At 37.7% G+C, this 67,805-nt stretch overlaps 1 protein-coding gene across 1 annotated transcript; it reads right to left on the bottom strand.

The window, feature by feature from the left end:
* Positions 1–7,474: 7,474 nt before the first annotated feature.
* On the bottom strand, positions 7,475–55,216 carry sav (scaffold protein salvador). The gene is made up of 11 exons (XM_083137328.1): positions 55,091–55,216; positions 50,140–50,386; positions 46,232–46,311; positions 39,038–39,165; positions 36,023–36,191; positions 27,921–28,091; positions 27,018–27,165; positions 25,435–25,627; positions 24,554–24,723; positions 13,285–13,450; positions 7,475–7,815 (listed from the first exon to the last, which is right to left on the bottom strand). The coding sequence occupies exons 2-11, from the start codon at positions 50,228–50,230 to the stop codon at positions 7,698–7,700; spliced, it is 1,434 nt and encodes a 477-aa protein (XP_082993454.1). The 5' UTR covers positions 50,231–50,386; positions 55,091–55,216; the 3' UTR covers positions 7,475–7,697.
* Positions 55,217–67,805: the final 12,589 nt, after the last annotated feature.

Here is a 67,805-nt window from a genome sequence, read left to right as displayed (position 1 = left end):
GCAGTCCATGCAATTTCTGTCGCATGTTGTAGTGAGATACTTTGTCGGGTGGCGATATTCGACAAAAATCGTATGTATCAATGGAACTTATTTGTTTCCATGTTCCTTCAGTTTGTCCAACAAAATGCCTTTCTACGATGTCCGACAACTATCAAGACGGCACCACCCGCTCTTATCCCCTCCATCTGTTGACAAGTCCCCTTACTACTCCCATACAGACAAGAGAAAATGATAATTCAATGCATTTTCCACGTAATATTTAGAGGCTTAACCTTTACTCCCCCGGTGATACCATATGGTATCATCAGAGTAAGGAAGTACTGGCCTGATGATACCATATGGTATCATGGTGCTGAATACGAAATGAATGTGCTATTTGGACCTTCATACTTTTATGTTTGGGTGGAGCAAGCCTGGGAAATTCATATTGATGACCAACCTCCTCCCCTCTCCGCAACATATCCATGCCACATTTCCGAACAGAGTTTCACATTTTGGCTCATTATTCAACTTGTATGGCACCCAGGAAAATGAAAAATGTTCCAATCTCTTTGGAAACGTCCATTCTTTGAAGAGAATACTAAAGTTTGCGCCTTCTCCCCAAAATAGCAGGAGAAGAGGGGGCAAACTCCAGATTTTTTTTTTTAAATTGAAATTCGGTGGTCGCGCCCCCAAACCGCCCTTCCTTGTTTCGGCGTTCTGAATTGTACACAGTTGCATGCGCTGATGTTTTAGCTGAAAAACAAAAGTTATCCGAAGTAGATTGCTCCCCTAGTGCCCGAGTTATAACAATTTCCCTCCAAAAATGCAAATTACCTATTTTTCGTAAAAAAAATTATCACATTTTGGCTTATTATTCAACTTGTATGGCACCCAAGAACATGGAACATGTTTCATTCTCTTGAGAAATGTCCATTATTTGAAAAGAATACTAAAGTTCGCGCCTTCTCCCCAAAATAGTGGGAGAAGAGGTTGCAAACTCCAGATTTTTGTTTTTTCCATTGAAATTCGGGGAAGTGCCCCCCCTCCCCAGCCCCCTTCCTCGGTCCGATGTTCTGAATTGTACACGGTTGCATGCGCTGATGTTTTAGCTGAAAAACAAAAGTTATCCGAAGTAGATTGCTCCAATAGTGCCAGAGTTATAACAATTTTCCTCCAAAGAGTGTTCGAATTTAAAATTCCCGCCGAGAAGCCCGGGCGAGAGAAATTTATCTCTCTCTCTCTCTCTCTCTCTCTCTCCCCCCCTCCTCCTGCCATCACTGGTTTCTGGCGCCGTGGTTGTGTTGCGCATAAAAGGGGCCTAAAAGTTGAGGCCGAAACTTACGAACGAGATTTCCTGTTCCCGTGCAGAGTTCCATAACGATATCTTTTAATAAATAAATAAATAATAAAAAAGTCAATGAAGACGAAATTCCCTGACATTTCTCTGACTTTTTTTGACACCTCAAATTCCCTGACTTTTCCCGGTTTTCCAGGTCTGTCGCCACCCTGATATAATATTTTTATTATATGGAGGTCCGGCAAAGTGCAAATTTCAAAAAAGAAAAAAAAATGATCATCTAACTAACTAAATGACTCTCTAGCCTTCTTAAACCTGAAGATTCATGGCTGCAGCAACACAGGCCTCCCATCTGTCCCTTCCTACAGGTCTCTTACCATCAGGTTTCCCAACAAGAATCCTGTAAACTCTTTTCTCCTCTCCCATTCATGCCACATGGCCTGTCCACCTAAGTCTTCTTGATTTAATCATTCTAATAATCACGACCGTAGACAGGAAAAATTCTCGTGGGGGGGGGGGGGTCGTCAGAAATTTGAATAATAGAAATAATAACAATATGTAATAATAATTAGAATATCATTATTATAAACCAATTTTATTCCTAATTATTATTATTATTGCTGTTGTTATATCCTTGAGGAGGCTTACTCAGTCCAGCAGAGATGAGTGAATATCCAGCACAAGTTCTTTTTTTTTACATTTCATACACTATACTGAAATGCACAATTATTATACTTTGTTATTTTAAATACCTTCATGAAAATGCTTTAAAAGTTAGATGGAAATTTTAGTCATAAAGTTTTTGTTGTTTGACCTTAAAACTTAATTTTTGGAACTTAGAAAACTATGTAACCAGTTATTTTTTTTTAAAAAAAAACTTAGCCCTGTGCATGTATTGTAACTGCAATCGCGATTTTAACGCTATGAAACTGGAGATCCGAGGTTTGAACTCCTATCAAGGGGGATTTAAAAGTTGGAAAGGAATTTTGGGACAATCATAAGGGAATTTTTAGTCTGACCCAGGAATAATACTGGAAAGTGGACAGCAGAAGTGAAATTGAAGGGGTCATGTGGGTGGGCTGCAGTTCTGAGATACAATACTGTTTCGCTCAGTTTCAGAATAACAAATTTATGAAAATCCTAGATGGATCATTTCAACATTGTCTCCTTCTTGTATTTTTGTGAAACTTCGAATACATTTTTGAAAATGAGTTACAGGTTTTGGTTTCTGAACTTCCATTAATCCAACATGTGAGATGTTTTGGGGGGGGGGGTGAACCCTAGAAACCCCCCCTTCTAAATACGGCCATGCTGATAATATCTGGACATGATACAAATTATGTGGTTCCTAATTATGTAACCTTCTCCACTCATCTGTCTCCTCATCCCTTTTAGGTCCAAATATTTTCCTAAGGATCTTATTTTCAAATACTCTCAATTTATGTTCCTCTTTCAATGTAAGGGACCAAGTTTCGCATCCATATAATAATACAGGCAAAATTACAGTTTTGTATATTTTTAGTTTCTTAGATATTAAACGAGAAGACAAAAGTTTATGAAGAAAAAAGTAACAAATTTCCTGAATTAAGCCTGCTTTTTATTTCCTCTCTAATATCATTTTCAGTTTTTAGTATTACTCCTAAGTACTTGAATTTGGAAACTGGTTCAAACAAGTTATCAATAATTAGATTTTGATTATTACCTAACACTTGGTTTCAGCCTGTAAGCATATATTTATCTTTGCTAACTTCCAAACCTATCTCCTTTGAAAAATATTTTAGCATTATTCTTAATTGTATTTATATCATCCCCTAATAAGTCTACATCATCTGCATATGCTAACAACCGAGTCACACCATTTAATTTTAGTCCTTCGTTAGTTTCTTTTACCTTCCTAACAGCATATTCTAAGGCAAAATTAAGGAGCAATGGAGATAAAGCATCTCCTTGTTTTAACCCATCATGAATTGTAAATTTGTCAGACAAATTAATACCCACACGAATTTTACTTTCTGTTTCACTGGTGCATACTTTTATCATATTAACAAGCTTCTTAGGTATTTCAAACTCGACAAATATATTATATAATTTATCTCTTTTGACCGAATCATATGCTTTTTTGAAATCAATGAATAGCTGATGGACACTTTGATTATATTCCCACTTTTCCTCAAGTGTCTGTCTGATGAGAAAAATTTGATCTGTAGTTGGTCTGTTACGTTTAAATCCACATTGATAATCACCTATAATACTATCATCATCTACTTGATAAATTAAAAATACGTTTTTTCAACCTATTCTGTACTGAAGAAAATGAGATCTGTTTTTTTTTTTAACTCTAGTTAATTCATAGTCTCTCAGATATAAACTTTCAGAATTTCTTACCAAAATAAAGCATGGCATTTACATTAGAATATTTTTTTACTACGAAAGTACCTGCACCAAGTCTGCAATTCTTGTCCTGAGAATGGAACACATATTAGGCAATATGCAGGTAACCTTTTGAACCCTCATTTCCTGGTGCTGTCTATTTGGGACCCAATGGTGTTCAATTTTTGTTTCATAGTCTTTCATTGATATATATATATATATATATATATACCATATCTCAACCATAAGCTTCTAACCTAATTGTATGGAAGAAATGAGCTGAAATTTGTAGCTCTAGCTTTCGTAATTAACAAGATATGTATTTTTTTAAATTTAAAACCTTGCATAATTTTAAACTTCCTGCTGAAAATACGTCCGGCATTGTGGCATACATTGGATAAAATCAGGTTAAACAGAACACTAGATCCATCCATACAGATTCAATGAACATTGAAAGAAAGCATTCAAACCATAATAAAAATTGACAAATAAAATGTAATGAACAACACTGTCATTGGAAAACTTGAAAGGTGTAAACTTGCACTCATACATGATAACAAAAATACATCCAGATAAAATTCTGATTTTACCAATCTCCTTTCCCCTCACACATACCTACCCACATGTATTTTGAATAGTGGTCTACCCAACATCCATTGCTAGTTCTAACAACACAGCTTGGCAGGTGAATATTTCTATGTACAACTTAAATGCAAGGTAATAAGGTTCAGTTTTGGCATGTACTTACTTTTTTCCTCTAGCTTTCAGCACATCATGAGGCTTCATCAGGAGATAAGACAGACTAGTCAAAGTTTAAAACATGGGAAGGTAAGTTAGGTTAAAATGGTACAAGACAGTACAGTGCCCTGTCACTCCTTCCTCCTCCATCTCTAGCTGGCAACTGACTGTCCTATTCAATATGGCTGCCTGGCTGACAGGAAGTAAAGATGGCTGCACTTCCTGTTGGTCATTTGTTTATTATGATGCGACTGTCATTTGTTTTTCAGGATTCCACACAGAAACACTGCACTTGTTAGTTTTTTTACAATAATGATTGCCATCCTTTATCTAATGGTCTTGCATGTTCATTTAAATTTTCTGATGTTTTTAAGATGGCAAATGACTCTCTTGGTTTAATTTCTTGTTATGCACTGTAACCTTCTCTTTTTCAAGTTTCTCCAATTGCACAGATTATCTATTATGACATCCAAAATGTATCCTGGAATTATCCTTTTGCAAATTTTTTAACCTAACTAACTTTCCCATGTCTTAAACTTCGACTATTCGTGTCTTATCTCCTGATGAAGCCACATGATATGAAAGCTAGAGGAAAAAATCAGTACATGCCAAAACTGGACTTTATTACTTAGTGAAATGATGGCATGTAGTTATGGTTTACTTAAATGCAAAGGTTAGCAACTACTTTATTGTAAGCAAGATCACCCTCCTCAGTTCTTATGATATGGTAACTGGTGAAAGTATAAAGTCACAAAAAATGTAGAGTAAAATGCTAAATTTATTGTCTGATCTCAATGTAGTTGAGACTGCTTTATACGTAACTCAGTTTTACGTAATTCCATTTCATACATACTGTAAATTACTGTAGGTACCGGCAAAATATAATTTTAAAACATGTTAATTAAACCTTATTTGTAAGTAAAGCATTTATAAGGGTCAGTCATTGGAAAATGGACCACACTGTATAACTATAAAATATGTGCTCACCTTAAAAGTAAGCCCTGTAGGCATTGAGGCATTTGTCCCACCATCCTGGCAGTAGGTCAATGGCAGCCCTGTAGAAAGTGGGTGGTTGCTGCAACAACCAATCCCTCCTTCACCTCAGCATCCAAGTTGAACCGGTGACCATGCAGTGCACATTTCAGATCACCAGAGATGGCATAATCGAACAGGGACATGCCCAGAATATAAGGTGGGTGCTGTAGTGTTTCCCACCGAAATCCGTGTAACAGGTCCTGGACAACATTGGCCGTATGCAGACGTGCATTATCATGTAACACCACCACCTCGAATGTCAGCAAACCTGGTCGCTTGAATTTGATGGCCTGATGCAGGCACATCATCTGCATACTGCACACCAGTAACGGTTGCACCTCTCTCACAAAATTCAATAAGCAGGGACCCCTTGTGATCGAAGAACAATGTGAGAAGCATGTGACCGTGGGAACTCTGCATAGCCTTCGATTTAATTTGGTGGTGGCGAGTGGGGAGTACTTCCACTGCTGACTTTGCCGATTGGTTTCCGGTTCATACAGATGGCACTCCGATTCATCCCCCCATGACAATTCGTCAGAGAAAATCACTGCATGCGAAACAGCTTTTGTTCTGCGGTCAGATTGTGGGGAACTCACAGCACACCTTCTGGTACTGTAGGCGGCGTTTCATGATGTTAAACACCAGCCCGTGACTTGCCCCTGTGGGCTATGCAAGTGCTCCACTGTACACCATCGATCCTGTTGAATGATGTCATTCACATGTGTTGAATGAGATCATCATTTACGACAGTGACAAAAGTGGATTGTCCTGCAGTGATGCTCTTCTTTCGCGAAACCTCCAACTCCACTCCTTCACCCACAACAGAGATAAACAATGATCCCCATACACTGCCATCATTTGACGGTGAATGTCTCGCGTAGTAGCACTTTCCCCACCAGGACACACACGACTGCTCGCTGCTCTTATTTACTGGCATCTGAACGGCAAGTTCCTACGGCTCACACTTTCGCTGCTTCTCACAAGCCTGCGACGCGACTGTCATCTACTCGGTGACAACTGAACCCCCCCACAGGAGTTTTGTGGAGCCACAGCATCTACATGTCGAGATATATATGAGGTGGCCTGTTTTCCTTTATATGTGTAATTCGGTGTTGTACACACTAATTTCCACAAAATACAGTTGATTTGTATGTAACCAAGCTACAACGATGTCGCAGAAGTATACATTTCTTGTTGCAAAAACACAAGGCAAGTTTCAAATACAAAACAGGATAGGCAGGCATGGCAGCAGTTGGACTAGAGTTGCGAGAAAGACGAGTACATCACGGCGGTGTCACAGAGAAGGCAAGGAGAGGAGACTATATATTGATAGTGGTCTGTTGGTAAGAGATTGCTTCATTGTACAGAAATGCAGCTAGACTTGGAGACACTTCTAAAATTTGGGAGACTTAAGCCTCTTTCCCTACAGGATCACTGGCCAGATGCCTTCTTACAGTACTAGAACTCTACCAGAAGTGCCACAAACTGCATGTTCCTGTACTACAGGTGACAGTCAACCTACATTTGTCGTATCTTCTGAAGAATGAAATCTATCAAAGCCAGCATAATATTCTTGTCCATGGGGGACATGAAATATATCAGATGGTATCATTTACTACTATTCACAAGGACCATGGTCTGGATACATACTGTTTAAGTATTTCAAAAATTTCAAACTCACCTGGGTTCTTCATCAGGGGAGAAAAAAGGATTAAAGGCACAGAGTTTAAACAAGGTAAAAATTACGGATAAAAGTAAATAATACTTGATGACAGATTATGAAAAAGTTGGACATATTAAAATATATCTGTCTAGACAATAGTCCTTGTACATTTTATGATGTTAAGAACACGTCACATAAGATTTACCTTTCTTTTATTACTTACTGTAATATGAAGAGATAATGACAAGGGGTTTTAGTTGCCCGGGAAAGTCAAGTGAAAGGTTAATTTTGCTGTGACAATACATCTTCTGGTTTGAAAATGTCAAGGGTTTAGTTCTATAGGTGAGCTGAATGGTGGTTTCTAAAAAACAAAAATCCTTTATTGTGTATAATAATTTATTAACATCATAAATCATTTTATAAATATATATGAACTTAACATTTACCCATTTTTAATGACAAGTTTTTTGTTTGAAGATATAGTACAATTTATATAAAAACAACACTAAAAGGAAATATAAAATATTCCTTGCTAATTAATCACCTGTTGTATACCTATATTACCAATCTTTCACAGCCATCAACAAATTGAAAGACATAACCATTGTATTTTTACACTTTGGTTTCCACATGCTGTGAAAGAGCTGCCGCTTTCAGAATTTCTGTTGCTTCGCCTTCTTTAGGGCCCTGGGCTGCCAAGCGCTGCTCCATTTGGCACAACAGAGCAGACCTAAGGAAGGAAAACGTGATACATTTAATTCAATGTAGCTATTGACCTTGATTTTTCTCAAATGAGATAAAAATGCTGAAAAATGTTAATTGCTGCAAAGAAGTGTTGCAAAATTGTGAATTTCGAAATTATTACAATTCACAAGTTATGGAAGGATTACGGAATTTTGTCACACACAGTAAGTTTAAAATAAAATACTTGATTATTTTTAAAGTTACGACTAAATGAGATATGAGTGAAGAGTGAATGATTAAGAAATACAATTTGTAATTTATCAGTTTCCTTATACATTCTCGGTATTATATGTTGATATTTCCACTGAGGTTTGGAACCCTCTGCTTGCAAGAACCATGTGTGCGGAGTCATTTTTCAATGCATAAAGCTACTTCTCTCTTCTCTGTAAAGCAAACAACTTAACTCTTGCATATAAGTGAAACAACTGAATCGAACAAAATAAGGTGTCATATTTCCTTACATTATCAATGGGATTTCTGCTTCAGTACAGTATATCCAAGTGAAACTGACAACATGCAGTTATACCATTATTGCTGACGAAAATGGTATGTAGGTATTAGAAATTTAACACAAGGAATTTATAGAATTGCATTGTATAGGTACCTGATTTAGCTAACCACACATTAAAACAGGAACACACTAATAATAAAAGCTTCTGAAAGTTCATATACGAGGGGCATCCTGAAAAAAGCTCCAATGGTGCCTATACGCAGCACTAGTGGTCTGAGAGTGCCACACATATGCAGGCAGGAAGAAGTGGCATGTAGTTGTAATCCGGTACAGTTGCAATGCAGCCATTTTAGGACAGTTCTAGGTTAAAGATTGCACCAGCAATCGTGTGAGGTGTGCAGACCGGACGTCGTGAGTGATAGTATGGTCAGACAATGGTGCAGACAATTCACGGAAGGCCAATCGAATGTGCATAACCCCATACAGCTGAGTACCCATGGGCCCATTGCATCACTTCAGGTGAGAGATCTTGGACCACTCCCTGTACAGCCATGGCCTTGAATGTACCGACTTTCATCTCTTTGTTTAACTGAAGAGGTTTCTGGCAGGACAAGGATTTGACAGCTACACTGCGGTAGAGATAGTTCCAGTCTTTGCTGTCAGATACATATGCCATGGTCATACAAAATTTAGTGCCATGCTACGACAAATGCCAGAACAACGGTGGTGATTATGCCGAAAATTAGGTTAGGACTCACTGTTACTAACGCAATAAATTACAACTGATATTCTTGTTTCATTTATGCCTAATCGGTAGGGACCTTGATATTTTGTTATTTTTTTTTCAAATTGGTGTATTTTCTAATTTTTTATTTTTTACTATACGGTGTTATTTTTTAGAAAAATTCACATTTTCATTTTGGTGCATTTTCTGGCAAATATCTGAAATTATACCTTCATGATGTTTTTAAACTACTGTTTCAAATTGTAAGTCCCATGGCTTACGCCTCTTCATGAGAGTTTGATATCTTGAAAGTTATTTTGGTAAAGTTATTTTCCATACCCCTTTTTAAATTTTAAGGTAAGGATTTTAGATATTTGAATTTTCCCCGTATATACTGAAGGGTGTATAATGACCATAAGTGGTGACGCACCCAAAAAATTCAATCTCACGTGACAGATACAGATATAGTATGGCACCAAAAATTGGCATTATCTTTTTTTGACTTCTTACGTGTTACGTTTCCCAACATTCGTGTTTTTGTTTTATAACATTTATGTGCCAAATATACCGAAACGTAATACTCCATTGTGATCTTAAACTATTGTTTTAAATTGTAGGTCACATGGTCTATGTATTTTCCTGACTGTTTGATATGTTGGAACAGATTTTTGAGGAAGTAAAAGTAAAGTACTCCCCTGCACATTTCCATGAAGGTGTATAGTAGGGGTGTGGAGTTAGGCTGAAGGTAGGGGTGATGTGATCAGCACCACACTCCTGGCTACCTTTATCCCTCAAAGTTTCCTCAAGGTACCAGCTTCACATGATGCTGGGTGGGTGCCGGAGCAGTTTCAATAGATGGAAAACATCCCGGTTCTCCCTCGCAGGGGGTCGACCCTGGGTCTCTCGCATAGTAGTCAGACGCTATAACGACCATTATTACTCACTTGACAATGCTGATGGTGGGCACTTAGCTTGGTAATTCAAAGTATATCTCGTGCGACAAATACGAAGATGTGGCTCCTGTGTGACAGTAGATACATACTCGATCTCCTGTTATAACCCTGCCACTTTGCTCTGCGATGCAAATGGTTTTCATAGAAGTTGAAAAAATTGTGGGAAATACATGATTTAATGTGGCTGTCGAAATTATTCCATGTAGGTAGAGTTCTATAGTTTACTCTTGAGTAAAATGTTGAAAAACTTGCATGTTCTATGTACACAAACATGGCCTAGAAAAGACAAGAATGTTGGATTTCATGGAATTTTTCGTTGTTTTAGGACAATTCTTTAAAAAAAATACTAAAAATGCCAACAATTCGCATTATTTCGATATTTCGAACGGGCAAAAAATGTGTCCAGACATCACTGCACATTCCTAAACATAACTTTGCAGCAATTAACATTTTTCACGGTTTTGGCGTTTGTATATATCAGTAGATGGAAAGTGAAAATTTAGCAGGGCTGGCAGAGAAAAGCCAATTCTTGAAGAAAGTGATTTGCTTTTATGATTGAATGATTCGAGTAAATATGATATTAAAATATTTACGTATTTATTATTAGTATTTTATTTCATAATATTAGACATTAACTTCACTCAGTGAGAGATTAATGACCATCTCTCATTAGTTTAAACAGACAGGACAGAGAGTGGCATTAATTTCATTGCAATACTAGTGTTGCAGTAAATTTGAGGTTGGGAGCATACACTTGCCAATTTTTATAACGTTCACCAACGCAGATTTGTGTTTCACTTTTTCGTGATAGTATTCAATACACACATTTTGGCTTATTATTTAACATGTGGCACCCAAGAATATGAAACATGTTTCATTCTCTTGAGAAATGTCCATTCTTTGAAAAGAATACTAAAGTTCACACCTTCTCCCCAAAATAGTGGGAGAAGAGGGGAGCAAACTCCAGATTTTTATGTTTTTTCCATCGAAATTCGGGGGTCGCATCCCCCAAACCCCACTTCTTTGGTTCGGCATTCTGAATTATACACGGTTGCATGCTCTAATGTTTTAGCTGAAAAACAAAACTTATCCGAAGTAGATTGCTCCCATAGTGCCAGAGTTATAACAATTTTCCTCCAAAGAGTGTTCGAATTTAAAATTCTCGCCAAGAAGCTCTCTCTCTCTCTCTCCGAGGGAGGGAGAGAATGTACTCCACCCCAAGGGCAGGTGGACTCTCTCTATCTATCTCTCGGGTCTTTCTTTCTCCTCCTCTCTCTCTCTCTCTCTCTCGCTCTATCTATCTTTCGGGTCTTTCTTTCTCTTCCCCTCTCTCTCTCTCTCTCTGGCTGGGTGGGCGCCCCCCCCCCCCTGCCTCCCAAGTTCCTTTCTTTTCTCTCTCTCTCTCCCTTTCTTCTCTCTGTATTTCTCTCCCTCCCTTTCTCTCTCTCTCTCTCTCTCTCTCTGTGTGTGTGTGGGTGGGTGAGGGTGTGTGTGTATCTTCTTTTTCCCCTCTTTCTTTCTCTTCCTTCTCTCTCTCTCTCTAACACCCCTGGTGCCCTTAGGGGGTGGTGGTGCACCCCCTTCCCCCGTAGATGGAAGGAAGAAAGAAAGAGAGAGAAGAGAAAAGAAAGGGAAAGAAAAAGAGATCTCCCCCTCTCTCTCTATCCCCCCTTCTCTCTCTCTCTCTCTCTGCCTCACCCCCTAAGAGAGAGAGAGAGAGAGAGAGAGAGAGATCCTTCTTTATTTCTTTCTCTCTTTCCTTCTTTCTTCTCCCCTCCCATCTCTCTCTCTCTGAGAGAGAGAGAGAGAGAGAGAGAGAGAGAGAGAGAGAGAGATAGAGAGCTACTCTTCTCTGTTTCATCTTTCTTTCTTTCTCTCTCTCTCTCTCTCTCTCTCTCTCTCTCTCGAAAGAGAGGGAAAGGGGGAGGGAGAGAGAGAGGTGGGGGAAGGGTGGTTGGTGTGAGAGAGAAAAAGAAAGGTAAACCTTTGTCTCTCCCTCCCTCTCCCTCTCCTCCTGCCATCACTGGTTTCTGGCACCATGGTTGTATTGCGCATAAAAGGGGCCTAAAAGTTGAGGCCGAAACGTACGAACGAGATTTCCTGTTCCCGTGCAGAGTTCCATAACGATATCTTTAAATAAATAAATAAAAAAAACAAAAAAATCAATGAAGACAAAGTTCCCTGACATTTCCCTGACTTTTTTTGACACCTCAAATTCCATGACTTTTCCCGGTTTTCCAGGTCTGTCGCTACCCTGATTTTTCATTCATTTGAAATTGCGAAATAACATGAATTTGGCATAAAATGTGAATAGTGGCCTTTTTCATGAATGTCAACACAATTGAGCCAATAAAGTAAAAATCCAGCATTTTAGGGTTTTAGGCTTAAAAAATAAAATGGGCCATATTTACACATGCTAAAGGTCCCGATTTTGATCCTCGGCCGGTTCTAATCTGGGAACTTTTCTAACGGAAGCGGCTCCATGGCCCACCCATGGGTACCTGGGGGGTCAAGGCGGTCAGGGGCATGATGCTGATCACATCACCCACACTCACTACCAGATCAAGAAAGTGTGGAGCCACCCCCCCCCCCTATATGGCTTCATGGTGTGGTGCTAAGCACAGAGGGAGCACTTCACCTTTTTTATTTTTTTACCATATTTACACATGTACAATGTGCACCTTTCCCAAATTTTTATCCAAAAGAAAACTGACTTACATGTTACATGGAATAATTTTGACAGCTACATGAAACAACATGTATATTTCACCTACTCTTGGAAATTTTTGCATCACTGAGCAAAGTAGCGCAGAATTAATGGGTCGATAAAAATTAAACATCACTTCACTAAAAGCCATGAGATAGACAATTTGTGACATTTTGAACTGAGAGAGAGGAAAAACTTTAAATAGTAAAATGGTCCTGTAAACATTCTGTGATAAGACAAATCACTTTTGTATATAAAAAAAATGGATTTGTCCATATTTTTTATACGCATCCAGAAACATGTCAATGAGTCTTGGTTTGTAACAGGCTAATGGTTTCAAAGTAGAGGATAAATTACAAAAAATAAATAAATTGTATTATCACATGAAAATGAATAGGGTGAATCAATTACTGTTATTTTGAAAACTTGTTGTGTCCCCTAGCAAGTAAATTCATATCACAAACTTGGTAAAAATTCACTTTTTAAACAAACTTGCAATAATTCCCTGTAACTTGCATATAAAACAATTATTCGTCTATCAGTTTCAGTGACTCATTGCCACCATTCACAAATGGCAGTTGTGTTGGCTTTCTAGAATAATTTCAAAATTTATGCTGTACCTGTATGCTTCATATCGCATAACGATCTCCTCCAACTCTTGTTTGTACAGTCTCTTCAACATAGCATCAAAGCAATCAAGTTCAGGTAGGCGGAACATTTCCCAGCGGAGCTTGTGGTCCAATTCCTGGGAAGCTTGAGAATATACCACCAACCAATGTGGTATTTCTGAAACAAAAAGCAACTATTTATTCTACACAATTATCATGGCATAGTGAGGAACTGGGTTTAGAGGCAAAACAAAAATGAATAGATCAAACAATTCATGAGGTTGGAATGTTTTTGAAACAATCCATAATAAAAAAGGGATAGAACTCAACTTATGCAGGTAGGTTTTGTAACATGTGCAGTCTATAGTTTACTTATGATGTACTGACCAGCTTATAGAACTCAGAAGATTTGCATTACTGGGGGAAAAGCAACGATTGCTTTGTTTTTGAAGGGTATTTCTAGTTCAAGAATTTGATTTACTCTAATCATCATATTCTTCTATTTAAGTTAACCTGGCATTCAAATGTGATACATGGATAGTACATATTAAGGAAGGGGTCAGTAATATTCAGATCAATAACCAAATTGCTGATAATTTTATCAATCCACTATTTCTACAAATATTCCATAGTATTATTCCACAACACTGTTATCAAACTCAAAATTCATGTGCTTTTTTTTACTAGTGTCTTAACATTTAGTTTATTTTTTTAAGTCATCAAGTCACATACATGGAGTATGGAATATCTGTAATTTTATTTTCAATCAACCCTTGTTTTTTTATCAATGTTGGTAAATTTAACATTGGACTTCTAGTGGTATCACCATACTATATAAGTTCTGCACACTTAAAGACTCCGCTGGACCTTCGGCCGATATCAGGGCACCTGTTTTCGAAATTTTCAAAAACCACTATGAAATTCCAAAATCTGAAAAATTAAATATCCTTAGAATTCCTTCTAGGCCATTCACGTGAATCTTCTTGTGGTTTGCTTTCACTGTTGCCTATATATATGAATATTTTTGTGTGAAAGCAAACCACAAGAAGATTCATGAGAATGGCCTAGAAGGAATTCTAAGGATATGTAATTTTTCAGATTTTGGAATTTCGTAAGTTTTTCGAAATTAACTAACTAACTAACTCCCTAGCCTTCTTAAACCCGAAGGTTCATGGCTGCAGCAACACAGGCCTTCCATCTTTCCCTATCTTGAGCAAGTTCTATATACAGTCAACTCTCGATTCTACGACCCCGGGTATAACGACCCCCTCGAAGTAACGACCCTTTTCCCGGGAACCGTGAAAAATTTGGAAAAAAAGTTGAAAAATTGAAGGATATCGGCCGAAAAATGCGTTGTTTTTTCCCCACTCATTCCCTTCACGAGCGCTCTACCGCTCACAATTGGGTCTGAACTAAAAATAAGACACCACCACACCATGCTTGAGTGATATCCAATAGCACTTGACCTCTGCCCTCCCCTTCCTCAAGCGCACCAATGTTACCCCGCACCCGACGGCCGCTACCCAACATGCCAGGCTTGTTTTGTCACGCTTTCTCTTGGATACGTGAGAAGAGAAGATCGAATGTGCTTGGATGTTATTTTAAATCAACCTTGACTTGTTTCCTTGTCCTAAGAGGTGCTGAAAACTCGAGGGTGAGGAGGGGGGGAAGAAGCAGCCCGAAATGACTGCTGGACTTGCAGTCTTTGCCAATGTGTATGGCAAGTCAAGCTCTTTCATGGATAAATACACCACCTTGAGAGATAAGGTCGCAGGAATGTTCCAAAATACAGATGCGTGTCGCCTGGAAGTCTGGCCCATCTGTCCAGCTCTGACCTAGATTTCAATAGGTTCCCGTGAGTGAGCAACTCTCGGCCTTGTAGCCGACAACTTCCAGTAACCGCTTTCATTCAAAACGTGTTCTTTGTTCCCTGCAACACTTCATAAAAAAGCGAAACTGTTAGAGATAATCAAAGCCACATAGGCGAACTAAAGATCGTCAACCCGCTTAATGCGTTGTCATCCAGGTTACTTCGATCTTACGTGCATCATAACTCCCGTTTCCCACTTCATACGTTTTCCTAATTGTGTCGTAATATCTGCCAAAAAAGTGTTCCGTTGGCTGACTGACTTCTCCCTTTTTTCCTGTCAGCAAAAGGGGGGGGGGGGCGATTTTCTTGCTCGTGTGTGTACACGGGCTGATTACAGGCGAGGGTGGAAGTGGACCCACCCCTCTTCCTTTCCTTTGATGTCTAAAATGGGGAAAACCAGTTCTGGATATATTCTTGAAAACTAACAAAACAGCAGCAACACAGGCCTTCCATCTTTCCCTATCTTGAGCAAGTTCTATATACAGTCAACTCTCGATTCTACGACCCCGGGTATAACGACCCCCTCGAAGTAACGACCCTTTTCCCGGGAACCGTGAAAAATTTGGAAAAAAAGTTGAAAAATTGAAGGATATCGGCCGAAAAATGCGTTGTTTTTTCCCCACTCATTCCCTTCACGAGCGCTCTACCGCTCACAATTGGGTCTGAACTAAAAATAAGACACCACCACACCATGCTTGAGTGATATCCAATAGCACTTGACCTCTGCCCTCCCCTTCCTCAAGCGCACCAATGTTACCCCGCACCCGACGGCCGCTACCCAACATGCCAGGCTTGTTTTGTCACGCTTTCTCTTGGATACGTGAGAAGAGAAGATCGAATGTGCTTGGATGTTATTTTAAATCAACCTTGACTTGTTTCCTTGTCCTAAGAGCTGCTGAAAACTCGAGGGTGAGGAGGGGGGGAAGAAGCAGCCCGAAATGACTGCTGGACTTGCAGTCTTTGCCAATGTGTATGGCAAGTCAAGCTCTTTCATGGATAAATACACCACCTTGAGAGATAAGATCGCAGGAATGTTCCAAAATACAGATGCGTGTCGCCTGGAAGTCTGGCCCATCTGTCCAGCTCTGACCTAGATTTCAATAGGTTCCCGTGAGTGAGCAACTCTCGGCCTTGTAGCCGACAACTTCCAGTAACCGCTTTCATTCAAAACGTGTTCTTTGTTCCCTGCAACACTTCATAAAAAAGCGAAACTGTTAGAGATAATCAAAGCCACATAGGCGAACTAAAGATCGTCAACCCGCTTAATGCGTTGTCATCCAGGTTACTTCGATCTTACGTGCATCATAACTCCCTTTTCCCACTTCATACGTTTTCCTAATTGTGTCGTAATATCTGCCAAAAAAGTGTTCCGTTGGCTGACTGACTTCTCCCTTTTTTCCTGTCAGCAAAAGGGGGGGGGGCGATTTTCTTGCTCGTGTGTGTACACGGGCTGATTACAGGCGAGGGTGGAAGTGGACCCACCCCTCTTCCTTTCCTTTGATGTCTAAAATGGGGAAAACCAGTTCTGGATATATTCTTGAAAACTAACAAAACAGTAAAAAAAAATGACCCCCCCCCCTTTCCCAGCTTCTTATCCGCCACTGATGTGCACCGCAATGTTGATAATTGCAGAATTCAGGTATTTTTTTTATGCTGTTGTCTGCATAGGAAATATTACCCGTGTTATTGTCTGTTGCATGGTAAAACGTAAAGCAAGGGTCATTTCTTTCTTCTTTACACTGCTGTTAAAAGTTCCGTCTTCGACAGTTTCTTTAAAATGCTGGGATTTTTCTCTTCCGCCACCTGTTGCTCGAACTTCCAGCCGGTCTCCTTGTTTTTACAATGCAGGTTGCGCCAGTGTTTAGTCTAGCATCTGCAAAGCTCTTGCTTGCCGATAACAGCGATGACTCATCCAGCGCAAAGGGAAAAAGTTATTGTTTTGAATCTCGCAAAGCTGTTTTGATAACGAAATTCATCTCCAGAAAGGAAAACAAGAGTTAAAATAACTTCATGTTCTGCTCCTTCTGATAAACAAAACTGTAAATTTAATTCGCATCAGCTTTTCTTCAGAACCATTCATGAAGAAAAAAAAAAGTGCTCTATAGGAATGGTCGCCGAGATCGATTAAAAAGACATTATTCAAGGGGAAAACTTTGGGAGGAGTGGGTGTTTGACACATCGAGAATACTCCTAAATCCAACATTAAATCATCTATTAACCTGAGAGTAAATAACGATCTACCATTTTGATATGTAAAAATGCACAGTTTCATAAAGCTTGTTTTCAGTTCCTTTTATGCTGATGGGCTCATCGGGACTAAATATACAGTTTAAAGTGAAATTCAATTACAAACCTAAATGACTTTCGACTGGGATGCTGTTTAATGACGTATCCTAGAATACGCATTGGGTGAAAACAGATCGCAAGTTGCACGTTTCCTTTTTCACAAGTAAAGGAAGAAGTTTGGACTGCTCCCTTGAATGGGTAAGGGGGGAGGGTGAATGAAGTTGGTTGAAGCAAAGAAAACGTGGCTTTTTTTTTTGCGATGTATTTTACACAGCCGAACCAGAACGAAAATTACAGCCCCACATTTTTTTTTTGTGCCTACAAAGGTTGTGTTGTTTCTTTCTCCCGAGAGATCTAATCTTACCAGTTAATCTTGTAACAGACAATGCTCCAGTAGACCCGTATAAAATCCAACATTCATTCTGCCCTATTATCTCCTGACTTCTGCTGGCGCCAGTGTGACTGGTGTCAAGATTCTTCGAGTTTCGCTTGCAATAAGGGAGAGATTGTTTTCCTTTCCATGGGTCTCCGTGCAAACGGGTTTCTCATGAACTATAATTGTAAGAATTTCCTGGAAAGCAACGACTGTGCACAATTGAAAGAAAGTAACATTATTTTAAATTATTTTTTGTGAAAACGTTTTCATGTTCTATTTTCCTTCTCACTACACGCGTCCTGTGCATAACAGGTTGTATAACTACCAGGATAAATGGTGTTACCATCTCCTAGGCATCTTTGTGTCCGTCCGTTTGAGCTTCGGTTAAGCAGAAAATTGGGGCAAATTCCAATAACGACCCTTTTCCTGGGAACTGTGAAAGGTCGTTGAATCGAGAGTTGACTGTACTTCTTGATTTAATTATTCTAATAATATCTGGACATGAATACAAATTATGTAGTTCTAAATTATGTAACCTTCTCCACTCACCTGTCTCCTCATCCCTTTTAGGTCCAAAGATTTTTCTAAGGATCTTATTTTCAAATACTCTCAATTTATGTTCCTCTTTCAATGTAAGGGACCAAGTTTCACATCCATATAATACTACAGGCAAAATTACTGTTTTGTATATTTTAACTTTTAGTTTCTTAGATATTTTAGGGTCGTTATTTCGAAGATATCGCATGCAAATATTTTATTGTTAGAGGGGCAGAACCTAACTTGACTGAAGTTAAAGATGCTATTAAAAGGCTAAAGAATAACAAAGCACCTGGCATTGATTTAATACCAGCTGAGTTAATTAAATATGGTGGAAATTCATTAATATGTCAAATTCATAAATTAATTTGTTTAATATGGAATAAAGAAGAAATCCCTCAACAGTGGAAAGAATCCATAATTGTTCCTGTGTTTAAAAAAGGTGATAAAATGAACTGCAATAATTACCGTGGAATTTCTCTACTCTCAACAACATATAAAATATTATCTAACATTCAGTAGCGAAGCGTAGTCTTACGAAGGAGGCAAGCAATGTTTCAGTACAACAAAACATGTAGTACAACGACATGCCGAGGGGAAAGATTCAAGGTTTATAGCCTCATTTACCCAGTCGCTGGATTTGTCAAAATATCGTAATAAAGTGACTGTACTAAAAATAAACCATATGATCCGCAAACGTCACATTTACTTTTTAAAAAAAATCCAGGTAACGTTATTCATATGATATTAAACGTTTTGCATATGCGAACTTTCCGCATACCACTAAAGGGAGACGGAATTTCTTACTTACTTATTAGTACCTTTATTTGTTCATTATTATTTAATATGGTCAAACGGTGACCAAACCGATTTAGATAAAAAAAAATGGGAATCATTTGTTTATTTTACGCTGCATGATGTAATTTAGTATTTTTGGGCACCCTAAAAACCGCATTGGAGTAACTTAAACACAAACAATAAAAAATTCATTTCAAAGCAAAGAAACACATGCATAGACGATGTACTCACCACAATAAATTTCAAACTCTTGGTGTTGGTCGACCCCCTTCCACGATTTTCATTTTAACACTTATCTCTCTCGAGCTAAACGAAGCAATTTTCAATTGCTCAATAATACACCCGCACTTCACATCAACCGTTCCTAAATACGCGTTCATTCCGATAAATTCACAGCACAAAACACGAAGCAACAAACACTCACACTATCCCACGCGCTTTCCAAGGTCCGTCCAATATTCCCTCCCTCCCTGAGAAAACTCTTCACGGGGGTGCAGAAATTCCACTGCCCCAACTCCCAATGTCAACTTTTTTTACGCGTTTTACATTTCGCGAAATCTAAAATAATTTGTAATATAATATGATATATATGGAATTTAGAACAGTGATAATAACTTCTTTTAGTTATTTTATGACTAACAATTATTATTATATTTGCGATCTTGTTTACGTGTTCATGAAGACAAATATTCGTTACTAGTTTTTGCTGGCAACGTACCCATAGATGAATCCTTCTGCTTTCGGTTGAACTCGCTATTTTCGGGAATCACACAAGCTCGGAAAGCACAGCTTTTTGTAGAAGCTTTGTGGACGGGTTCCACCAGAGTTTCACGCTTCGCCATGTGACTCCTTCGGAGGCCTTATTTTCCCGCAGAACGGCTGCAAGCATTGAGGCTGGTGCTTGCTACAGAGCTGCTGGGGGAGTCTGCGGCCGCATTTTTTCGCGAAATCGAGTGCAATGGAAACTAAATACGGTTAGAACATTAAGTACATTAAATGATATTCGAATTATGCAAGCAGTGCTTGTATTGCTTGTACTATATCTTCGCCTCTGCTAACATTCTTTTTAACAAGACTAACCCCATATGCTAATGAAATTATAGGTGATTATCAATGTGGATTTAAACGTAACAGATCAACTACAGATCAAATTTTTCACATCAGATAGACACTTGAAAAAAAGTGGGAATATAATCAAAATGTCCATCAGCTATTCATTGATTTCAAAAAAGCATATGATTCAGTCAAAAGAGATAAATTATATAATATATTAGTAGAGTTTGGAATACCTAAGAAGCTTGTTAGTATGATAAAAATATGCACCAGTGAAACAGAAAGTAAAATTCGTGTGGGTATTAATATGTCTGACAAATTTACAATTCATGATGGGTTAAAACAAGGAGATGCATTATCTCCATTGCTCTTTAATTTTGCCTTAGAATATGCTGTTAGGAAGGTAAAAGAAACTAACAAAGGACTAAAATTAAATGGTGTGACTCAGTTGTTAGCATATGCAGATGATGTAGACTTACTGGGGGATGATGTGAATACAATTAAGAATAATGCTAAAATATTTTTCAAAACTGCTAAAGAGATAGGTTTGGAAGTTAACAAAGAGAAAACTAAATATATGTTTACAGGCCGAAACCAAGTGTTAGGTAATAATCAAAATCTAATTATTGATAACAACTCGTTTGAACCAGTTTCCAAATTCAAATACTTAGAAGTAATATTAACAAATGAAAATTATATTAAAGAGGAAATAAAAAGTAGGCTTAATTCAGGAAATGCATGTTACTTCTCTCTTCATAAACTTTTGTCTTCTCGTTTAATATCTAAGAAAGTAAAAGTTAAAATATACAAAACAGTAATTTTGCCTGTAGTATTATATGGATGTGAAACTTAGTCCCTTACATTGAAAGAGGAACATAAATTGAGAGTATTTGAAAATAAGATCCTTAGGAAAATCTTTGGACCTAAAAGGGATGAGAAGACAGGTGAGTGGAGAAGGTTACATAATTTAGAACTACATAATTTGTATTCATGTCCAAATATTATTAGAATAATTAAATCAAGAAGACTTAGGTGGGCAGGCCATGTGGCACGAATGGGAGAGGAAAGAGGAGTTTACAGGATTCTTGTTGGGAAACCTGATGGTAAGAGACCTGTAGGAAGGCCAAGACGAAGATGGAGGGACAACGTTGAGATGGACCTAAGGGAAATCGGTAGGGATGGAAAAGAGTATATAGAACTTGCTCAAGATAGGGAAAGATGGAAGGCCTGTGTTGCTGCAGCCATGAACCTTCGGGTTTAAGAAGGCTAGGGAGTTAGTTAGTTAGTTTCTTAGATATTAAACGAGAAGACAAAAGTTTATGAAGAGAGAAGTAACAATCATTTACTGAATTAAGCCTACTTTTTATTTCCTCTTTAATATAATTTTCATTTGTTAATATTACTCCTAAGTATTTGAATTTGGAAACTGGCTCAATAATTATCAACTGTTATCAATAATTAGTTTTTGATTATTACCTAACACTTGGTTTCGGCCTGTAAGCATATATTTAGTTTTCTCTTTGTTAACTTCCAAACCTATCTCTTTAGCAGTTTTGAAAAATATTTTAGCATTATTCTTAATTGTATTCACATCATCCCCCAGTAAGTCTACATCATCTGCATATGCTAACAACTGAGTCACACCATTTAATTTTAGTCCTTCTTTAGTTTCTTTTACCTTCCTAACAGCATATTCTAAGGCAAAATTAAAGAGCAATGGAGATAATGCATCTCCTTGTTTTAACCCATCATGAATTGTAAATTTGTCAGACATATTAATACCCACACGAATTTTACTTTCTGTTTCACTGGTGCATATTTTTATCATACTAACAAGCTTCTTAGGTATTCCAAACTCTACTAATATATTATATAATTTATCTCTTTTGACCGAATTATATGCTTTTTTTAAATCAATGAATAGCTGATGGACATTTTGATTATATTCCCACTTTTTTTCAAGTGTCTGTCTGATGTGAAAAATTTGATCTGTAGTTGATCTGTTACGTTTAAATCCACATTGTTAATCACCTATAATTTCATTAGCATATGGGGTTAGTCTTGTGAAAAGAATGTTAGATAATATTTTATATGTTGTTGAGAGTAGAGAAATTCCACGGTAATTATTGCAGTTCATTTTATCACCTTTTTTAAACACAGGAACAATTATGGATTCTTTCCACTGTTGAGGGATTTCTTCTTTATTCCATATTAAACAAATTAATTTATGAATTTGACATATTAATGAATTTCCACCATATTTAATTAACTCAGCTGGTATTAAATCAATGCGAGGTGCTTTGTTATTCTTTAGCCTTTTCACAGCATCTTTAACTTCAGTCAAGTTAGGTTCTGGAACTAAAGGTTCTGCTGTGTGGACTTCATTTACGTCTGATTTATCTCCTACATGGACATTTAAAAGGTCATTAAAGTAGTGCTTCCATCTATTTAAAATATCGCTTGGGTCAGCTAGAAAATCACCGTCTTTATCTTTTATCAAGTTTACTTTAGGTTGCCACCCCTTTCTAAACTCATTTACACCTTTATATAAATCTCTGATATTTTTATTTTTGCTGTTTGTTTCAATTTCATTAATTTTGCTTTTCAAGTAATCTCTCTTTTTACTTCTAAATGTGCGGTTAACTTCTCGCTTTATTCTAATATAATTGTTTAGATATGTATCATCAGAGTTATTTAACCACCTAAGTCTAGCCTGATTTCTTATTTCTATTAGATTATGACATTCATTATCAAACCATAGCTTACTTTTTCTCGGTTTATGGTATCCTATACTTTCTTAAGCTGCTGATTGTATTGCATTACGTACGTGCTCCCAATTCTTATTTACGTCTGTTTCATTTATATTTTCATCATCATTTAAATCCTGCAAAACATCAAATCTATTTGACAGTTTAATTTGGTAATCTTTCTTAATTCTTTCATCAGGAAACTTTCCTGTATCAAATTTTAGAACTTTTAGATTTTGTTGCTTATGATTTATCACTGAGAGTCTTTGTCTTAATTTAGCAATTACTAAATAATGGTCACTGGCACAGTCAGCACCTCTATGTGTACGAACGTCAATTATACTAGTATGCCTTATCTTATCAATGAGAATATGATCTATCTGATTATGAGTTTTACCATCTGGAGAAGACCAGGTATATTTATGGATATCTTTATGTTTAAAAGTGGTACTTTTCACAATTAAATTCTTTGAGGTTGCAAAAGTAATCAATCTTATACCATTATCATTACTTAATTCATGAAGACTTTCTTTACCAATCGTGGGTTTAAATGTCTCTTCTTTGCCAATCTGTGCATTACAGTCACCTAACAGAATTTTCATATCATACTGAGAAAATTTATCAAAGACCTGTTCTAACTCTGTATAAAAATCATCTTTAGTATTATCATCTTTATCTTCCGTTGGTGCATGTATGTTTATTAAAATAATTTTACACCACCTACCCTGTAAAACTGCATATGATATCCTATCATTAATAAATTCTACTGTTTTAAGAGCCGAGATAATTCTATTATTTATGAAAAAGCCTGTTCCAAAATTATGATTTTCAGTACCACCATAGAAAAAAGTATAATTTTTAGTTTTACAATTCCCTTCTCCTGGCCACCTAACTTCCTGGACAGCTACTACATCTAATTTATACTTAACTATCTCATTAACTGTACACTGAAATGCCCCAGGCTGGTAAAGGCTCAGAACATTCCAGGTGCCTAATTTAATATCCTTATTCCTAATGTAGATCTTATCCTTAGTCCAGAGACCTCCCAAAGTAGTCCCCACCCGGAGATCCGAACGGGGGACTATTTTACCTCCGGAATATTTTACCTTGGGAACATCCATGGCCTTATATTGCTGTTTCTTGACATTTTTTTTTACAGTGCAGAGTTGTCAGCTCTACGCCTAACCCCCAATATGAATGGAGGAACTACTACACAAGACAATCACAAACACATTAGACAGCACAATTACTACACAAGATGAACACAAACACATTAGACAGCACAACTACTACACAAGACACACACATACACATCACAACTATAACACAATATAACAAGGAGATGAAAATTCAAAAACAGCTGCCCCGACATAGAATGAAGGTTCAGCCCAGTCTTAATCATTTACTGGTGAAATTCATATTAGTGCTTTATTGGTAATGGTAAAATTTTTGTATTCACCAATCCAGACAATTTTTACTGCACTACCAGGCAATAAATTCACTACACTCTTATTTTCTCATGTTGGAAAACATCCTCTCCTTCACACAAACACTCACACACATACTTATATTGGTAAGTAATGTTATTGAGTCTCACTTACATGCAAAGCTTACCTTCATTTAAATAAGGATTTGCAGGAACTAATACACTGTGTGGATGAAAATGGGTGTGCCTGGGTGGTGGCGAAATACGAGGTGCGTTCTCCAGTTGGAACTTTACATCAGGCTGGTAAATGTAGTGCGGAGCACATGGATGTTCATACTGTGCTTGCCTTGTTATGTGGCTGTAATAAAATACATAAAATATTACTAATAAAAGTTAAGTGCCTTCTGAAAGTTTTCTTTTGATTCAATAATTTCAATCACAAATATAGAACATTGGTAATCCAATACTGTACAATATCAATTAACTTTAGTTAATAAAGATGGATCCAAATATGAATCACTTTTAATCCAAAGCTACCTCACTCCCTCAGGGAAAAAAAACTTGGGCTGATGCATCGGCATCAGAAAGTATAGTTTGGATTTTATTTACCAATATCAGCCAATACTTTTCCGGTGTTTTGATCATTCGTGGAGTCAGAAAAAAATGATGTGACAATTTTGCGGAGTCTAATTATCCCGGAAGTTACACAAAATTTGAAGTTCCCATTGATTCTGTGTACCAATTGAATAAACTGTATTTTGTGATCCCATAACACATATTTTTATATTCTGATGTAGTTTTATAATATTTTAAATTGATGCTTGTAATTGGAATGATATACTCACTTATTAGTATTCATCAACATTTTTAACAACTTTTAATTATTACAATTCAAGCATCGGTATCAGTGGAAATCGGCATTGGTTCAAAGTGGTACCAACCCAACCCTAAACAAAAACTAAACACATCCGAATTCAAACTGCCAACTCTCATGGGGTGTCTCACTTAATTGTGGAAAAGAGTACATTGGTGGTGACAAAGCACAAAACATCACGAAGCTGATACTTACTTCACATAGTAAATACCATATTCTGGTGACTCTATCCTTTCCCACCCAGTGGGAAGCCCCTCCTTCTCTAGCGGATGGCTCCAGTGCGTTGTCTTTGTGTTGTGGTCGATGTAATACTTCCTACCTCGGAGCGTGTAGTCTACAGACCAGCCAGGGGGTAGAGGCAGTTCCTCCGGTTGCTGCAATCGACCACCTGTTGCAAAATACATTAGACTGCTTAAAAAATGCAATTAAGTTTATTGAATACCTAATATCTACGCTAATTTCTAAAATGGTACGCAATGCACTCGAAGTTACATGATGGTATCACCTTGTAATAAATTAAATTTTAAACATCTGATATTAAAGCAAGCATTATACCGAAGTTACAAACAACTTCTATGAGAAGAAGAACTTCTGTTCCTGCCCAGGTTCCTCTCAACATTTGAAATGTTAAGCTACGTTTATGAACAATGTCCTTTAGTAGCAATTAAAATTTCACACTGGGAAAAACTGCATTTAAAATTTTGGGTGCATCAGCCAGCACTTAGGCTATTTTGCACCTGTCACGTTATACGGGGTTCACCCCCTCTTTCTGTTAACTTCTTGTTATTTTCACAAATATAAAAGTACAATTAAAACATATTGTTTCTTTCATTAAAATACTTTTCTAAATACACAGTGTATCCCATAATTTTCTGGAATAGGACAAGAATATTGGAACTGCACATGCAATGACATTCTTGTGTGTATATTAATCAAAATACATTCCTTGTGCTTCAATACACTGAATATAATGCTCCTACAGCTTGTCAAAACACTTCTGGAAGTCTTTGACGGGAACAGTGTTAAGATGCTCGGTCGAAGCTCTGAATGTTTGCAACAGTTTCAAACTGGGTCCCTTTCAACCACTATTTCATTTCTCCTCCTTTCATTTGATGCCTAAATTATGTAAACATTCCCGGGTATGTTGTTTAAAAGTATCTATAACTTTCTTGGGTTCTGAATGCCCTCGGCTCTTCCACACCAAACTCTGGCACTTTGTTAATGGCTCATATTGGAAACATCACATTTCGTCACAGGCGATGATAGTTTTCAGGAAATTGGAATCCCTGACTACTGTGGTGTTGCGTGTGTTACTGTAACTTTTAAGAGGATCCTTCCCCAACGTTCAAATTTACAAGAGAGAGAAAACATCAGGGTAATTGGAGAAGGGGTGTTTTTCCAAATCATGCAATATGTAAATGCACTATGACATCAGTCTGGAAAATTATGGGACACACTGTGTATGTATTTTTCATAAAAAATAATCATATTTACTGATGATATTTACCTAATGATACACATTCATGAAGGATGATGGAGTAAAAAAAATGGCTATGCACAATCATTTAATGCTATTGGTAAATCTTTACTCCTGCATTCTATCTGTATCTGTTAAATTATTACATCAATTCATTCTTAGCAATGTGTTTGTCAATTTCTGTATTATTAACAAATCTATTAGACTGATGTGCAAAAAAGCAAAAGAATGTTTGATGCTTCTTGCAACATCTCAGTAAGTTACCATCTCATTTATATCAAAAGCATATATTTATACTTACCCAGTGCCGGGGAATGAACGTTCTGTGCCTGGGAAGGTGCCTGCTCTTGGGGTGAGTGTGAGGAACTATGCAGTGGGCTGTGAGTCGCAAGATGAATATTCTGAGGCGGCAATGAGATTACCTGCTGACTATAACCGGAAACAGGAACCTGCAAAAATTAAAATGAGAGAGGTTGTAATTTATGAGTAATTGATTTCTTACTCTAAATACTCATTCCTTTTCTCCCACTCCCATTACACCTTGTTTTTAGCAGAGTTGTTACAAGTTCTCTCTTCAATATTGTTGTGTTTGAATTTGAATTGTCGTTTTAAGTCCTTTATACACAGAAAGGCTGATCGGGACTGAACCTACAGTTTCAAATGGGACCCGAACCACTGTGCCATGTGCCTCCACTGAGTATCGAACCTGGGACCCCTTGATCACAAGGCAACAACGCTACCACTGCGCCATCGGGGAGGCCCTAGGCATCAAATGAGAGGAGGAGAAATGATCACCTTTTACTCTTGTGTTAATTGTTCCAGATGTCCCAGGTTTTTTTTTATTTTTGTTCCTTAGCATCATTTTTCTGCCACTTTTGGGTGGTCACGATGACGAAGATGAGTGATGATATGATGAAATTGAAACCTATGCTCAGGCAAGACTTGGAACACAGGACCCCTAGCATGGTAGAACCCACTCCGTGATGGGAGGTTGGCCAGATGTCCCGGGTGCCCTTAATCTGCCCATGAGTGCACATGAGCAATCATCTATCTGAACTGGACCTCTCAGCACCTTTTTAGAAAACAATTAGCACCAGGACTCAAAACTGGAACTGTTGATGGTGAAGTCTAAATTTAGAACTTAATGTACTCAACTACAGATACCATATTGTCTGCCTTACTAAATATATGAACACATTCTTACCTGGAAAAAAGGACTTAATCTATAATCATCAACATGAAGTTGATGATTTTGGTACGCAGTTACATCACTAGATTCAATGTCTTCATGGATAGCATGATGGCATTCAACATGGTCTCTCATGTCTGACCCTCCCGGAATTGTTACATAGCTTGCCGGACTCATCTGTGGTGCCTGCAATATTATATTTACTATTTCAGTATCCATACATGAAAATGAAATGCAATATTGTTTCAACAGTATATGGCAATCTGTAATAAATAATGCAGAATACCATTAAAATGCAGTCTTGAAAAACTAACTTTAGCCATACATGTTGCAATCAATAAAAAGAAATGCCTTATTTGAAGATATATCAAAATTTTTCCAGGGTACAATTACTAGAATGGTGTAAATTTATATTCAGTCAAATTCTGACTTTACATTTGCCAGATTTTCCAGTCTACAATATTTTTTTTATTCTTGATCCTAATAGAGTTACAGATATTCATTTTTCCTTGATTTTGAATTTTCTGCTTAATAATTTTCTTAGTTACAGATCCTTTGGGAATATAGTGAATGTTCTACTGTGGGTGACACACACCTGATCATATTCCAAGTACGAGGGTGTGGTTTTTATCCACCAGGGAACATGAGTTTAGATTTTTTTTAGTTCACTTTATGCACAAAATGGCTAATTGAGACTGGACCTACAGTTTAAAGTGGGATCTGAACCACTACATGCCTCCACTGGGTATCAAACCTCGGACCACTGGTGGATGCGCATAGTGGTAAGGATTCCACTTTAAATTGTATGGTCAGTCCCAATTGAAGGGCTCGAGTGTAAAACATGGTAAGTGACAAATTGCAGGTTTCGAGATATTGAAAGTTGATGTTTCAAAAAAATCTGATTTACAAATTAAAATAAATTTCTAAATTATTTACAGCAAATATGATTCGCTTGGATGTTTGCTATCATACAAACATGATATTTCATCTGAATTATTCTTTTCGGTGGTGCTACATGCGATTTGTTTGAGGGTTGTTCAAGGAATTGTTGTAGTTACCATGCTTTACATGCAACGATATTATCAAAATTAGTGATCTTTATTCAAGCTATTCTTCTTCTTCTTCATCATGACCCTGTCAACAAACTCCTGTCGACTTTGGACATCGTTTCTGCTATTGAATTTGTTTTATTGTGTTTCTTCTGAAGTTAGTAGTCACTCTAGTTCACCAGTATCATATACGATTATATGAATAAATCACTTTTCTTTTTTTTAAATAATAAAATTATAATTCAATCCTACATTTTCGAGCATATGCATACAGAAGCTAATTTATTAAGCTAAGTTATTCAAGCAAACTTGTGATGTCAGTTCAATAATAACATCTTGACACTAGACTTTTTACAGAAACCATAACAATTTGTAACAAAAATGAAAGCCTTTAAAAATAATAATTGTATTCAATACACAATAACCTGAGCTACTTGTTGTAACAAGGTTTTGCTTTCCTATGTCTATGACTGAAATGAACACCATTAGAAAAGTAATTTCATCATTTTTATTACGTTAGTATTTAAAAAAAGAAGTTCTGAATCCTTGTGATTAAAATAAATTCCTTTATCTATATGGAGATCAATATTCGTAAAAAAAAATGTTTATATATGAGCGGTTTTTCAGCTTCACATATCTACTTCACACACACAGAGGCTCTATTTATTACCTCAGCATGCCAAGCGGAATGCAATTCACAACCCTCTCTTGATACAAAGCTGTTATGTAGACTATCCAAATTGCATACAATGGCAATATTAGATTTCTGTGATTCAATAAGCAATTTATACATAAAACAGGAATGGCCTCTTTTTTCGAAAAATTTAAAATCTAAAAGTATTTTTTTCGAAAATGAAAAGTGGTAGTACAATTTTTTTTTCGAAAAACAAAAAATGAAAAAATTGTGTTTTTTCACAAAACAATTTTCGCTTTTTGAAATACGATTTTTTTTTAAAATATGAAATTATTTTTTTCGAAAAACAAGAGTGCGAAAAAGTAAATTTTTTCGATAAACTAAAAACATTTTTTTTTTTCAAAAATCCGAAAATTTTCATTTTCGAAAATCAAAAAACAATTTTTCGAAAAGGCCATCCCAAGTTTAAATCTCTATCTTCAAGATAACAATTACTGGCATCCATGGCGGAGTGGTTAGGAAATCGCGCTCCGATGCCAGGGGTCCCGGGTTCGAATACCGACCTGGGCATGAATGTTTTTGAGTGTTTATTCATCAATTTCATCATATTATCACTCATCTCCATCTTCGCAAATAAGCCAAAAGTGACACAAGATGCGAAGTAAAATAAAGCAAATCAATGAAGACACAATCATGAACTTGTAACTTTCTGTTGTATTTTTCTTTAACTTGACATGTTTATAGAGAATGATTTCAAATGTACACAGGACTTAAGTTTTTAATAGTTTTCACTGATATTTAGCTCTTATGGATTAAAATAGTTATAATTTCGAACCAAGAAGAAGACATTTGCAATATCAACAATAAAATAATTTGCTTTCATCAAAGTCACACACATCATAAATACAAAAGTTAATTAAAGTACAAATACGTTATTAGGTCCACCATAACAATATTATATATTACAACAATCTAACATTGACAACATCCATTATATAACGGATTCTTTTTGTTTTAAAAATTGCTAACCATTGTTATAACTGTATCTTTAGTCAAAATGAAAATAAATGTCTGATGGAGGAAGCGTGTGTTCTCCTGAAATGTCACAACGATAAACTGTTTTCTTATGCTTGTAATAACCGTAAACTACAGGAAAATAATATTATAATTTTTAAAATGCGCATTACAGATTTTTGAAAGAAATATTTTATAAAAAAACTAAACTTTCCCAAATAATTGATATGATCCAGATCAAGGTATCTTAAAGCAGCCTTAAATGTGCATACCCAATTAAAAATCAAACTAATTTCTATGCAACTACAGTCCAGGTAAAATGTAATTCGAAACTGCCATTATGAGCACCGCTGCATGTAAACAATGGTATCTACTAGGAATGTGACGAAGCTGAAAATTAACCGATGCCGATGTACTCACCGATAATTTTTGGAACCGATTCCGATACATAAGATTATTAAACAGAAATGGGATATTATTTTCTGCATGACAAAAATAAATTTGGTAATGACATAACGACCTATCTCATTTTTTCCAACTTTTCAGGAGAAGCAAAAAACGTTTTCGCACACACTTTTGTAGATGTTTGTGAGAAAACTATTTACCCCATGACAAATTTTGTTTTGTCATTAAATTGTATTATGTTTCTGCTGTAAAATAGTGTGGTTGAATGTTACATGTGTTCCATTACGTGCTTGAAATTTCATAATTTCTTGACATATGTCGGTATGTCAGATCAAAATAATTACCCACACAGAAATATCTTTGAGATACGCCAGGCAAATTAGTATCAAGTTACAGCTTCATGATTTGAGAAATCTTCTTTTTTAGTCAAAATGTGAGCAAAACTATATAATATTTATGATTTTATTGTTCATGACGTTTTTTATTCAAAGTGAATGGTTATTTTTATTTTGAAGTTCTTTAGATTTACATGCTTTAAGTACATGTACAAATTACAAAACTCTTCGCTACAAGTACAATTAAAAAGCTATACATGCAAAATTACTACATAACAAGAGTACAATATTTGCGTAATAGTTTTTGCAGTCACTGTCTAGAACAACAGGAAAAGGACCTTCACACATTGACAATAAATCTGCATATTTCTCTTGTGCTATTTTCACAGATTCTTTGTTCAATGGAGGTGGCATTCTCGCAGCTATATCTTTAGTATTACATCTCTTTACTGCGATTTTTGCGGGATTCTCTTGCAGTAAACTTGTTTTTATGTAGATAGTATCTGGCTTGTTGCTCTGCAATCGTAGTTCACGAATATCTTTCCAACTGAACTTAATACCATCATCGGTCTTCTTAAGCTGGAAAAGCCTCAGATCTTCAGCAATTGCCTTAAAATTCAGAAAATCTTCCATCTGCATTGTGTGCACTATGTAAGGATGGTTTCTTCGGGCTAGTTTTATGATGGGTACAAGCTGCGAGGGGACAAATATCTCTCCAACTTTCCGTAACGATCTGGAGATTGCACTGTGCGCAGAGTCTCCCTCGTTTTGCCCATGATGAGGCTCAAAAAATCTGAGCACAATTTCTTTTATATTCTCTGCTTTTAGCATTACATGCATAGGCGCAGCCACCACAATCCTATTCTTGTTTTGGCCAACACAACTGTCAGCATATAAGTGAACTGTATTCTTCTTTTCTTGGCCCACTTTCATTAGATACTGGTAAAGACATGTTGCTATTTCACATGATCCACGCTTGCTAATTCCTTCATGCCACAAGAAACAATGACAATTTTTCGTGTTCAGTTCATAGACAGTGAAGTTGTAGTTAGCCAGACGTCTGTTGTAGAACACGCATGAGTGGTTCGACATAGGCACGTGAATAACTTGTTGCAGATCAAAAACAGCAGAGCAGGTCGCTGTAGTCTTATTTATTGCTTTCAATTCTCTCACTTTACTTTTCTCTGCAACATGCTGCTTAAATTTATCTTCTAGCTTCATTTTATCTTCATCAGATCCCACATTGTATGTAATGCATAATCCACACTGATCTTTTTTGGGTTGATGAAATGCAAGATTCATACCCTTGAAAACATTTGTGTATGTTTGCAAAGATGCTTGACATGTTGTGTCAATCTCTTCCTTGTACATCTCATACATCTTCTTTACAGTTAAATCAGAATGCAGATACTCCTTTGTTGAATATTTTCTACAATAGTGAGACTCCATTCATGGAAAGCGATTTATGTGATCTTCTACTATACTCCGTTTCCTCTCGTTATTTTCTTTCAAATGTTTGTATCTTCCACCTTGTTTTTCAGTTAGTAATATGCCTGTTTCTTGAATGTTGTTCACTGTCGTACATATAAATCGTTCGCTAATTCCAAGAGTATTCAAAAACATCTTCTTGCAAACCTTCAGCCTTGTTCCATCCAGGAAAAGATAGTAAAATTGTGTTTTTGTATGTCTCAATGTGGTTTTTTGTCTCGTATCTTCTACATCAACGTGTCGTGCTACGTACTCCCTTTGACGTTGCAAGTTTCCAAGATCGAAAAATCCATTTAAAATAATTATTCGTGATTTCTCATTGTTCTTCAGTACATAACATTTTCTTCCTTTGTGGGTGCAGCCTGTGTAGGGGGGGCTTCAGCAATCTTCTTTTCTTAACAACCTTCCCTGTAGTTGAACTGAAGTATTCATAGCCTTCATTACATAACTTCTTACTCAGATTTTTCTTCCCTCCTTTTCTAGAAGCTGTAGTAGAGCCTTCTTTTGGTGATCCGTCGACATCATAATTTTCAGGATTTGTTGCAATGTGGTCTCTAGTGATGGCATTGCTATCACATATTAAATAATTATTATCCTGCACTTTGTTTACCACACATTTTGAATTGTCAATAATGCCCCGTTTCTTGTGTAATGTACAGTCATTGTCTTCAACAAAATGATCCCAGCAAAGCAGGATGTGACATCTGGAACACGAGGAGAAGACCTCATCCTTGCATCCTCTTGCTTCACAATGTTGCGATTTTCCTGGCAATTAATCTGGATCATCCGGGTCACTGACATCTTCAAGAAATTCACTTTCGGCATCAAAGTCACTCTCGTCTTGTTCTTGTGTAGGGGATGATACATCGTCCTTCTTCGTCAGCAGACATGACAGAGGTACATCTTCGTCAGATGATACGGCAGATTCTTCATTCAATGTTTCTATGAGAGTCTAATTTGTACCACTTCCTTTCTGGGGCCAGTAAAATTTTACAGATATCCCGGCTTTGATGTTATTTTTCCTCTTTCCGATCACGTGTAGTTCCCTTGATGGAACAATATTTCTTGAGCCATCTTCCCAGAGCACTAAGACGTCCATCTTATTCCTAAGGTTGCTGATCTCAAAATGATCGGGACAAGTTGAAAGCTTTGAGAGTATTTTGAAAATGTTGCATATTGCCTAACAGAGCTTACAAACAATGCTTAATATACAGCTTTGATCCTTCTTCGAAAAACTGTGCCGCTGATGTTAAATTGTGCTATTTCCGACATCAACAAAAGGTATCTAACAATTCATTTTACCTCTGTCTTTCCTTATCCTTTGTTAGTCCGTTTCGCTATTGTTAAGATAGTGACCGCTGATTTGTAAACACTGAAATATACATTTCTGCATTGCTTATTTTCCTCTTTGTGAGTGTATTGGCCCCGATTGTTGCATTTTTCTGCTGTAAGCAAAAAGAGATACGCCAACTTGCAAAAACAGTTTAGGATTTACTTTATCTGACATAACAACGGAAGTCAAGATACGACGCTATGTCATATTTTTTTAACACATTGAGATACGCAAAATCAAAAAATATTCATAACTTCCTTATTAATTGGATTTGAGTTACGCCGATTTGCCAGGTGATGCAGGGCACTGGTATGATCACAACGATGTTAATAACTCAATTTCGCAAAAATATGAGATACGTCGTTATGTCATTGGACCAACGATATATATTCACAATAGATGCGAATGTACATTTGCATCTACAAAAGGTTATGTGAACCTAGAGATTTAACATTAGTACACAAGCATTTCTTTGAAATGCAAAATGAATTCCTGTTCTGCCAGATTCAACTTCAGAAATAGGAGATTTGGAAGCACTTCAGGAAGTAACCTACTTTTTCTATTATCGCAAATCTGTTCAGCACCATTAATCACTCAATCACTGAATACTGATGCAGCAGGTATGATCAAGTATTTTCTCAGCACTTGCTTCAGGTTTGAATACTCATTTTTGAATTTCCAATACAACAGCAGATCCTGGTGCAGTAATGTACTGTTTTATTTCCGATTTATAGTTAGGTCGATCCTCTGAATGAGAGTTTGCAATAATTTTATTACAAAAACTCTACAATAATGACGAATCATAACCAAATTTTCAATAAATCTTACAAAACCAGAATATAAAACTTATTAGAAGGTAAAACTCAAGTATAATCTGTACCGGTTTAAATATCGGAATTTTGCCGATTCCGATACCGATGTCGATATGTCAATTTCTGCCGATTTTCATACATCTGTAATCGGCTTCGGCACATCCCTAGTATCTACAGTAGATACCATGTTTTACATGAAATCGTAGAATGTACGTGGCCATGCACAGTTATAGTCGCATTTTTGATTGGAAACCTCTTCATTCTCCTCATTCTTAGTCGGTGGTACATATTCCGGGTCATTATGGGAATCATATACACTTTCTAACTTGTTCTCATCTTTGCTGTTGCCTCAATACTCGCGAACTTTCTGAGACACGTTGCAATTCAGTAACAGCCGTTTGGCTGCCATCTTTGCTATTTACCATACTTTATATGAAACAACCGGTAGATACCATAACTTTCAACACGTCTAGCTGTGACATCTGTTGAAGAAACGAAACACTTCGAGTACGATTCGACTCCACTTACGATGGACTACAATATTCACACTGTAACTCCAAAATGACCAAAATGTCACTTACCATGTTTTACACCCAAACCCTTCAATTAGTTTATATGTGCATAAAGTGGACTTGAAACAAAAACTCAATTAGACATGACTACTAACAATTTGATTTATTTACTTTGTGTTGCTGCCACTTTTGGCTAATTGCAAAGATGAGGCTGAATGGGAATAAGTTGAAACAGATGAAGGACAATCACAAACACACATGGACGCAAGTCCCATAGAGGAAGGATTATGCTGGCCACGGGTCCAGATATCAGAGCTGTACTAGTCTGCAAAATGCAGTCCAGGGTGTACTACGTGGAAGTGAGGTTGACATTTGGGTGTCTTGAGAAAGAGTCCTGCTTACAACCAGTGAAATGAAAACATTTCTGACTTCTTCTCCCTATACAGTCTAAGATATGCAACACAAAAAATAATAATTTTAAAAATGCTCCATCATTAATATCATAAAATGGCAACTAAGTTAAAAAAAGACAAACCTGAGTTTTGTCCAGATTGTACTCTGACCCTGTGTACTGGTTGATGTAGGTGTGGCTCATGGCAGGGTACATGCCACTATCATACATGGGGTGAGGCTGCAGTCTGGGATTCACAAGCTGTTCACTGCTGCTGCTGCTTGTGCTGCCGCCAATTGACAAGCTTGTAAATCTGGAAATATGAGCAGCATCAGGCAGAGCTTCCAAGAATCAACGAGCCCTCAGATTAATGTTGCATTTATGAATATGAAAAGTGTATGTTATATGACATCAAATCTGTAAAACAAAAGCTAAATTCTGGGTGTGAAATATGCATAAACTCGCCACGAAAACTTTCCAGTCAAGGTCGGAGCTTCCCCTTGCCTCCTCCACACCCCTGGCCCTCCACGGTTACCACACTTCTCCTAAGCTGCTCAGTCGACACTTCACGCTTTGTACGTATGCGGCCAGTTGCATCTTGGATGGTGTATTGTGTACAGATTATTTGGTTTTGCATTAATTATGAATGACATTGAGGTGCAGCGACCTACGTGTGGTACAATAGCTGGTGGAAGTGAAGGTGGTGTACGTGCCTGGTGAATGGACATTAAGAAACAAAGAAAGGTAATCATTGGAAACATTTAAGTTTTTCAGAAATCTTGCATATTACGAAGAAGCAAGTACAAAAACTGACGGCGGAAGCTTGTGGGATTTCTGAAGTCTGTACAACGTATCAGCAGACTTTGACTTCGGCAGAGGCTCGAGGTGTTAATGTTGTCTTCGAGTCACCAAGAGAGTTACAAACGGGAACGAAAAAACAAACTGAAATGGACAATTTTAACATTTGCTTTGATGCAGTAGCAGCAGTCTCTACAAAGATCAGCGGCTGCTGTCTCTCTTTCGCCAGCATTGATGTTAAGAATTGTTTCACCTTTTGTTTATTCAGCTGGCCTGTTTGTCGTTTTCGGATTACATTTTATAACTACTTTCTTGAAGTGTAAACGTAATATAGTATGCCATTGGCCTTCCTTGAACAATCCTTGTTAGTTTCAAATTACAAAATATGTGTTTGTTGGCTGTTTTAAAATCTTGCAAGAATGAAACACTGCCTCGGTGGCACAGTTCAATAAGCGGCCGAATTTTGTTCTCGCCACTGAAGTTCACTGGTTCGAGTCCCGGCCTTATGTTCTTTGTAAGTGTCCATTCATCAATGTTATCCAATCATTCATCCTCATCATCGTGATTGGTCCAAAATGACAGAAAATTGGTGCTAAATAACACAAATACACAAAAATTTAGGCAATTGCTATCATAGAATTCACTTTCAATGGCATATTTTTATGGAAACCTACTAAAAGTTGATTGGTATTAACATCCGTACATTTTTGTTTCATGTTGTCTATATTTTTAACATTGCACCTCCTTAATTTGAATCCCCAATCTCCTCAGCACCCCTAGATTAATTCTGGTGCCACCACTGTTATAGAGAGAGATAGTGATGATTCTTACTGTGGATGAAGTACAAATATGTGGACTTATGGGAAATATTTTGATCCCCCAGTAAGTAAATGTAGCCAAACACATGTCACATGCAGGGTTCAGATGAGCGCAAGAGCGATGCGCAGCAAAATTCGTTCAAATAAAACATAAAATACAGTTGACATGTGTTCCTAAAATTAATTTCAATGTTTTATTACAAACTTTTTACGTGATCAAATAGAACGCGAGTTAGCCAGCGACGATATTTTACATTACTAACCCAATTTTTTTTACGAATCTTGGAATATTTTACATTTTTACTTCTCATGCTTATACATTTTGTGTGTAAAATATATACTGTAAGCATCTATGAACCTTAAGAATGTTTCGCTATTTTTTCCAACTCTCATGTATCACAGCTTCCATTATTTTTTTACAGTTTGAAGTAAAAAATAATAATTTCCTCCTGAATTTAATTGAAACTTTTTTTTTTCTAAATGACCAAGAAAGTATTTCAATGTAAAAAATACCTCTTAATGTTCTTTAGGTTAAGTACTATTTTCTATCATTTTTTTTAATTACTATTGAAAGTTGAAATTGTTGCTTATTGGCAACACTGTAGGTAGGTGGCGTGACCTTGACTGGACAGTTTTCGTGGCATTTACTCTAGTGCATGGCTTAATAATGTTGCACTGAATGTTAAAATTATGGTCAATTTGCAGGCGTACAGTGTTTGAAGTGGAAATTGTTAACTGGGGGGGGGGGGGGTTTGTTGTTCAACCTTGAGGCCAGCTAGGGAGATGGTGACAATTGGTGCTTGAGTGGAAAATCCAATGTTTGAGTTTTTTTATGTCCACTTTAGGCACAAATATACTAATCGGGATTGGGCAAACAGTTCAAAGTGGGATCCAAACGACTATGGGCCTCTACTACGTATCAAACCTGGGACACATTGATTACAAGACAATGGCATTACCATTACGCCATCGTGGACGCTCTACATGATTGGTCGAATTTGGGGGATAGATGGGGGATGCTTGTATGATTCAACAGACTAAAGCAGGTGGAGTAGGAAGGGTGCTTACTCAATTATCATAGTTGAGGGGATGGTTTTTGCAAATTTTCTTAACTGGGGCACAGCACACCCCCTTCAAGCAGTGAGAGCTAGGGTAGGAGGATGCTTTGCTTAAATTTTCCTAGCTGGTGAGATACCATCCCCTGCATTTCCCTCACTTCGAACACTGCAGAGGTAGAAAAATACAAATAATTATTGCAAACATTATGTTAATGATAATACACTTCATTAAATACAAACACTTACAAATTTAAAACATCATTTGGTTAGTTCTTACTACTTGCAACTGGTTAGTTTACAAACACAAAGTAATCCTTTACAAAATAGTCTGATTAATATGTAGTGAAGTCATTCTAAATTGTGACAGAGGTAACAGTTGTAATATTTAAGAACAGAATGATAAATAATTTCTATTAGAAAGTCCAGAATACACATTTTCATTACCAAGTACTAAAATGCACAGACACAAAAGGTTAGAATCTTACCTGCTTGCAAGATCAGGGACTGATGTGACTGAACTATTGGGTGTGTACTTCCCTTCATGTCCACCTAAGGCACTTGGTGACCTTACATTGCCAAATTTCTGTACTATGCTGGTTGACTGAGATACAACCTGCCAATAAAAATGAATGGAAATTTTGTGAGGATATAATAAAGCCTAATTTATGATCATTCTGCCACTAAATTTACCTTTATGCCTGCCTAAAAATGACCTCCATACAAACCTCAATGGCACCTTCAACTTCCAAGGGAATTACAGGGTGGGAAATAACCTTTTGCTAGGGGACTGCAGGAAAACTGTGTTAACATGGAGTCATTTGAAGTGTGGTGTGTTAAATTAGGCTTTTTTCTGTTTCAGGAATAAATTCCATGATGGCGAATCCATTGTGTGACAGTGAGGAGCAGCGAGTTGTCGATCGGATAAGAGCCAATGCGTTTCGAGAAGTAATGGAAGGTGGAGCAGCATTCATCAACCGCAAATGGGTCGCGAAGAAACTGCATCGAAGTGAACGTTGGGTAACTGACAATTGGAAGAAAGGGTACAATGATTGCTATGCCCACTTTAGTTGTGGGCATCTACAAAAACTATCTCAAGAAAACAAAGACTCCGTGACATGGAATGGAACACTTGTTTGCGAATCTTCTGAGCTCCTACCCTGATCATCTTCGTGCTGCGAGAGAAGCAAACGGCAGACATACTAACTTTTAATTTTGTGTTTGTAACCACAAATGTCATAGTAAACATTTGGTATTACCATAATTTCTTAATTGTTGTTACTTTTTTACTGTGGACCCCTAGCAAAAGGTTATTTCCCACTCTGTATATAAATATATAATTACAGATACAGTGGAATCTCACTTCTACATTTTCCAGCACAAGACACTTACATTTCCTTTGCTTAATAGAATCATTACTGAGATTCACCTAATATTACATTTCCTGCATTTACTCTGATACTCTGAGAGCTAATGCTATAACCCAGAAGTTCCCAAACATTTTTTTTCACGGTGCCCTTAGTGTTTCAAGATTTTTCCGTGGCACCCAAGTCTGAATGTAGGTCTATCAACTCTTGCAACGTTCTAACTTGCAGGGAATGGCAAGTGTGGTTAGGTTGCTTTCCGTAAGTTAAAAATAAATACATATTTCAAATTCAGAAACATTTTATATGTAAAAAGTATAAATAAGCACATATTTGGAACAACCATGTTCATTATCACTGTCACTTCAGTGAAATACTGAAACATTTCGAGGCACCCCAGGGTGTCACGGTGCACACTTTGGGAACCACTGCTATAGCCTCATAATCTAGGGGTTCAGAGTTTTGTTTCCCAGTGGAAGCACTTTGCATGATGAATCCAACCTCACTTTACCCAGCACCCCTTCTGAATGTAGTATCAATTAACCCCAGAAAGCTAATGCGTCGTCTGGCAGACTATGCATGTAAGGCCGTTTTCTTGTTTGACCCCCTTCCACTAAAATCCTCCGCACTCGTCCCATCTACCTTCATTTGGATCGGAGAGACCGACAGGGAAGGGGAAGTATTGGTACCCCTTTTCTCTTCACTGTGTATTTAACAGTTTTTAATTTTATATCGTCTGGTGTATGAAACGTTTGTCTACGTACACCAAAATTTCTGTAGCAACTTCGTAAGATTTTGCTATCATTCTGAATGTGGAAATGCAAAAAAATTATGTAGATGCTCAACAACAACAAGGAAGGAAAATTTGTGCATTCTGACCCTCAACCTCAAGCAAGAGGAGGATGAGCAGATTATTTTGCTGCTGTTGTTCTGAAGCTATGTATGGTGAACACCATGATCTATTCATGTATTTTCAAAGTAAATACTAACTTTGGTAGTAAATAAAATATATCTTTCGAAAATTTAGGTTGCATTTTAATTCTGAAGAAATCAGTAGTCCAGCAGACGAGTGGTTAGCTTTCACGTTTGGCACAGAACAAGTTAGCTTTCTAGGGTTAACCTCCCTGATAATAAGGTAAAGTTTCCCCGTGCATATAGCACCATGCCACAAAGGCACATTTTGTCATTTTGGAGGTGAAGTGATCAGCACCATGTTCCAGCTGCCAATACCCCCCCCCCCCCCCAGTGTTGCCTCCAGGTACCCATGAGCTCCAGAGCCACTTTCTGCAGGAAGAAGGCTGGAAAATTTCCAACCTTAGATACCCACCCTGGGAATCGTACCCGGGCCTTCCATGTGGTAGTCAGAAGCCCTACTGATTAGACCAGTGTGGCTCTCGCTGATCATAAAGTAGATTTAATATTATACAGCGTGCTTCAAAATGGTTTGAACGATAAGAAACCGTTCCAGGAGCGATAAAACTTTATCAACAATTAAAGTTCTATGAAAATACTTTCAACTATATCCTCGAGTTTTGTTTGCAACGGTCGTAGTAGTTCCAAATTTTTCAACTAGGTGGCAGGGTGATAAGTTCCAAAATGGCTGCCTGTGGTGCAGAGAAAGCTTTTTGCGTCCTACAGTTTCACGTGTGTCGGTCTGTTGTTAATGTTCAATGTGAGTTTCATACAAAATTTCGTAAAAACCACCCTCCAAGAACTCCATACGTAAGTGGTATGATAAATTCAAGACAACGGGATGCATTTGCAAAGGAAAATCGTCCGGTAAACCGTCCACGCCTGAGGCAGATATCGAGAGAGTTCGAGCTAATTTTCAACGTAGCCCCCAAAAATCTACAAGGAAAGTGAGTCAAGAGCTAACAATGCCTCGAGCAACTGTTTGGCACGTAGTGCATAGGCGTTTAAAGATGTATCCCTATCGAGTGCAGTTGTTACAACATTTAACACCTAATGATCACACGTCCCACAAAAATTTTTGTGAGTAATTTCTAGTTATGCAGTGGTGACGATGATTTTATTGACAAACTTTGTTTCAGTGATGAGACTACGTTCCATGTGACAGGAAGAGTGAACAAGAAAAATGTTCACATATGGGGGACTGAGAATCAGCATCAAATCCTTGAAGTTGTGCGTGATTCACCGAAGACTAATGTGTTTTGCGCCATATCATCAACCAAAGTGTACGGTCCGTACTTCTTTCACGAAGAAACTGTGACTGGACAAACATTCCTACACATGCTTACTACATGGCTAATGCCGCAGCTTGAACGTAACAGTGCAAACTTCATCTATCAACTGGATGGAGCCCCATGTCACTTTCATCACCATGTTCGAAATTACCTTAATAGCAGACTACCAGACCGCTGGATTGGGCGATCTACTCAAAATGATCAACAGATACTACGTTGGCCACCAACATCCCCGGATTTAACCCGCTGAGATTTGTTGCTGTGGGAACATCTACCGTAAAAGACATTTGTACAAACCTCCTCTACCCGCAGATGTCAATGAACTGAAAGAGCGCATTACTGCGGCAGTGCAAACTGTTGATGCAGACATGTTGAAACGGGTCTGGCCGGAATTAGATTACCTAATTGATGTATGCAGGGTAACAAAGGGAGCTCACATAGAACATATGTGAGATACTGTGTTCAAAATTATATCAAAAAAACTTGGACAGTTTTAGGAATTACATGTAAAATTTAAAGCAATTTGGACGAAAAATAAAAAAAAATATAAGAAGTTGAAATCGTTCACATCATTTTGAAGCAGCCTGTATATTATACAGGGGATGGACAAAAATATGGAAACACCTGGTATAAAACAGGTAACCATTTCAAACATGATTTGCGTCTGAATGGTAGGTGGCGCTGTGGTCACTGGCACTTCCTGCGAGGTATACACCCTGGCCAACCTGACAGATGGGCCAGTTACAGTTCAGCGACCGGTCCGTGCAGGTTATCGTGAATCATGTCTGAGCTGACAAGTTTCAAAGAGTGCAAATTGTGGGTGCGCGTATGGTGGGAGCTTCTGTGACGAAAGTAGCGGAAATGTTTGGTGTATCAAGAGGCACAGTCTCGAAGATCATGACTGCCTACGAGACTTCCGGAAAAACCGCATCAGCGAAGCACCAGCGTGGACGCAAGTGTGTGTTGCGTGACAGAGACAGACGCACATTGGGTAGGATTGTGACCAAGCAGAAGATCACCACAGCTCCAAAAGTCAATACAGTGAATACAGTGCTTACAAACCCTGTTAGTGTCAAAACAGTCAGAAGAGAACTCCACAAGCAGGGTATTCATGGCAGATCTGCAATTCACAAACCACTCGTGACTGTTGATCATGCTGCTAGATGGAGACAGTGGTGCAACACCCATAAAAACTGGACAATGGAGCAGTGGAAGACTGTAATCTGGTCGGATGAGTCATCCTTTACATTGTTTCCAACTGCTGACCAACTGCTGAACGCAAGCACAAGCGTACGATACAGACTGTCTGTTACTGAGAGTGAAGCACGAAGATGAAGTGTCACATCTGCCATGGCCTCCACAATCGCCAGACCTCAATATTATTGAGCCCCTGTGGTCGGTTTTGGAGACCAAGGTGCTAGCCCGCAACCCACCACCATAGTCTCTACAACAACTTGCAGCTGCTTTGGAGGAAGAATGGTACATCCCTTTGACAACCATACGCGACCTGCATGTCCATTTCACGTCGACTGCAAACCGTTCTGCGAGCCAAAGGTGGTCCTACTCGATATTAATAAAGGTAATGTGCATTTCTGCAGGTGTTTCCATATTTTTGTCCATCCCCTGTATATATTACATGCTATTAGACTCAGACCTCTGAGAAACATGTGACTCACGTTTTGTAGTTTCATAGTTTTGAAACAAAGGTCCATGGGCCCTCTGAAGGTGATCGTGAATCATGAATAGAATGTACTTCTATGTTTGTAATATTACATTTTGTGTTTGTTTTGGAGTTCATTTCATCAAATTATCATGTATCATCTTCATCATCACAATTAACCAAGATAGGCACTTGAGTAACACATGAAAATGACCATACTTTATACAAAGTGCCCGAAAAGTCACGCAACCCGGTGTTTAGGACCGTATAACGGAATAGCAAGAAACGCTTTCTGCCAAGAGAATGCCCTGTATATAGGGAAAATTTAGAGAGACAAACATATGTAAGAACATGCATGTTTTAATAACAAATAAGCATAGTGTTGCCAAAGGTGGAAAAATTATTGTTGCAAATCGTGTGTATTGATGCACAGAACTCACTGAGATAAATTATTGCAACATTTCACAATACCAACGAACAATTTGGATGGCCATCTATTGAATTTGACAGAAAAAGAACTTTGGCGAAGTTTCAAAAACATTGTACAAAGGAATAAATGGGCTGTTCCAAAAAATCGATGTTTTCACAATATTACAAGGAACACTGCCAACACTGTTGCTGTCATGTGTCACTAACAGACGTGTTTCACCTCAGGCTATCACACTTAAGGCACTTTTAACGACAAAGGAGAAAGTTGGTTATTCTCTAACATATGCAATAAATTACATGCACCTTGCAACCCTCAATGTGGGTATCCCTACAAATTAAAGCAAATGTTCGAAGTGTCCACCATTTTCTTGGATACATAAATTGGTTCGCTTGATCATGTTCTTAGATACCTTCCTGAGGGTTGCAGCACCGATATTATGAATTTCCTGTGTAATGTTTCGTTTCCGCTCCTCCAATGTTCTGGGTCTCGTTTGGTATACTTTCCCCTGTAAGTAAGACCACAGAGAAAAATCTGCAGACGTTAAATTGGGCGAGCGACTGGGCCATAAATCCTTGGATATTAATCGATCACCAAAAAATTCTCTCAGCATAAGAAGAGATTCATTGTAGCCAAGCATCACGTTCGTCTTCTTCCAGGAGAGCAACAAATTGCATTATGAGATCCCCGTAAACAGCAGTATCCACTGTTGTCTCAAAGAATAACTGTCCCACAATACATACGACGTTGGGATATTCCACACCATACACGGATTTTCGGAGAGTGCAAGGGTAGTTCATGCAACTGATGTGGGTTTTCTGTTGCCCAAATGTCTGGAATTTTGGCTGTTGACATACCGATCCAATTAAAACCAGGCTTCGTCGCTAAAAAAAAACTTTATTCAGTACATTGACACCATTTTGTCGAACGAATGATTGAAACAAATGACAGTAACGCAACCATGCCGGGACATCCATCGCTTTCAATTCATGAACAACACGAACTCTATACGGGTAAAATTTCAATTTCCGTATAGCCTTGTGAGCAGTTGACTTGCGTAAGTCCAATTCTGAGGCGAGCTACCGAACAGACTTTTGTGGCTATGTCACCATTCTTTGTTCAACACGCTGCAGAACATCAGCTCCTAAAACAGAAGGGCACCCTGAACGTTGCCTGTCATGTACTGACCCTAAGGCACAGAAAACGTAATAATTGATACACGTTCTTCTGTACCCACATTTCAGGGTTGCAAGGTGTATGTATTTTATTGCATATGTTCGAGAATAACCAACTTTCTCCTTTGTCGTTAAAAGTGCCTTAAAGTGATAGCCTGATGTGAAACACGTCCGTTAGTGACACGTGCCAGCAACAGTGTTGCCAGTGTTCCTTGTAATATTGTGAAAACATCGATTTTTGGTTTGATTGATTGAGTTGGTGTTTTGATTGAGTCCACTTTATGCACAGTAAGGCTAATCGGGACTGGACCTACAGTTTAAAGTGGGATCCGAACCACTATGTGCCTCCACCGGGTATCGAACCCAGGATCCTTTGATTACAATTCGACGACGCTACCACTGCGCCATCGGGGAGGCCCTCATCGATTTTTGGAACAGCCCATTTATTCCCTTGTACAATGTTTTTGAAACTTCGTCAAAGTTTTTTTCCTGTCAAATTCAATAGATGGCCATCCAAATTGTTCATTGGTATTGTGAAATGTTGCAATAATTTACCTCGGTGAGTTCTGTCCATCAAAACACACGATTTGCAATTTTTTTTTTCCCCGCCTTTGGCAACACTTTCCTTATTTGTTATTTAAACATGCATGTTCTCTCTAAATTTTCCCTATATACAGGGCATTCTCTTGGCAGAAAGCGTTTCTTCTCAATCCGTTTCGCTATTCCGTTATACAGTCGTAAACACTGGGTTGCATGACTTTTCGGACACTCTATATTGTAGACCCACAGTACTTGTAGATCATTTACATTGGTAACTACAGTTTATATTAATATGATACAGATGATACTTACAGGACTGGTAGATTGGCCTTGTCCACCCACTGCTCGACTGTGACCTTTCTTAATTGGCTCCGTAGTCCATACATTGATAACTGCAACACAACACCAAAAAGACTTCAAATCTCACTGCCAATAACACACATTTTTGTACTTTCCATACAGCTGTGAGCAAAAATACGTTGTAGAACGCAGAAAATTAAGAATTTAAGAGTTAATTGTATTTGTTTCTGATAAGTAGGGCTCAGCAGTTGATGACAAACACTTTTTTTGTGAGACTTGAAAACAATGCTAAACCTGATATCAGTCCGTTTCCCATAAGTTAGAACCAGAAAACATTGGTTTTATTTTTAATTTTTCAGTCTTTTTGGCATTTAGATAATTTTTCAGTATTTTTTGGTTGTTATTGTCCTTTTCTTAATTTTTGAGGATTATCTTTCTTCTCCTCTGTTGTTTCGTGAATTTTAAATGAATTTGCTATCATAATTTATGTATTTAAATTTCCTGGTCAAGTTTGCCATTAATCGAAAATACAGTCAATGAAAATGCACAATATTATTTTTAACTGAAAGTTTGGCAATATAATTAATTGTGGTACATTTATTATTCCTCCAGCACTCAAAATACAAGTCTACTTTGAGGTTCTCTTGCTGGCCACTATAATACAAGGGTTGATCAAATGAAAAGGTAAAAAACGACACTGTCGGTGTAAATGAATACTTTATTCAAAGTATCCTCCATAGGCCTGAGCACATTGATCCCATTGATGAACGAGCCGAATGATTCCTTTTTCCCAGAATTCCTTTGGCCGTGACGCGACTCAGTCCTTCACAGCATCCTTGAGTTCATCATCCGAGGTGAAGCGCTTTCCTTTGAGATGCTTTTTCAGGGGACCAAACACATGGAAGTCACAGGGGGATAAGTCCAGACTGTAGGGCGGATGGTCTAGCTGCTCCCACTTGAACCTGGCCAGTTCCGCGTGTGTGACCCTGGAGATGTGTGGACGTGAGTTATCATGGAGCAGAACGAAAACGGGCACTCCATTTCCTCACTGATTTGCCAGACACACAGTCTTCCCCGTAAACGTTCACCATCCGGCGATGAATATCGGCCGGTTTAACACCTTCCGCTGTCAGAAAACGGATAACGCCTCGCTGCTCCTCAACAGTCGAATTTGCCAATGTTAACACCATCCTGTCCGAACATGCACTTCCGCATCACTTGGACGGCGCTCTGTATCGGAGCCTCTGCTCTTTCCTGCGCATGCACGTTCCCCTGCATGCTCCGATGCCACGTGGCGACTCCAATCGCACCCCTACATATCACGCTACGTTCTCCCATTGCGGCATCGGTATTATATAAACGATTCCGTTGTTACGACGTTTCGTACCTTTTCATTTGATCAACCCTTGTAGCTCTAATCTTGGGTTCTAGTCACAATATAAAATAATTATTATCGGAAAACACAATTGTATTTTCAGATGTTGATTGACCACTGTATCATGAAAAGCCCACTCTGAAAGGATTAAATTGAATTGTGGTTTTAAGTCCATTTTATGCACAGAAAGGTTAATTGGGACTGAGCCTACAGATTAAAGTGAGATCCGAACCACTGTGCCTCCACCGGGTATCGACCCGGGGACCCCTTCCACTCTGAGGGGAGATGAATGACTTACACAGAAAAGCCTTGAAGTGAAAATAAGGAAAATTACATTAGCACTTAATTGTTTCCTTTCTCTTTGCTTCAGTAGTTTAAACCACCAAACAACAGGTTTTGTCTAATTATTCAACTACTCTGTTGTAATATATCAAAAAACAAGCTTTCATTTTAAGGGGAGGAGGTACAATTACACACCAATTGTGCATTTATTTCAATATTGCCCGAATGGGCACTGCTACTAAAGAAAAAACCTGGGTGTATCAAGAGTATTCATTTCTCTCCATGTTGCAAGTGGAAGCATTTATTTATGTTAATTATTAAGCTGGACACGATATTTGAAAAATATGATGAATAAGAATTTTCGGAATCCCATGTATTCCTTATGGGGAATCAACTTCAACATCAAGTTATGGCTAATTAAATGGAAGTTTCGACTTTTCCACTTGGCAATTACATCTTCAAACTGGCCTCTTCCCATTGATATTTTTTTTCCATTCCATCGGAAGTTTGATATTCCCAAGAGAACAAATCAAATGATACTCCCATAAGCCCAATGGATTTATCCTTGCCTCCTACGGCCATCCTGGCAGTGTTGCCAAACCTGATGGACATAAAAGAGCTAAATTACATCTTAAATGGAGTTAAAACTAACTTTTAAGGAGCTAGATTTACGAAGTGCTTCCTAAAGTAATGTTAGTTGTCAAAGGGGTAGGGCGCTGTTATTACCGTTAACTCTAAATTGATGACAATTTATTCTTAGATTTCACCATCACCCATTTCATGGTCGAAAGAAATCAAAAATTAAGGATTCCCTGATAACAATATTACGCAAATTTCACATCAACACGGCACTATATAACAAAAGTAGCTGGGGATATAAGAGGGGGTGGGGCGACACAGCCAATATAACAATATCTCGTCACGTGCAAAATGTATAATCATGACAAAAGTTGGTGTGTAAGCCAGAACCAGTGATGATATCATGGTAGGGGCACAGGGGCAGGCACCCCAGTTCACATCCAAACAAGTGCACAAAAGAGCCAGAACTGGCTCCAAGAGAGCTAAGTTGGCAACAGTGCCACTTGGGAAGAGCCACGTGGAGACTATCCTGCATGCCCTTAAGAGCGAAAATTATTTTTAGGTCATTTTTTACTATTTTGAGGTCATCATTCTTCAGATCATTTTTTGAGATGTTTTAGGCCATCAACTTTCGAGTCTTAGTGAACAGCAATTGTCAATTGGCAGATCGTACCAGTTTTCGTATGGGTGCTCCAACGATTGGTAGGAGTATTAGATACAGCACATGGAATTTGATCATTTTGGTGCCAACAGGAGTAGAAAGGAATAGATTCAATCCTTTCAATGTTTGAAAAACTCACTGCTATTCCATCCCTGCAGTTCCAATAATTTTTTCAGCAGCATCGATAGTCAACATGCAATCAAACATAAATTTGGTAATATCAACCCAAGGCTACTTGGTGGTGGGAAATATGAGCATAAATCTTATCCCATATGATAGTGTGAGGAGGGGAAAGGAGGGAGAGACAATGCGAAGGGAACAGGAAACATCAGATAAATTCAAGTTTCAGTATACTCTGTACATTTTGAAAATTTGTGTGTTTATTCACTAAATATATTCACGGTATAAAAAGTATAAAAAACTTACATGAGTGAGTATAATAATCATAGAACTCCTTGCAGACGACGTAGTATGGGTACACCGTTCTTTTAGAATTATCTTTTAGCCTACATGGCATTTTTAATGTCATGTAATTTTAAATTCCATATCCCAATACCCTTTTTTACCTAATCCTGGATTTATTTTTACATATATCACGAAGTATTTTATATACTGAAAAGAAATACCTGAACAAGCGAAGCGTAGCTTCGTGAAACATCGTGTGCAAGGATTCTACGACTATTATACTCTCACGTAAGTTTCTTGTACTTTTTATACTGTGAATATGTATACTCTGTCCTGGGAATCTTTGGAGCAAACAAACAAAAACAGTCTGTGCAACTAGTGACTCAAGACCAATCACTAAACTCGTGAAAGGGAAGTGAGTGCATCTACCAGCAGTTTGGAGCAGCACACACCGTTTCCTTTCTCTACCTTTATGCGCAAGTTTGTCCCATATATTTCTGGAACAGAGTGTAGAAAAAAATTGTCTCGTGTATGTGTATGTCTCCTATTTCCTTGATTACATTTTAGCCCTCTTTGGTTCTCTCTCCTTCTTAGCCCACATGCAGAAAGTTCACTTACTTGGCATTTCAGGAGGTGTATCCTTTTTGACATACTTTCCAACCACACCTTCCTTTATTGTTCTCAAATCTTTGTTTTTTCTTGACAACATTTTCCTCTAAAAAGAAATTAATGACTTCAACTGCTGACTAGATAATACCGTCTTCATCAAGTGTACATTTTTTGAAATTGACTAGCAATGAAATGCAAATGATGCCATCTTCCATAACATAATTGTGACCACTTGCAATCATCAGCACTCATTGCTCTGAAAAGAAAAAAAATACGTCAATAAAGATTAAACTATACCACATTTACAAAAAAAAAGTACAGGGGAGACACTATTTACAGACCTTCTATAAACTTCATTTAATGAGCACTGTTAAAGGATAGATATGAACAAAAGCTATGGTGACATTGCATAGCAAAGAGCTTAAGCAGTATCCACTGTAGTGGGTGAACTCTCCTTGATGTATTTACATTCAATAAATAGAGTGAAGGAGTTGGAAGAAGACATGTTTGTGAAATTCTGTGGGACATTGAAGGAAAAATTTCACAGACTTTCCAAATGCTTATGGTGAGGATTGTTTCTCACAATGAATGGTACTGACAAGGCAACTCTAGATGAATGCCCTTTAACATTACAAGATGTGAAAAATAGTAGAAAGGTGGTCTTTCCAAATCAGTCTTTGTAGTGTACTTGTGTCTTCACTGACATGTTCAATCATTCTCAAGAAGTGGAGATGTACCGAGAAAATATTTTTGCTTCAGACATTTGCAGCAACACGTGTAAATATCTCGGTAAATTTCTTATATCGGACAAACGGCTGAAATTTGCTACTTCATTTAATTTGAATATTCGTACTTATGTATTCTGCATTGAGAAACATTACTGAAGGTTGCTTATTTCATGGAAATAAGCTCTATTTGCGACATATCGAGTAAGTTTTCTTAGTTTCTTTTTGCCTTCGGTAACACGCAAAATGGCGGTCACAGTTTCACTACCGTACTCGGCATGCAGTGTTTCCACCCCACTGCACACAAAAATACCTACATAACCCCACAAACCATTGACACATAGCCCCACAAACCATTTCCGGTAAGGTGAGGTTAGGTAGGGTCACATTTAGGTTACAATAGTTAAAAATTGGTTTAGAAAAAACTATGCGTAGCCCACAAACCATTTGCGGAAACGTACCTTCTTCAGTTACAAAAACATGTCTTTGGAAACACTGACTGGGATTAACGTCATCACACACAGGCAACATCCAGCTGGAAGGAAATGAAGAGCTTTCGTGCATTGGTCACACATACATCATTTACTGGCAAAATTCAATGAATGATGCGAGAAAACACTTCCCCGAACTTCCACAACTATAAAGAAACTGCATTCGGTATGTAATTTCTCCTGTCAATTTGAAGAAATCAGTTTGTCCGATATAAGAAATTTACCAATATCTCCACCATCGATTCACACAGCAGCAAGTAGCTCCAGGCAAGTACTTTCACCCTTTGTACTTGGCCTTTATACAGGTGAATCAAATGCCTGTGAAAACATTGGAAAATTTTTCTTTGCATTATGAACATGCTCAGAGGATTAAGAATGAGTGAGATTAATGAACTGCTTTTCTATGTAAGCTTAGCCATTAGATGGTGATGCAGTTTCCCTGGATTTCTATCAAACATTATAACCGATTATTGTAAGACTTTTCCTCCAGAACGAATGAGGAGAAAGAACACTTCACTCCCCTCTTAAGTAATAAGACTGTTCTGGAATTTTGGCACACAAAGAGTGCAGTCGGCGGTTAGATGTTATGACGTCGCGTCTTTGCGGTTCGTGCGCTCGTTGCTGGCAAAACTTGGAAACTTTGCAGTGAGTTCGATCCCAAAAAGGAACTCTAACTGTGAACTTGCAGCCTAGAAGAAGGGAAGAGTTGCAGTGTAACCGGATAGGATCGTCAAGAGGTGGCTTCTACAGATTGAAGGGGAATGATCAGGAAGCGCATTTAAGAAATTAGGAAGATACGTTAACAGTGGTTTTTGTTAGAGATAAGTGAGCCTTGTTTAAGTGTCGAGAGCTCTCAAGAATATGGTTTAAGGCTTATTAGCGTCGGTCAGTATAAGGTAACAAGAACAGCGCTGATCTACAAAAAGCTAGCTAGCTAAAACCGTGAGTAATATTCCCAATGTGTTACATTGTTTTTATTCTGTGTTCATTTTATGCAAGGTTTATACATTGAAACTTCACCGAGACAATCAGGGAATTCTCTGTATATCCCTGTATCTGTATTTTCCGCTGTAAATTAGGTGAAGGAGACTTAACAAGGGCCTCCTAGCGATTGTTTAAGTAAAAATAGAATCTGAGTAATAAAAATATGTGTTTTTCTTGAATGTAGGCATTGCTTGCATTATAGAATTATTTTCCTGTAGTTTACGGTTATATGTCTTATGGATGATTTAAGTTTAATAATGTAATCCACCTTGTTACAAGTTTTAATATATTTTAATTATGAAGTTCCAATCTTGAGATGTTTATTTCTGTTTATGTTATAAATATTAGGACATAACAAAACTGTGTTCTTATGCTTGTAATAACCATAAACTACAGGAAAATAATAAAAATATGTGAAAGGTAATTTTCATCTTTGCTTCACTCATTTAATCAGGTTTTTTAAAAAAACTGAAAAATCCTGCTTGTATCTTGAACGAACGCAGCAAACGCATTTTGTAAGCAAAATACAACTTGTTAATGTTATAACATGTTTTTGCAGGAAAATTAAAATTCCACAAGGTTCATTTAAAAAAAACTTAACTTCTTGGAAACCATGAATAGCAGTTACAAATCATGTCTTGTTGTGCTTAAGTACAGACTCTGGTATAAACCTAAGGTCGATTTTTTTTTTACTTTGCCAAGTGGAAGAAAACTAAAGTAAAATAATAATAATAATAATTATCAATGCTACCAGTTTGGATTGTGTGCACATCAAGTTGTCATTTTGAAAATAGGCAATATATCAAAACTAAAACTTTAAGAACCTAACAATTTCAACCCCCTAAATCAATTATTTTAAATAATATAATTGGGTCATTCCATGTCAAGTGGCCTAGGGATCCCTACTCGAACCTCTTATATTTTGACAAAACGTCTATGTTTGTGCAAAGATATCCGTAACGTTTCAAATTTGGTTGGGGTGTCTGGGCTGCTTCTGTGAAGGTCACTTTTTCAATGGCACTGCAAACACAAATGTTGCAACGAATTCGCCCCAAACTTTAGCAAGCTGAAACTATTGAATAATTTGCTTTGAGCATGTTTCTCCACTTTATGGGCATGTCATAAATCTGTTTAAATGGAGTCCTGCCTACTCAAGTATTTATTGAGTCATCCATCCTTAACAACCTCAACCATCCCATGGCCTGCAACTGTATGTACAGAACTATGAGGATTATCTGTAGAATACTGAAAACGATTGTGGGACTGCGTTTGAAATTTAGAGAAATACATTTGTGAGCCTTAAGATGCAAAAAGTATTAATTTATGAGGAACAAACAGGGGAGCGAATTGACAATATAGAGACAGTCTCCAATTTTGTTAATTTTTGGTATATTAACTAATGTTGGCCTCCTAATCACGAATATGTTGTAAAAAACCGGGGGTCACGTCTGGAAATTTGAAAAAAAGCTGATTGATTTTTTTTTATATATAGGTGTAAATGTGTAGTTTTACGAACGAGAATGTAATCTCCTTTCATTGTTTCCAACCACGCCGTTGTTTTACAAGAAAATGATTTATGATGTTCAATTCTAGTACGAACCCTACTTTTTCGATGAATTTAGGGGTGAAATGAGAGCTAATGGAACCTAACCTAACCTCATGTGAATGGTTCGTGGGGCTACCCGTGGATGGTTTTTGGGGCTAACGTCAATGGTTTGTGGGGCTACCCGTTGTTTTTTATTTTTGGGCAAATGTCAATGGTTTTTGGGGCTAACGAACAATGTTTCATCAAAATATACAATTTCCAGATGTGACACCTGGTATTTTACAAAAGATTCATGATTAGGAGGCCAAAATTAGTTAGTATACCGAAAATTAACGTCAATGGTTTGTGGGGCTACCCGTGGATGGTTTTTGGGGCTAACGAACAATGTTTAATCAAAATATACAATTTCCAGACGTGACCCCTGGTTCTTTACAACAGATTCGTGATTAGGAGGCCAAAATTAGTTAGTATACCGAAAAATAACAAAATTGGAGACTTTCTCTATATTGTCAATTCTTACCCAAATGGGCTGTGCTCTTTAAGTCACCACTCTCCCAGTATCATTTACAAATAAAAAAAACACTGCCTACACATAATGAAATGTATAAAAAATTCATTTAACCCTCCATTGGTATAGTGACCTTTTTTTGTACCCATACTCTAGTGTCTTCTACTGTATCTGATAGACTAATATAGATTAATAATTACATGCAATATTATGAGCATTCCATAATTCCTAGTATCATTATTACTGTTGCGTGGATCAAAACTACATTCCCGAATATCAACAACGCTACAGAAAATGATTTGCTTAAGTACTTTCTCCTGTAAATTTGAAGAAATCCGTCTCCGGTATAGTAAAGTGTTACCCTAACAAATACATAATTTTCTATATAGTAGCTATGTTTACGTTGTTTCACTTTCTACAGAAATGAAAGTTCACAGTATTTCACCTAATTTCATTTTAACGTTTTCCAACTTTAGAACAACTTATAGAAATAGTAAAAAAAAATATATATATAGCATGGAGCAACGTGTTGCTCACATTTCTACTACATAATAGTATATGTGCTTTTCCCCCTCTATTTTCTGTATCCGTTACTGTCACTTTGGCAATTGCATTAGTAAGGTTGGACACCATACAGCTTATGTCACTTGTATACAATGAACAATTTCTGAAATTTAAGCTTAAAGAAACACTGTGAAGTACTTACGTCACATTCCATAGAAAAAGTGATAGTATTAATGAAAGAGAAGTATTTAATCATAATTAAGAAAAGGCACAAGAGGAAAAGTAATTTCACGATTCTGCAACTGCAACTCCTTGCGACCGATTTCTCGTTTCGTCGAACTCTTCGCTATTTCGATACAGTATATCGAAAGTGGCCTCCCTTATCGAAAGTAGCCGCGTCGCACGTCGCGGAGAATGGAAGAAGGAGCGATAGTGGAAAGGAAAGCTATGCTTTGTAATGATCAGAGTTAGGATTTTTAGGGGAAAATTTCATTGGGAAAAAGGAAGGGAAAAGGTGCTAAAATAAGACCCAAAAAGGGGCAAAAAAGGTGCTGATTGGGGGAAAAAAAGTGCTGATAATTATACTATTTATTAAAACTTCCCTCCTATTAGTCTAAAGCCCCTATCACACGGAACTGGATATCTAATTGGAATGTTCTAGTTGACGCTGGACTGGCTACCCATTTGCTAGTTTTCGTCTCACACGGTACTTGTTATTCGCGATTAAAATTACCACCTGAGCGCTAGTGTCGCTTCCAATATGGCCGCTCTAAGTAGGATAGATCTTTGTTTACATTCAGCAGTAGTACAAAAGAGCAGCGTGTTGTCATGACTGGTATGGTAGAAAACGTTTAAATTACGCATTATTTTTAAATATTGCGAATGCGATGTGAATTCCAGGTACTCTAACAAACGTGAAGCTGTACTGAGAACGAATCATTTAATTATGATAGGCAAAAATAACACGGAAAATGCAGACGAAACTATGTATACGCACTGGTTGTCCAAAGCAGTGCTGTATCATCTGCACTTCATGTAACTGGGGTTCTCGGAAATTATTTGAAAATAAAGGAATTGAAATTGACCTGTACTCAGGGTTGGCAAAATTTGTGTTTTTTTTAAAAAGAACAAAACAAACTGTTTTTTTTGTTTAAAACATGTTTTTTTTGTTTTAAACATAGTTTTAAACATGAGTTAAAAAAACATGTTTTAAACATGTTTTAAACAAAACAAATTCACCCTTTTCCCAGTAAATTATAGTTAAGTCGTTAAAGAGAAAAAATACTCATTTTTATGAGTACAATGGCGACAAGGACAGTTTATTTACATTTGGAGATAAGGTTTACCATGCTGCAGGGTAGGGGTGTGGGGTACAGAATTTTTTGGGTCGGGACGGGGAAAATTCTCAATTTCCCGAAAAAGTCGGAAAATTTTCGGAACGGGATGTGTTCGAAATTTCCCAAAGCTCTTGAAATCTCGAATTCTACATGTAATTCCCATCTTAAGTGCTTGTTTTTGCACTTCTGGTACAAAACCACAATGCAGAGAATGTCTAGAATTGACGACGTTTTAAAATGACCATTCGGAATTTCCAGACTGCTTGGGATCCCAAAACGTCGGAAAGTCAGGATCGGGACGGAAATTTTCTTTCCCGATCCCGGTCCCGACTTTTCGGGATCTCGCACACCTCTACTGCAGGTATAGGCGCCGACTCCATGGGGCTTAAGGGGGGGGGTCGAGCCCCCCAATATTAACAATGTGGGGGCAGAGCCACCCAAATAATTTTGCTTAAGAGGATCTAATGTATTATTTTGCTTCTCTTGTAAAGTTTACTCTGAACTGTGCCACATGAACTTAACTTTTAATACACATTTAAAATTTTCTACACCATCAACTTTGGTGGACTAAAACCGCTAAACCATCAACTTTGGGGAGGCTATGACCAGAGACAGCAAAACGCATGATTTATTACTAGTATATACTAAGTATGTAATTATGAGGATTGTTAAAATTTTTACTAAACATGAGTTTCAAAAGACGATGTGCATGAACTAGGGTAGTGGATGGGACGTTCGGGCTACAAATGGCTCTCGCATGACATTCAGAACGAGATCATTGATATATTAGGGAGATCTGTTTTGCGCTCCGTGGTAGCAGATAATAAAAGTCGGGAATATTTTGCTATTATGGTTGACGAAACTTGTGACATATCCAACCGTGGACAATTAATATTCTGCATTCGAACTGTGAATAAAAAAATGACATTTTTGAGGAATTCATGGGCTTTTATTAGGGGTGTGCGGGACGGGAAAAATTTTCAATTTCCCTACTGAGTCGGGAAATGTTCAAAATTTCCCGAAGCTCTGAAAATCTCGAATTATACACGTCATTTTCACTTTAAGTGATTTCTGGATTAAAAACTAATAATTTACGGTAAGTTCCAGAAATTGACAATGCAGAAAACGTCGAGAAATAACGACATTTTCAAAGGAGCATTCGGTATTTCCCGACTGCACGGGATCCCGAAAATTCGGGAAATCATTTCCCGAAGTCCGGATCGGACTTTTATGAGATTCCGAACACTGTGGCCAAAACTTAAAAAAGGGAGAGAGTGAGTCATTCAATAATTTATTTCAGTGATCAGAGACCCCCCAATAATTTTGACAAGTCGGCGGCCGTGACTGCAGGGACAAAAGTTGTGGGTAATAGCCCCCCTTTTTCCGCCACTACTGAAGTAGGTTAGGATTTATATTCATCTAAATTTCAAGAAACTAAATATTATAGAATTCCTATCCTCGTCCTGAAAAAATCACGGTGAAATATTTCCTGCTGCCTGAACAGTTTATATAGCAGAAAACAACCTGCAGTGTCATAATAGATTCTCCAGATGATTTTTTTCAAAGTACAAAATTATGTTTCCAAAAGTAAGCATCTGCGCTTCATTCAGTTATACAAACCAATGAATCGTATCGCAAAAGAAAAAAAATCACGTCACGATCAAAATCACGCATTGTGTATTTAGATATTAGTTTCCATTTCAAGCTTCCACCAGTCTCAAACTTACAGGACGATACGAAACAAGGAACTGAGAGGTTTCCATTTCTACAGTAAAGCACGGGTCTTTGTTGTCGCACAACAATCTTGCTACCTTGTGCATACATTGCTAGCCTGCCTAACCTAACAACATAGGCAGCCTAAAATTATAAAGCTTTCTCCCGTGACGTCAGAACATTAAGGTTGCTCAAGTGTTGTGCGATAAGTGAGACCTGTAAAGAACGGATTAATTGACACAGATTCAATGAAAAACAGGGTTGCCAAACAAAAAAATTATCACAGACTATAAAATATCTACCACCAAAATGTGTTTTAAACACTTGTAAAAAAAACATGTTTAAAACAGATTGTTTTAAACGTTTAAAACATTTGTAAAAAAACAAAGCCGTGTGTTTTAAACGTTTAAAACAAAGTGTTTTAAACACTTTTGTTTTAAACATGCCAACCCTGCCTGTACTTGAAAAGCTGGGACAGGAGAAAATTGCGAACATATCGTTGCAGTTCTTTCTCGAAAGAGAAAGGCTGGTTTAATAATAATATTCACGATTTCATGACCAGGCTATACTCACTGAAAAAGGACATCGTACTGAATGAAACAGTAACATTAGCATATCCACTTTTTTTCTGGTTACATTTGACATTAATTCATTCTCAAACTATTTTCATCTTCCCTCTTAATCGACTTGCACCTGTTCCAAATTTCACACATACGTAACACCGGTAATACATGGACGCATTGGTTAAGACGCTTCATGATTTTTCGAAAAAAAAGCTTTATTTATAAATTACAATTTAAAACTTTACTTTCATGGAAATATATATTTATCTCTCTATAAATAAAGTAAGCAGACTCGTGCATTCTTCGTAATTTCCTTGCCGAATTACAGTGTTATATTCCCCATACCAATCTTCTGTCAATTACGTTTTCCCTGATTTGTTTACAAATTTCATTTTGTTGATTCCACGGGGTGGAAACACATGAAAACTTTTAATTTGTTCTGACCCATAAAACTATTTAGAGCAAAAAAAAAACAAAAAAAAAACCTGAACAGTAGACCTTACTTTCACGCATATTCAGCATGCTTTAAACGACTTCAACACAACGTATCCTACTTAGAGCAGTGTTGTCAATCTCCGAATGCAGAATTTCCCTTTTACCAGTGTACAATTTCCCTTTTTCGACCTAAATTTCCCTCGATTTTCAAAACACATCTGAAGCTGTATCTTTGTATTACTATACCTGTTAATCAGGACCGTATATAAGGCGGTTTAGTGGGTTCAAACCGCCCATTGAATAAAATTCTAGAAACTGATCATAGTTTCATAATATAATTATCCTATAATAAACATTTGAATTTTAAAATAAAACACTAATGTACTGAAAAAATCCCCAAACCAAAAAAAAAATTTTGTCTGCGGCGCAATGATTGTCGGACTTTGAAACCCACCCATTGTCAATGCTTAGCTAGGGGCCTGCTGTTAATATTTTTCTTTTGACGCCTGTTTTGCCTGAGGAACAAACTTTATTATTATTATTATTAAATATTTATGAAAATCATAAAAGTGTGAAGTAATGGGCAGCCACTCAATACGATTTTTTTCACATGTTTCCCAGATATATTTTCATCCACAGATAAATCCTCACGACGTTTTCTAACCTTTTTGGGAGTAGCATGTAGCTTCCTATCAGTCACCTCTTTCATTCTCCTTGCAACAACACAGGACACACAAAGTCACACACACAGCCACTAAGACACGTTCTGAAATGATGGACTCAACAAGAAAAAAAAATGAAAATCCCGTCCCAAATTCTTTCCAGGTGCAGCGCTGCTCGTGCATTGAGGCCTTTCTAGGAAACGTGACAAATATAAGACTGACCGGTCAAGGTCATCTATAACAGGGAGAAAGAAAGCTTACTGAAAAGTGTCACCGTTGGTAACTATTCATTTGGAAAAAGTTCACGCTGAAAAAAAATCTTTTCGAACTTTATAAAAGAATAAAACGAAAAAGTGAGTTTCAATTTCCCTGTTTTTTAGCTATTTTTCATTAAATTTCCCTTTTCCCTTTTCACCCTCAAATTTCCCTGTGCCAAGGGAAATTTCCCTGAGTTTGGCATCACTGACTTAGAGTACTTCCTGAAAATCCCGGCAGATGGCATATCGGTTAATTTTAATCGCGAATACCGTACTTGTCGATAGTCTTTCGTTCCCATAATGGCGGCCGCGCGAGATGTAAACAACGTATCACTTCACACTTTTAAAATACGATAACTATTCAACCGAGAGGAATATCGCATTAAATGGTTTTAGGTAGAGAAGAAGGGCGCTGATAAAATACATACTTTACAACGTTTACTATACACGTATAGAAGAATATTTTAGCTTTTTCAATTGTAAACATGCCTTTCGTGCTGTATGCGCTCGGAAACCACAGACAAAAAAGGCTACTTTGCAAACTCACAGATTATCTTCACATTGCCAAACTTTGCTCTGATTGGCTGTTCCACAGAATCTAGTCGAAGAAGTTAAGTCCCTATCACACGGAACTGGATTTCTAGTTGGAATGCCCTAGTTGGCGATGAACTGACTTTCTGGGTAGTAATCATGGCCGCCTGGCTGACTGCTTGACTGGTTTTGAGGAATAGGACATGTTCTAATTGCTACTAACTTCTTCGACTAGATTCTGTGGAACAGCCTATCAGAGCAAAGTTTGGCCATGTGAAGATATTCTGTGAGTTTGTAAAGTAGTCTTTTTTTGTCTGTGGCTTCCGAGTGCATACAACACGAAAGGCATGTTTACAATTGAAAAAGCTAAAATATTCTTCCATATGTGTATAGTAAACCTTGTAAAGTACGTATTTTATCAGCGCCGTTCTTCTCTACCTAAAACCATTTAATGCGATGCGATATTCCTCTCCGTTGGATAGTTATCGTATTTTAAAAGTGTGAAGTGATACGTTGTTTACATCTCGCGCGGCCGCCATTATGGGAACGAAAGACTATCGACAAGTACGGTATAACAAGTACCGTGTGAGGCGAAAACTAGCAAATGGGTAGCCAGTCCAGCGTCAACTAGAGCATTCCAAATAGAAATCCAGTTCCGTGTGATAGGGGCTTTAGTAGCAGTTAGAACATGTCCTATTCCTCAAAACCAGTCAGCCAGGCGGCCATGATTACTACCTAGAAAGTCAGTTCATCGCCAACTAGGGCATTCCAACTAGAAATCCAGTTCCGTGTGATAGGGGCTTAAGCTATTCACTCGAAGCTGTGTACACATCCCACACATAGGTTGTGTTACAGTTATTCACCAGAGTCGGGAAAAAACACAAAGCTGTTGTACCTTACAACATTAAGCATTTCTAATATTTAAAAGTGAGTTTGTTTCTTTTTGGAGATAAAATATCTTTATATAAGCTGAAGCCTCTCTCTACATCTACAGAAACAAATGGGGCAAACTTAGTATTCACTCGGAATGGCAACTCTGTGGAAGTGGCAAATTCCAAACCATGCGGATTCTTGTTAAGACTAGCCTCAAGTTTGTCTCTGGCAAAACCATCTAACTGCCCCCTCACAGTAGTAAAGATATCCCATTGTTTTTCCTTTTCAGGTACTTGTAGGAATGTGCACAAAATAGTTATTTTTGCAAATCATCTATCTTGTCTGGGAGGAGAAGTTGCTGTGCCTTGGAAATTGCACCTGCGTCGGTTGAATCCAGGGAAAGCACAAAGTCCTTAATTTTTTCACAATTTTCACACAGAAATGCAGCACACTCAATCCATGATCCCCAGCGAGTAATGATGGGGAAATGTGGCAGGGGCAGGCAGGTAGTTTCTCTGTAGGGAAGAATGCGACTCGGGGCCTTAAGGAGTATTATCTTCAGATCAGATACGAACTCATTTACAATGTAGTGTTCGTTCCTAATAGATTCAGAAACCCTGTGAAGGGCATGAGCCAAACAGGTTACATGCTTTAACTTAGGGAACAACGGCTTCAATTGGTTAAATGCCGAAAGCATGTAGGGAGCCTGGTCAGTAACTACAAGAACAACTTTTTCGAACTGAATTCCACCGGGCCATAGTTTTTGACAGAAATCCATAAATGACTGCATCACTGTACTGGCATTGGTTGTCTGCAACTCATACATGTTTAGTAACATGGGCTTAACTTCCTCCCTCACCTGTCAGAGGAAAAACCAAAATGTTCAAAACATATCGTTGCATCGAGTCTGTAGTCTCATCCAGAATGACACCTATATCGCAATCTAACACTTTCACCTTAATTTTACGAACAGTTTCTTCATACACAGGTTCAATATAGTTTTTCCTTAACGTACTCTCATCGGGCACTGACAACCGTGTGTACTTTTCAAGGAACCCTTTCAAGGCCTGATGGTTCACCTTGTTAAGTCAACACAAGTCAACATTACATTCCTTTAAATTTTGGTTCTTGGAAGAACACTGCTCAAATGCATTGCGTAAGAGAGGCTGCCGAGATTTACTTCCTTGCAGATTCTTGTTCTTTTGATGCTTAGAGCTGGAAATATGTTGCTGGATGCGATCTCTCTGCTGTTTTTCATCTAAAGTGATTCCCGTATCACAAACAGTGCATCGAATAACAGTTCCATCTCTTTCTATGAACTCGTGCTTAAATTCTTGAGCCAAACTGAGAAATCGGGATCTGGGCACTTTCGGCATGGTAAAGTACATGCACTAACAGGATCTAAGAGAGTGAACAAGCAGGTAAGGAACTTACATCCACAAACAATATCTGTCCACTGCGCACACATGAAACGTAAAACTAACCACTTCAGAAACACATTGTTGCTTCACTGCTTCCAAGACCAAACTGTGTTTCCTTCTTCCTTCTATCTTAAAAAAAAAATAACGGCGATCTGGTGCATATCAGTAGCGGTCTTTCCATTGTTGATTTCAAATAGGCAACAATCAAGCACAGTTTAAATACATTCAATTTCAGTTAACAATGTGAAAACATCTTAAAGAGAAAAAGTGTCACAAAAAAAGAAAATGAAAATTCAATGATTTGCTGAGGAAATATATTTAACATCACCAGTAAAAGGACACAAAAAGGGGAGGAAAAGCGATTAAGAACACGAAAAAGGGGGAAAATAGATAAATGTCCCAGTAGAGAGGCAGCACTTCGTTCCTACGCGTCAGCAAAAATTTGATGCGACTGGTGTTATGTTACATCCGGTCGTAGCGGGGCACGAGCTGTTTTATTGTTGAGTCAGCAGAACGTGTCTGATCACGTTGAAGACATCGGAAGCGGTGGGGGAGGGGGTCAATGGATTTGTCACGTTGTTTCTTGATGTATGCTAACCTAACACGTGCGTATGCTTGTGTGTGTGTGTATGTGTGTGTCTGTGGAGGAAATGCGCGCGCAACCATTGCGTATGATTCAAAGACATGAAGAAATGATTTAAAGATGGCGCCGAAGGTGCTTTACCCCGAAAGCTTAGCGGCTAAGGTTATTGCTCTGTAAAACAAGAGGCGTCGAGGGTTCGATTCCTGGTAGAGTCAATATTGATTGATTGATAGATTGAGTTAGTTTTTTTAAGTCCGTTTTATGCACGGCAAAACTAATCAGGATTGGAGCTACAGTTGAAAAGTGGTGATTCGGACCACTATGTGCCTCCACCGAGTATCGAACCTGGGACCCCTTGATTACAAGGCGACGATGTCAATATTGAATGATCTCGATTAGCCTGTGTGTAAATAAAGGCAACAAAATGGTTGAGTTCGAAAATCGAGTTGGGTTAGTGGTTAATGTTGTCACCTGGCAATGAAGAGGTCGCGGGTTCGATTCTCTAGGTAGTTAAATTAGGCCAATCGTTTAGTCCCGCCATTATAGGTCCCCGATTAGTCCATCTGTGCATAAATAGTGATTGAATAAAAACAATATGGCTGCCTTGGGTTAGTGGTTAATGTCGCCGCCTGGTAATGAAGAGGTTGCGGGGTTCGATTTTCTAGGTAGTTAAATGAGGCCAATTGTTTTGTCCCGCCATTATAGGTCCCGATTAGTCCATCTGTGCATAAATAGTATTTGAATAAAATCAATATGGCGGCCGCGTTTTGTGTTTAGCGGCGACGGCGGCGCGGGGCGGGGCGGGGCGGGGCGGCGCGGCGCGGGGGGGTGTTTTTTATTCCGCGAGATGTTTTAACCAAGTGGTTGAGGGTTCGATTCCCAATGTTGGTGAAAATTGGATATTCAATTGTATTTGTTTAAAAGTTCCGATTAGCTTTTTTGTGCACAAAGAGAAAATGAACTAATTGGAAATAGGATGTTTATGCTGTAATGAAAAGGTCCCGGGTTCGATTCACAATGTCAAATTGGCTGATAATGATGTTGTTTTTAAAATATATAAAAAAAGAAGTGTGTTGAGTCCCCATTAGTATTTATGCAGGAACAGATATTAAAAATCAAAACAAAATGCCTTTTGATTACAACGCAAAGATAAATTAGAATATGTTGTTTTGCCGTGTGGGGCCCCAGTACCGATTAGCTTAAATGCATAAAGAGTAGGTAAAATAAGCAAGATGGCCGTCACTATTGTTTTGTGATCAAAGAGGAGTCACAGGTTCGATTCAATCAAAGGAGGCAACATTCTATGTTTCAATTCCATGTAAAAGTCTAAAGTTATGTTTCGATTAACCTTAATGCATAAAGAGGAATTAAACAAAAAACAAGCAAAATGGCGACAGATGTGATAAAAGAAAAATTGAATTAGTTTTTTTATAGTGACAAGAAAAAATAGCGAATCACTGTTAGAAATAGAATGAAAATAAAGATACTTGCCTTTGCGTGTCCAGCGCTGTGCAGAAAAGCTCTCATGCTTTATCTCCGACAAGTCCACAATACACAATTTTTTTTATTGTATAGTTAATTATTAATGTTGTTATTAACACAGATTCTTACCAGTGTGAAGAAAAGCTCTCATGCTTTATCTCCGACAAGTCCACAATACACACTTTTTCATTATATAGTTAATTATTAATGTTGTTATTAACACCGATTTTTACCAGTGTGAAGAAAAGCTCTCATGCTTTATCTTCGACAAGTCCACAATACACACTTTTTCATTATATAGTTAATTATTAATGTTGTTATTAACGATTGTTACCAGTAAAAATATAAACCATGAGGATTTTTAAAGGGGTGATAAGTGAAAAAAAAAAGCCAAGACATATATTTTATCCCTGTTTATTACCAATATTTACAAAATTCAAAAGAGCCGCACACACACACACATACATATGTAAAATGTTTATATTGTGTCACCAGTTCATCAGCATGTTATTTAACAAGTTTTTATTCTTCAAGTTTGTTCACTCACCCACATAAGGAATTGTGTCACTATCATATCCATTTTCTGCTGCAACCACTGAATTAAAATGTTTCACTATTTTTTCCACAAGCATGTTCTCGCAAAAAACAAACATTTCTTTGGAAAGTCTTTTTCCGTCGATGTTTAGTATAGACAAAGGCTCAGGTTTTGTACATCCATGTAGATGGGAAAGCACAAACTTCTCCTTATTACATGCATGGACAGGGGAAATATCTGTGCAACCGAAACATTGTTCGCGAAGGTCGAGAATGCAAGATTCCACACAGTTTCCAAAATATGATTTCAGATACGGCGACACTGTTTCACACATAACTTTCGCATGCTCGATGCACACAAATATGTTCATAAAGTTCCGCCACGAACTTTCTGCGATGAACACTATCTCCAGGGAACCGTAAGCTGGTTTCTTCCTTATAATGATCTGACGGCGATTGTACAGTGTGGTTATCAGCAATTCATGTTGCTCACTTAGTGGGTAGGAAACACGAGGCTGCTCACCTGGAATAGCGATGTAATTGTCGATTACTGGAAACAATTCCTGAAGAGCGTGCCACTCCTGCAACTGTAGTTCAACACCGGCCGCCCCGCTTCTGTGTAGCCTGACCAGGAAAGTCCGATTGAGATAACCTTTGTTTTCGAAGCATTCAAATAGTAGACGTGATCAAATAATATCGACTGGCGTATAAGACTAGTTACTTGTTTTTGTTCTTCAGGTAAATGCTGATCGCTCTCTTTCTGAAGAACCCCCTTGAAATTAGTGTACGGTTGAAATCTTTTTTTCAGCGGCATCGAAATAGAGGATTCCATGACTAAGAACTGCGAGATACTGCATGTCGCAGCGTGCAGATATACATTTGAAGAAATGCGTGGGTGTGTTTTTGAGACGCATGCGCGCGTAGCAAACCAAGCATGTGCTGGACAAAAAAGGTGGAGGGGGCGGGGCGTTACAAAGATCAATGGTGAGAGAAAAATCAGCAGAATATCATAAACGTCATATTGAGGAAATGTTGGATAACAAATATTAATTAATTTAATTAAAGCATCAACCGCATTGTCGATCTGAAATTAGGTTTATAGACAGGGGGCAAAATGGAAAATATCGACGATGTTCTAGTATTGGATTGTTTCTGTATTTCCATCGGTATAATCCTCCACCACATTTGAAGCATACTGTTTTAAACTCTTTTTGAATGTAAAATAATCCTGCTTCGGACAGAGCTTCTACAAACGGGAATTCTTTTGATTGCCAGTTTCTGAAAGAGGACAATCTAGCATTGAAAAATCCCATCTCTGGATATTGCGTCATTGTTCTGTAAAGACACAAAACAAGATAAAGATTATAAGTAAGCTGTTGTAAACTGTAACGCTACAAAATTATTAATATACTATTAGGACCATATGTAATTTGTATAAAATTTCAAACAGTATTTACTGTCAATATTTTCTAGTATACGTACCGAGTATTATAAATTTAATTTACGAGTCAGCAAATAAGTTGTTATAATATTGTCGTTTTTTATCGGTACTGGGAATAAAATTTGAAATTTATGCATGGGTTTACCAGAGGCTCTATGGAATAAATACAGAAAACAGTAATGCCCACAGTACACAGACCCGTAACTTTGTATCTGATGAGTGTTGTACGTATAGAATTTAGAGTTACTTTCCAAAAATCGCAAATGGTTATGCACATGTGGAGGTTTTCCGTAACTATCAAAAAATTCCCCCCGGGAGTTACTGTCTATGTAAATTGCTACCCAGTGCTTCCCGGGGCTATCTTTGGGGTCTGTATTTACAATCAACGCTGCTGGTAGTTCCACATGTACAGGTAATTCATTAGCTGCGAAAACCCCAACATGATGATTGTCAAAGGCTCTATTTGATATTAACCCGTGAAGCAAATTTAAAGTCGACAGCATTGCTGGACACTAAATAGTAATATTGTGCAACTCACCTTGTTATACAATTAATCCAGATGAATATCTCTTTGATTATTAATTTCCATGAGAGCGTCAAATTCAGAGTAGATAACACAAGTCACAGTAGATTCCAAAGCCGATTTGAAGTGGACTTCCAAGCTAACAGCCCCTTGCCGTTGAAGACTGCAGTGGGATATGGCACTTGCAGCTGCGTCTGGTGTTATATCGAAAACAAGTAATGCGTATCCCTGGGGGTATTCCTCACGCGATATATTGTTTCCTTCATCCATATAGTGTATCCCTGTTGCAGAGAATAATGTGTGATATGCTGTTATGTACTTGTTGTTTTCAAAGTCTGGTTGAAGTGGTTTGCCGGGAATTTGGACTCCATCAACATATAAAGTAAAGAAGTTGTAATTGAAATGTTGAAAATTGAATGGGTTTGTAGACAGAGTGCCGTTGAATGCATCGTTGGTAACAAACCCCACAACTAATCGTTTCGGAAGACGTCCAAGTATCACATTGTCAATTGTTTTTGAGACAATATCTTTTGGAATAGTTACAGCTTTAAGTTGTACTCTT

The sequence above is a fragment of the Lepisma saccharinum genome, chromosome 16, assembly GCF_977018435.1.
Source record: "Lepisma saccharinum chromosome 16, izLepSacc3.1, whole genome shotgun sequence".
In the NCBI taxonomy this organism is placed as follows: domain Eukaryota; kingdom Metazoa; phylum Arthropoda; class Insecta; order Zygentoma; family Lepismatidae; genus Lepisma; species Lepisma saccharinum.
Note: the sequence above shows the minus strand (reverse complement) of the source record. Positions and strands in the feature narration are given on the sequence as shown.

Coding starts and splice junctions, on each gene's coding strand:
- sav (XM_083137328.1), bottom strand. CDS start 50,230: ATGTTGTCAAGAAAAAACAAAGATTTGAGAACAATAAAGGAAGGTGTG. Junction 28,092..36,022: donor ACAATCTGGACAAAACTCAG/GTTTGTCTTTTT, acceptor ATAATATTGCAG/GCACCACAGATGAGTCCGGC. Junction 25,628..27,017: donor CGTTCATTCCCCGGCACTGG/GTAAGTATAAAT, acceptor ATTTTGCAACAG/GTGGTCGATTGCAGCAACCG.